The sequence below is a fragment of the Equus caballus genome, chromosome 23, assembly GCF_041296265.1.
Source record: "Equus caballus isolate H_3958 breed thoroughbred chromosome 23, TB-T2T, whole genome shotgun sequence".
NCBI classification, from domain to species: domain Eukaryota; kingdom Metazoa; phylum Chordata; class Mammalia; order Perissodactyla; family Equidae; genus Equus; species Equus caballus.
This window is the reverse complement of record NC_091706.1, coordinates 19,136,979-19,199,419: the sequence shown is the minus strand read 5'-3', so window position 1 is coordinate 19,199,419 and position 62,441 is coordinate 19,136,979. Positions and strand designations below refer to the sequence as shown.

At 41.4% G+C, this 62,441-nt stretch overlaps 1 pseudogene; it reads left to right on the top strand.

Moving 5' to 3' along the window:
• The first annotated feature begins 10,701 nt into the window (after window positions 1–10,701).
• Window positions 10,702–40,134, top strand: LOC100055132 (dual specificity protein phosphatase 5 pseudogene; annotated as a pseudogene).
• The last annotated feature ends 22,307 nt before the right edge of the window (window positions 40,135–62,441 follow it).

Genomic DNA, 62,441 nt, shown 5'->3' with positions numbered 1-62,441 from the left:
TACGTTGCATTATCCAAAGCAGTCATATGGGAAGCATGAGTCAATGGCCATGGATGATTTATCCTGTTATAGGGAGGGATAATGAATATTTTGAAAAAATAATATCATATACCACATGGGTACATAATATACATGTCTCCCTTCAAGAAGTCAACCTGTTATAGGGCATAACTGTAAGCCTATTCATGTGCGAATTTGGTTATGTTCCTGATGAAAAGTTGCAAAATGGTGCTACTCTTTAGTCAAAAAGCCGTGTAAGGACCACTTTAAGAAGAAAAACCTTCCATTGATACTTCCAGAAGAGCATCAGCATCAAACTTGCTTAATGGGTATCAAAGAAGAACCTTAATGAATTCTGAGACTTAATGTGTCTCAGAAGAAACTTCCAGAAACAATGGTGGGATGTTCTTTAATGTTCATCATCAATGCCCTTAAAAGCATAAAGACCACATTTTGTTACAAATTCCAAACATTAATGACTAGATTAAAAAGTGATTCACCCAAAAGCAAGCATGTGAAAAAGTTTTTGGAATACCTTAAGTAATTTATTTATATATTTTCCTTTTTGTTCATGCTCAAGAGTAATTTTTTAAAATCTATGTGTAAATAGTTGATTTTTTTTGGTGGTGGTTGTGAAAGAGGGAGCTAAATGCCCAAAGGACTCTCAACCTCTGAAGAACAATATGCTGAGATATTCCTAATTATTGATCATTTGTATCAAATTTTTCTTGGAACTCAGTGTGTCCCTTCAGTATTTAGACTTCGTTTTAGGAAAATATATGTACCTGTCTTTCCCTCCGTTCTCAGTGGCTTGTGTCAGCCTTCATAAAAGCCTGTGGCAGAGTGTGTCAGGGATGCCAGTTATTCACCTGTTGGATCTCCTTTGTCTGTTATCACTATTATTTTTCTAATTCTTTTTTTCTCCTTCTAAACTTTGCATTTTTCTATTCTGCTTTATTTCCAAGAATCTCTTTCTGCGAGAATCTCTTTGCTGTTTCTAGTGTGCCTCTCTAGCCAGCTAATTTTCCAATTCTGTCTGTTGCCATTACTGTTCTTTGGATGTCTGTAACTCTTCTCTGAGCTTTTTTGTTCAATGAAAACTTAATTACTGCCCTTTTTTTTTTACTATGTTCTTTTTCATCAAAAATTAACACCCATTTGTAATAAAAAGTGATGATATTATACACACACATATCTTTCTCCCTACTCTGTTCACCCCAGCTCTCTTTCTAGTACCACACACCCCTGAGATTATTATTATTAATTAGCATATGCACCTTTCTCCAAAATTATATAAGTAAATGGGGAATTTGTTGTTTCTACACAAATAGAATGAGCCTCTTTACATATCACCTTCAACTTCTTTTCACTTGGCAATACACTTTGGAAATTCCTACAAGTCATTATATATAGTTCCAGCTCTATCTTTCCCTTCCTCCTAGTGTGTGTGCGCGCACAATTCTACGTAAATGAGATAATATACATGCTGGGGATGGGAGGGAGTTAGACACTTTATTGTCTTTCTACTTGCTTCCCTTCTCCTCTGTCCTGCCCTGGCCCACCACACACAGGTAACTCAAGTTAAGTAACTTGATGTTTTTTAACATCACTGTACTTTTTTCTTTACTGTTTTTCATGTTCAGTTCATATTTGACAAACATATCCATCTGTTGAGCATTGGGATGGTAGTTTGTCAATATAGATCTTCCTTGGCTTACAATGGGGTTATGTCCTGATATACCCTTCATAAATTGAAAATATCATGTCAAAAACGCATTTAATGCTCCTAACCTACTGAACATTATAACAGCCCAGCCTACCTTAAACATGCTCAGAACATTTACATTAGCCTGTAGTTAGGAAAAATCACCTAGCACAAGACCTATTTTATAATAAAGTGTTGAATACTGTACTGAAAGTGAGAAACAGAGCAGTTTATGGGTACAGAATGGTCGTAAGTGTATTGGTGGTTTACCCTCCTGATCGCAGGGCTGACTGGGAGCTGTGGCTTCCCAGCATCATGAGAGAGTGTGGTACCACATAGAGTATCGCTAGCCCAGGAGAACATTAAAATTGAAAGTACAGTCTCTACTGAATGCATATTGCTTTCACACCATCATAAAGTCAAACAATCAAAAGTTGAACAATCGTTCAGTTGGGGACCGTCTGTACTGGGATTACATTTCTATGCAGTTTACTTTTCTTCTATAACAATACTTTGTGGATAGTCAAGTCCACTGGCAAAACTTTCTTCTTTTCAAAGGCTTAATAATAGCCCATGACGTGTATGTATATGTATGAACCAGTCCTCTATGGACAAGCATTCATTTTGTTTCCAGTTTCTTTTGGTTTCATTTTTTGGCAACTTTTAACAGTGTTTGTCCATTTACTTTACATACTGCTGCTTTTATTTTCCTTAGCAGTGCTGTCTGACAGAAATATAATGCAAGGCGCATGCAATTTAAAATTTTCTTGTAGCCCATATTAAAATAATACAAAAAAGCTGTTAAAGTTAATTTTAATAGTATGTTTAATCCAATCTATCCAAGACATTATTTCAATGAGAGATTTTACATTCTATTTATTGAACTGTCTTTAAAATCTAGTGTATGTTTTATACTTAGAGCATATCTTATGACACAAAATTTTCTTTGGCAATACTTGATCTGCGTTTAGATTTCATAAAATTTACAGTTGAAAAGCAAATTTACATACTCAGGTTGTTCAAAACACGCTTAAAAGTTTTCCAATGGAAACTTCCATTTCTAGCTGAAATTAATATCATTTTTAAATTAAAATTTTAGGTCCTCAGTTCCATATATGAAATAAATCCATATTTCAAGCATTAGTGGCTACCATATTGGGCAGTGAAATTCTAAAGGATGACTTCCTATGTGAATTGAAATGTGTGTGGATATTTGGTATTAATACATATTGCCAGATAGCTTCTTAGAAAAATATGTTGTCTTAATTTTCATCCGCTTCATGGTATAATCTTTCTGATGTGTTTTATCCATCTACCTCTGTGTGTATGTGTGATATTTTTAATGCAATATGACCACATAAGTGCCATGCTGATTTCTTTTTTTTAATGTTGTCCATCCTTGAGTCGAGGATGGCATTACTATTCCTGAGCCATATGAGAAAAGATAGTAAGGGTAAAGACCAGGTGAGTGAGCTGGTGAGCACTTTGGGCTTGTTGCCTCCAGAACCTTCTCAATCCCCTGTGCATGTTGTGAGTGGCTCTGGGCTGGCTGGAAGTTTCCCTCCTCCCAGTGAAACCACTTGATGGAGGTTTTGGTGGTGGTGATGTCTTCACTCTTCTCTAGCAGACACAGAAGGTAGAGGACTGTTTGCTCCCCCCAGTTCAAGCACCACCCACCCGCCCATAGTCTCCTAGGATGGCAAAGATAGAGTGTTCCTGTGTTTCCTGTGTGTTTGCTTGGTTGTTGTCTGAGGTCATCAGGGCTGACAGCAGGTTGCTGTCCATCTATGCACCCCGACCGTGTTTCAAGCCAAGGCTGTGACATCTATTTTGAAGAGTTCTGTACTTTGTCTAGTCTGCCTATGACATTTGAAGCCCTCAGCCTCTGTCTGTGTCTATCTTCACACTGGTACAGTTTTCACTAATCTGAAAACCCTTTTTCAAACATAGTATTATGGGTTCAGATACGAATTTTTCCTAATTTCAGTGAAGAAGGAAGTTTCTTTACTGCTTCTGTTCTCCTTGTTGTTCTCCATTGGTTTGCAAAAGGAGATGGAGGTGGAAATGGCATTTCTCTCCCCAATCCAGAAACCATGGTTATAAACAAATTCTCTGACCCTGCAGAGGCCTTAGGGTCTCAGGAAAGAATAGACTGGAGTCATGGGATATGGAGAATTTTCTTTGATTTTTTTTTCCATTGGTCAAATCAGCACATCCGCACAGTTCAATCTGAGTGAGAAGGTCTCTGTAACTACACAGATCACTAACATGCATTCATTTTGCAAATGCCTCCAACTAATGGCTCCTCTATTTCTGTAGTCTAACCAGGCTAGTAGGCCACTGTAAAGAGCTGAAGACGCGTCCTTGCCCAGTGAGGCTGACTTCCAATTACAGAGCAATTCCGAATCAGGCACGCTCATGCGGAAGGTGCCGGAGGACAGTGTGCCGGGAAGGGTTAGGCTACACTAGTGCACTGGAGCAGAGGAAGGGAGGCAACCACGCACATTTAAACAGGCAGGAGCGCAGGACTTAAGGAAGGAATGCCTGGTACAGGGGCACCACGGGGAGCTAATGAACCATATGGTCCTGAGATAAGCTACTTTTTACAACTTGTTACTTAATTTTAAAAAATTAAATAAAAATTACTTTGTTTTAAACTAAAGGAAGAAGAAAAGTATACACTTACCCATTCTTCTTCTGGCTCTAAAGACAGTATGAGCTTATGGTAATAATTATCCTTTCCTTTACATTACAAAGGCACTGTGACTGCCCCCTGGATGCAGGGGGACTGCTTTCAACCCTGGTCATTAGTGGGCCACTTGGCAATTTCACTTCAAGAGACTCTAGAAAGTAAACAAAGAGTCTGCTCCAAGCCAGCCCTCTTACCCATTATGCTTTCTGCAAAATGTGAAGACAGTGACTGATTTTAGGGATCAGCCTGTAGCCATGGAACAGAGAAAAGCCCCCAGACGACAACCTTGAAATGTGGTCCTCAGGCAGCTGACAAACAACCCTTTTACCATGAGAAACTACAATCAGGAAAAACTGATATCTAATAAGCCATGTCAACATGGAGAATCAGCTCTACATCTTCCGTGCTCTGGCCATGCTTCTGGAATATTTATGAAATAAGAGGATGGCAGAACCCTAGGTCATTCAGAAATGCTTCAGCTCCTCTCACCCCCCAGTCATGTAGAGCCACCAAATGCATGGGTAAAAGCAGAGCTGGGGCAGAGTCCCTGGGTCTAATCTGAATCCCTTCAACTGCAGAGCGCCTGCCTCCTTCTGTAGTTGTCCATTTGTCTGTCTGACCACTAGACTACTAATTCCTATGTGACTCCAGTACCTAGGATCTGGCATCTGGTAGACATTCAGTAAACGTTTACTCAATGAATGGATGAGTGAATATTGCAATATGGCCAACCTTAACAGTTACTTAATTCACTGTTCAAAAACTTTTTAAAAATCTCATCTAAAATGCATACTCATAATAAAAATTGCAAATGATATGCAAGTGTATAATTGAGAAATTGGAAATTTCCACCCACCTCAATCTCATTCCCCATAGTTGGCCACAGCTAAAACTTTGATGTCACTATTAATTTTTCTCTCCATCTTATAAACAATACAGTAAGCTACAGCTATCAAGCTAGAGTGGATGAGTATTCTTTCCAGCCCAATGCCTCAGTCACTGCCACCTTCCATTTCTTGGCAACCTCAGGCACGTGACTTTGCTTGTCTACAACATTAATTGTGTTCCACAATGATCAGCAAACACAGTTCAGGAACCTGGCCTTCTTAGTAATCGATAAAGCCAACCTGCAGTTTAGTAGTATTGTCTACACTGAAACTAAGTGGAATCATTAAAAGCATCTCAATACCTAACATAAATAGATGTATTTTAAATAACCAGATTCTTTCTGCCTAGATGAGCAATTGCTCTTCTACCACATTTGGAAAAGCTCTTAATAAGAAATGTAAAAGCACAAACTGGTGGCTACTTCTGGCAGGTGTGAAAGTATAACTCAGCAGCTAAGAGTCCAGCTCTGGAGCTAAACTGTTAATATTCAAATCCTCACCCCAAACACCAGCTCCATCACCTTAGATCATTATGTAGCCTCTCTGGCTTGGTTTCTCCATCTGTAAAAATGCAGATAAACATATCTCTTCTCCCATGTTTTTGTGAGAATTAAATAAGTTAAATCATGTAGAGCACATTGAAGAATGCCTCGCAGAGAAAGGCTGTAACATACACTCTTCGTCGAGGCAAAGTTTATACACAGTAAATGCACAGATTTTAAGTATACAGCTTCATGAGTTTTGACAAATGTATACACCCATGTGACGTTCAACCCAATCAAGACGCAGCACATTCCCATCATTTTAGGAAGTCCCCTGGTGCCCCTTCCCATGCAATCTCGCTCCTCCTCCCACATAAGCATGACTGACTTTCTTTCCCCCAGAGATCAGTTCAACTCTAGACCAGCAGCCAGGCTGTGTCCATGACTCTAGTCAGCATTAAGCACAGGCGCTGATGGAAAAGCTAAGTAATATTAGAGCTGCTGCAGAAAGTGCTGTGGACTCAAACTCTGCTGGGAGACTCTCTCAGCTCCTGAGGGCAGGGCCAGGTCATGGACTCTGAGCTCCCAGCACCCAGGACAGGCCAGGGCTCCAGTGAATGCTTGTTCTGTGGCTCTTGTATTAAAGACGAATGTTGGCAATGGTTCATTGTTCAGCTGATGTATCTGGTTAACTAGGGTGGAGCCCTAATCTCCTCAAGATGAAATACCTCTGGATTAGTTTCCTATTACTCTTGTAATAAATTACCACAAGCTTAGCGGCTTAAAGCAATACAAATTTCTTATCTTACAGTTGTGGAGGTCAGAAGTCTAAAACGGCTCTACAGGGCTGTGTTCCATTTGGAGGCTCTGGGAGAGAATCTATTTCTTTGCCTTTTCCAGCATCTGGAGATCACCTGCATCCCTTGGCTTGTGGCTGCCTCCTGCATCTTCAAAGCCAGAGCACAGCATCTTCTCTCTTTGTTCTTCTGCTCTGTCATCACATAGCCGTCAACTACTAACTCTGATCCTCCGGCCTCCCTCTTGTGAGGACCCTTCTGATAATCCAGGATAATCCCCCCATATTGAGACCATTAATTTAATCACACCTGCAAAACCCTTTTTACCATGTAAGGTGACATTCACATGGTCTGGGGATTAGGATGTGGACATTTGTAGGGGCCGCATTGTTCAGTCTACCACAAGCTGCAGAGGAATTACCCAGTTTATAACTAGCTGACCCTGGTGGGGTGGTGGTGAGGGGCAGGGTGGGAGAACGTGAGAAGATCAGGCCTGAGACATCCTGTGCCCAGCCCTTGGGGGACCAGGGCTCTGTGTTATGCACCAGCACTGAAGTCTCATTCTAGTCTAACTCACATCCCTAGTTTAAGGGAAGACCACCTTGTAGTGATGACATCTTCCTGTCTGTCTGATGGCTCCTGAGGTGATCACCCGTGGCACTCTAGATTAGGGTAATTAGAAAAGAAGATCTGGGGGTCGGATGATACAGGAGCTGGAGAATGTTCTCATGAAGCAGCAGCTGCTGGGAAGGAAGGTCACTGAGATTTGTGTAAGAGGAGCTGAGATGGATGGACAGAGAAGACCAGGATCTTTGAGCATTTTCTACTTGGAGGTGACCAGGAATGTGTAGAGGATAGCTATCCCTGTGTCCTCGCAGGGAAATGGTGTCTTAGCTGATGGCCCGTCAACAAGAAGAGGAAAAGTGGCCACACATTTGTACTGTGAGGGTCTTGCTTCTCAGGTCTACTCTGCTGGGCTGGGGAGATGAATGCTGACACTTTCCAGGTCTTCAGCGTGTTCGTCCTTCCTTCTCTCTCTCCTATAACCTCCACTGCTCCTTCTTTCAGTTGAGTTGAGTTTTGTTTCATTTACTTTCTCCCCTTAGTGTGCTGAGACTAATCTTGGCATCCCTGGAGACCTGAGGGCACTGACTCACATTAGCGGGAACCTGTACTTGGAAACTGCTGGAGGCTGCCAACCTCAGACTAGGCCATACTCTGTTCAAGAAGATGTATTAATCAACGGATGCTAAATCAAGGGGAAACTTTGATGAGGAGCTGACCACCTGCATTTCCAGAAAGTGTCTCTCCACAGACTGCGTATTAATCACCAAGGAAAATGTAACTGTGCAGTGGAGAAATGGGACAAAGCCCTGAACAGATGACCACAATTAACATCACTGACGAGAGGCAGGTGGACACGTGGTGTCTCCAGAAGGACATAGCATCACCCGTGAGGAATTCTGGCCGAGAATGTATGACCTCCATCTACTCGTGGGGAAACTTCACACAAAGCCCCGTGGAGGTAGAGGGACTGTCTTCTTCTAAAATGTCAATATGGTAAAAGAGAAAGAAATTCAGTGGAAAATTTTCAGTTTAAAGAGGCTAAAGAGACATGGCAACTAAATGCAATACCTACCTTTAGACTGGACCCTGTCTTACAGGAGAACTGATAAAAGTATAATACGGATGGGATATTGAAGTATTATAGCAATGTTCAACTCACTGGAGTTGACAACTGGGCTGTGGTTATGTGAGAAAGCATCCTGTTCTCAGGAAATACATTCTAAGGTGTTCGTGGAAAAGGGGCCATGACATATGTAACATATCCGCAAATGGTTCTGAAACACCTATATTGTGAATTATGTCAGCATATACATTGAGAGCAGCAGACCCAGAGCAAGCACATGATAAAGCAGAGGGGCTCAAAGGTGAACAGTGGGGATAGGGGTAAAGGGCACATGTACTTGTTCTTTGACTGTTCTCACTTGTTTTTTTGGGGGGAGTGAGGAATTGTCCCTGAGCTAACATCTGTGCCCATCTCCCTCTATTTTGTATGTGGAACACTGCCACAGTGTGGCATCATGTATGATGTGTAGGTCCATGCCAGGGATCTGAACCCATGAACACTGGGCCACCGAAAGAGAGTACACAAACTTAATCACTACACCACCAGCTGGCACCTGTACTCTTCTCAATCTTGTGTCTTTACTGTAGGTTTGAAAGTTTTCCAAACACAAAGAAAAGAAAGACACCAATACCTCCTGGGAACCAAGCATCATGCAAGGTCGTTTCTCAGATGGAGGGAAGGACAAAGCCCTCCTCCGAGGAAAAGTGACTCACTTGGAAGAAGGCTGCTCTTCAGGCGGGTGTGACACTGGTCCTCTGAGGGCCCCATGCAGTGGAGCACTTGGCGGGACAGGGCTTACATCCCAGAGCCCATCACTGCAGTACTCAGAGGGGGTGTGTTCCTGGTGGGCACGCAGTCCCTGTGCTGCTTCAGCCTCAAGCCGTCCTGGCAGGCCATGCGAGACCCAGACACGGGCAGGTCCGGCAGGACTTGTGGGAATCTGTGGGTGGGATGGGGCTGCGACAGAGTGGGAGAGAGGCCATGCACCCCTCTAGGGAATTGGTTCCCAGGAAAGCGTGGGACGTGCCTTCTTCGTTTCTTCCAGAGATTTCCAGGGCTCTGTGCCAGGGTGTGGGGCCATGAGTTGAGGACAGCCCTTGGGCTCTGGGTGGAGCATTCTTGTTACAAAATGAGAAAAAATGTGTGTTTCGTATTCTCTGTAATATCTAGAGGCCCTTCCTGCAATGGCCCCTCAGAAATATTAGGAAGACTCATTGTAACTACCCGAGCAGCAGCAAGAGCACACTAAGCAGCCCTGCGGCAGCATGGCCACACACTGGTTAGCGGCCTTTTCACACCGTGAGTCCTGTTGCAGTCCTCCACTGACCTCCCAGAATGCCTTGCACTTATGACTAATGTAACCATTGTCTAGATATGTTATAATTACCTGTTGACAAAAAGCCCTCTTTTGTACTCATTTGTGAATGCACAGCACCTATGGGAGGGCCTGGAGTGTGACAGGCACTCAGTGAGTGTTTGTCAGACAAATGAGTGAGAAGGGTTCACTGCCCCCTGAAGGTTTTAGCAGTCGCTGCTCCCTATGCCTAGAATTCTCTTCTCCCAGGTATAGGCTGGTTTGTTCCCTCCCTTCTCAGTGACATCTTCCAGCCTCCTTCTCAAATTTCGGCTCCATCCTGCCCAACATCCTGACCCCCTTCCCTGCCTTATTTTTCCTTCTGACTTATCTTCTGTAGAGTCTGCCTTCCCCAGCAGAATGCAAGCTCCATGAGGACAGAGTTCTGTGTGTATTGTCCCCTGCTGTTCCCAGGCCTGGAGGAGCACGTGGCACATAGGAGGCCCCCAAGAAGCACTCACTGAATGAATAGACCCCTGGTGTTATCGTTGTGATTGTCATCATCTCATCTTATCTATCCAGGAAACTCCTCCTCAGGAAAGGCTGGAGGAGCTAAGTCACTTGGATGAAAAGGGCAGAGTCATGGGTTGAACCCAGGACCTTAAGAAGAGCTCTCGCTATTTCTGCCTGGGTGCCTCGGGAGAGCTGTGGGATGCTTAGAGGTGTCTCTGCTGCCTCGTAGGGGATAATTTGGGGTGATGAGAATGGATTCGCAGTCCTTGTGTTTCTTAGAGGGGGTCTTGCTTGGAGATGGCTTGGTTCCAGGTGCTTCTCCACACCCACCCCAAACCTTAATTTTCAGGTCAGGTCCTTCGTTTCTTCTCTCTGGAAAATCAAGTGGTCACCGCATTTCTTCCCTTGTCCTCCCCTTGGCAGGGGCAACAGCATGGCAGGGACATACTCAAGTCACTTTCCAGTGTTGGGTGGGTCTGAGGGGAGCCCAGGCATCTGTGGTTTTAAAGCTCTGCAGGTGACTCTAATGGGCAGCCAGGGGTGAGACCCAGGGCCTTTCTCAATGGGAAGATCAAATCAAGCAAATTGGAGAAATGTCCTCTGAGACCTGGAAAGTTCTCTCTACGGCAAATTACGTCTGTGACTGAGCCCCAGAGAAGGGCCCGAAGTCAGTCCTCAGTTCCCAGCCTGGTGGAGGCAAGATGGCCCTGCAGGTCTTGGTGAGTCTCTGAACTTCTCGTGGAAACGGAGCCCAGCTCCACAGCCTGCTGCCCGGGCTCCCTCCGCCCTTCTGTTGCACGGCACTGCCACCCATCTCCAAGCCCATGTTCTTCACAACTAGTCAGCTGGGACAGTGACACTAAAGAAGCTTCACATAAAACACAGAAAAAGGGGGCCGGCCCGGTGGCGCAGCGGCTAAGTTCGCACGCTCCGCTTCTCGGCGGCCCGGGGTTCGCTGGTTCGGATCCCGGGTGCGAACATGGCACTGCTTGGCAGCCATGCTGTGGTAGGCGTCCCACGTATAAACTAGAGGAAGATGGGCACGGATGTTAGCTCAGAGCCAGGCTTCCTCGGCAAAAAGAGGAGGACTGGCAGTAGTTAGCTGAGGGCTAATCTTCCTCCAAAAACAAAACAAAACAAAACAAAAACACAGAAAAAGGTAGATCCCACCCACAGGCTAGAACAGAAAGCTTCCAGGGAACCTACGTCCTCCTGTCCTACCAACACATGTCCCTGAGACCTCCTAGCACGTGGGTGGCCCAAGGTCGCTCCTGCCCCGGGAGTCACCCTCAAGCTCTTGATGAGGTTAGGGGCCTGCCTCTGGGTGTCTATCTCATGTTTGCTTGGAAGCCACATGGGTTAGATTACCACTGACTGCAGAGCTGGAGTGGATGCTGTGACTGTAGTTAACAGGACAGTATTGTACACGTGGACAGTGCTAAGAGATTAGATCTTCAGTGTTCTTACCAAAACAAAGGGTAACCATGTGAGGTGATGGATGTGTTCACTGACCTACCTGGTCATCATTTCACAATATCCATGAGTATCAAATCATCACGTTGTACACCTTGAACTTACAATGTTATATATCATTAAAACTGGGGTTGGGGGTGGAGAAAGTTCCCTTCCCCAGGATGCTTCTCTCACTTGCTTGAGAATTCCTCTGGTAACGGGCAATTTGTTTAATTTTTCTGTTCCCTGATACCTAGTGCGAGGCAAGAACTCACACCCAGTTCAAACGTGAGGAGGCTTCAGAAGAGCAGACCCCTCTTGACTGTGCAGGGACCGAGGTGCCAAGTGGGGCAGAACAGGGACCCAGGGCAGCAGAGCTGAAGGTGAGGAGGACGGAGGGAGCTTTATGGAGGCGACGGTGAAGGGGGACAAGGGGCGCCGAGAAAATCCTCTATGGCTCAGCTTTCCTTAGGCTGCTGGAACCTATAATGGCTTAAAATTATGGGAAAAATCTTCCGTTTGGGGTGACTTTTGAAGGCTCCTCATCTCCGTTGTGAATCTTCACCTGAGGATCCTTTTGGAGCAGCCACTTTTGTGAGGAAGGTCAGCATGAGCCATTGTAATAACAGTTACATGATCAAAGCTAAAGAATGATGCCTTTTAAAAATAAATAGTGAATTAGAGTAGAGTCACAATATCCTTCTGTGAGCAGGAGGAAAAGGCTGGGACCACAGCTCAGGGGCGGGAGCTGTGCGAACCCCAGAACCTGCTCTCTTTTGGCTGAATACCATCAGGCTCCCTGGGATGCAGCGCTCAGCTGTGCACCCGGAAGTATTCCCTTTGCACACCTTATTCTCTTTTTAATAGTAAATTCCGGCTGCACACTCGTCCAAACACCCCTCATCATAGACAACCAAGGACGCCTCAGCACAGAGGTCGCAGTTGTCTGCTGAGGGGCCACTGCCCTCCAGTCTTCGTGGCAGGGGACACACTGACCTGCATCTTCATAGGAGTGGTGGGGACAGGACTGATTGCACATATCCCTGCACAGGAAGGACCCAGGCACACACTCTGGGGAAGGGGACAGCAGCAAGCGACCCCCAGAGGGACAGAAGAAAGGAATTCATTCCTTCTGCAGAGGGCTGGCCAGTCCCCACCACGCTGGCTCATTGGACATGAGTGTACGTGTGTCTGCCCCTTCCCCACCCTGCCAGGGCTCATCCTCCATGTCGCACAGGCCCTGCCTTGGGAGAGGAGACCACATATGATGGCCCGATTGGATGGTGCTGGGTTTACATTCTGACATGCTCTTCCCCTTGAGGGTGCAAAGAACTGTGGTTCTGCGGCAGATGAGTGATGGCTGACATGCTGGAGGGATTGTTCTGAAATCCCGGAAAGCAGTAACAGAGTTTCAAAGTTGTATCAAGCCCCTTAGGCTCTATTTAATATGGAAAGAAGTTTAGGAATTCTTGGATTAGTTAATTTTTCATTCACTGATAGGGTAGACCAATGAAATATACATAGTTAATTAGCATGATAAATGCATTGTAGGCATATTTTGTGTTCATTCTCTTGTTTGGGGGAGAATTCCAGAAAACACTTTGGTTTGACCAAGAGAATCCCTTGGATCGGACAGCACCAGTTATGAGTCAGTCTTATTCTTGGGAGGAAATTAGACAGCCTTTCTTGGGAGATAATTACAGAGAAAACGTTCCTAGCTAGAGCATTGTTCTCAGAGTCTTATAGTTTCCCCCAGCACTTGGGATAGTGCTTGGCTCCCCTAAGTGCCCAGTACAAGTGTGTGGAAGAAATCATGCAAAACGGAGCTCTTGTCTGTCTTAACCTGCAGAGTCCACAATGGAAAGGCTTTCTCTCCTCCTCAGCTTCCTCAGTGATGTGCACAGTGATGGATGCATTTCTGTGAAGGTAGGGAGACTGGTTCCCCCAGTTCTGCTCGGACACCCCACCCTCAGAGAGTCAGCCCCCAGCTGGGGAGGCTCCACAGAGCCACGCTCTCCCCTAGGATGCTCCCAGCTACCTCTGCATGTTTTCTCATGGATGCAGTCCTGACACATCTCTGGGCGACACTTGCACACCCCCTCCACAGCCTCATGCCTCTCAGAGCAGTTTTCCTCTCACCCTCCCTGGTCTAGGATGAGGCCCCCTTCACAAGAGTGGCCGTTGGTGGCATTTCCTCCACATGTTCTGCACGGAGAGCTGCAGCGTTCACAGGTGCCGTCTTCTGCATAGAAACCCCTGTGGGGAGGAGAGAGCAACTGGGAAAGCCTCCAGCTGGGGAGATGATTCCCACCTGGAGGCAAAGGAGTCAGGGCTGTGAGCATGAACTGCTGCTGCTGTCGACCCAGACGAACCACTGGATCTCCTGAGGAAGTGTGGTCAGAGATCACGTCTGCAGAAATAAACGAAAGGGACTGGTGTCCTCCTGGGGAATTTGGTTTGTTTCAAAACAACTCGTGTTAATTCCTATCTAGATTAGTCACCTTCTGATTTCCCTCTTTTGTCTCTTAATATTAATTTTCTTTTTTTGTTTGTTTGTTTAAAGTAGAAAATGCTTTTTATTCAATTTAATACGTTTTTAATGAAAAATTGTTTTAATTTAACAAATTAGAAAAAATATTTTTAAAAGCCTCAAGAGGTTTAATGACCTATAAAATGGGAACTGCTTCTCCTTCTGGATGCTCTGAGCCAGCCTCCGATGGCTTCTTTCAAACACACATGTAACATTTGCACACAGCATCAACCACATCTGGAGCGCCTGTCAGTGGAGTTTGTGTTTGTGTGATTGACTTTCTTCCAGGTGGAATCTGGTGACTGTATGTGTATTGTACCTGAGTGGTTAGCCTGTCACACTATAGATAACACTCACTGGTGTGTGAACACAGTAAATATGAACAACCCCAGCCCTCTCAAATGTAATCTTGAGATGAGGAAAGTGTGGATGATGTTTTTTTGGAGGGAAAAACTGAGGGGAAGAGCTTGCAGAAGCAGGACAATTATACACCAGTTTAGAGAAAATGGACTTCCGATGTCATAGGTAGCTAGTCCAATTGTTTTCTACATTTATCCTTGTATTACTCAGCTGCTGCCATAATAGTGCTGTGTAACAAAACACCCCAATCTCGTTGTCACTCATGTATCTGTGGGCAGGCAGAGCTAGGCTCAACCTGCACTCAGAGAGGCATGTGTCCTTGTACAGGAAGAACTCAGGCATGCTCTCTGGGGGAAGGAGGCCTGACTCCAAGCTGCACACTGGATCTGATCTTCACGTCCCTATATCCTCCCGGCACAGGGGACTACTGGGGCATGTTTTTCTCTTAGCCTTGACAGAAACACAAGAGGGGAAGTTCAACATGGCCAACACATTTTAATCTGCTTCTTTTCTGCTAACATCCCATTGGCTAAAGCAAATCAAACAGCCCAGCCCACAGCCAAGGGTCAGGGAAGGCCATTCTGCCTCTCCTGGGAGGTGCTGCAAAGTTACAGGAAGAGGGCAGGGGTGCAGGGAGGGTGAAGGATTGCAGCGAATAACTCCATCTCCTAGAGTCCTCTATGAACCCTAAAGCCTGTACGGGCCTCCTTCTCTACAGCATCTTTTCTTCATGTTTTAATTGATTAACTCAATCACATCCATTCAACCCTTCTTTCAGGCATCAATTTCTTATATTTATTCACTATGCAAAAATGCATTCAATGGGTCAGGAAGAAATAGGATAGGAGTGAATAAAAGGCACATTTCTAATGTGGTTTTAAGGAAGAAAAATTGAAGTATAAGAAGCAGTTTAGGTAGAGGCCGGCCCCATGGCGCAGCAGTTAGGTTCACACATTCTGCTTTGGTGGCCTGGGGTTCACCAGTTCAGATCCTGGGTGTGGACTTATGCACTGCTTGTGAAGGCATGCTGTGGAGGTGTCCCACATATAAAGTAGAAGGGGATGGGCATGGATGTTAGCTCAGGGCCAGTCTTCCTTAGCAAAAAAGAGGAGGATTGGTGGCAGATGTTAGCTCAGGGCTAATCTTCCTCAAAAGAAAAAGTTTAGGTAGAAGAGGGAGGAACTAAATAGTAATCAGATGAAAGCTAAGACTAGGCTTCCTCACACATTAGCATCCTTAGATTTTGGACCACAATGGAGAACACTCAAAGGACAAAGACACTGCCACTTTGTCCCACAAAGTCAATCTCTTAAAAATGAATTAGACAAGGCAGTGGAGAGAACATATTACTTGCTCATCTAGAGTTTGATTGAATTTGAGAAATTTGAAATTAAGGAAATTTAGTGCATTCTCAAACGCATCACATCTTCTACCTGAACGAGAGTTTGGTGGAGTCATTGTTTCTAAGTTTGTAGTTAGGAATTTGGCCTCGAATAAAGATAAGTCTGGCCTTTCCCCCTAGTCAACTTCTAAACTCTTGGAACTTCCCAAGAGGTAGGAAGGTGTGTGTTATCCATCATGGGCCCTCCTACCACACCTGATAGTTCCTGCTAACAAAATGACTTGGTGGGGCCAGCCTCAACCTGCAGTTTTAAGATGAGACTAGTGAAGCCAGAAGGACTAATCCTGTGTTGAGAGGTTGAGGTTTTGGGCCAAATGGTATCAGTTGACCTCTGGGGAATTTTCTATGCTAGGCCTGGCCAAAGTCGCTACAGAATAGTTTCTGGACACTAAAGATGAACAATTCTAGTACAAATTTGAAAAGATGCAGCATGAAGAAACCTTTTTCAGATTCTTCTCATCAGGGAGTCAGTGGCTGTTGGACGAGAAGCTGAAATGAAAGGAATGGATACAAGCAAAATAGAAAAAAAAGTATTGAAGACTACTGCTAACTCAAAAATACATGAATCTCAGGAACTTGTTGGGAGGCAGCTGGAAGGCAACATGAGAAGGTGTTTTTTTCAGAGAGCCATTTCGCTAAAAGCAGCCTTCTCCACACAGATCTGCCCAGCAATTTGTCCTCCTATTTTCTCCCTGCATTTACAAAACTCTTCCGTTAATGCTTTATTTCACTGTTCTTTTTATTTCAGAAGACGAATATTTCTTTGGATGAAAGCAAAAATGCATCTCTTTTTTGCTCACTTTAATGGGTTGTCAATTCCCAGAACATTTGAAGAATCCAAGAGACAGTTTGGAAAAGGTGGTAAGGGTTAAATAAGTAAGGTGATCATGATGACAACCAGTTCAGTCCCGGCATAGCAAACGTCAATGAGGAAGCAATGGTTGACTTTGGTAAGTAGATTTCTGACCTTCTCATCTGTTATGTAATGATGTCTGTGCTAACTTTGCTGAGGCTGGAGCACGGTTGTTGGGGGAGCAGGCCTGGGACTCTCCTGCCTCTGTCTTGCCTCATACTCCCTTCTCCTCCTGGTTTCTCTGACCCTGACCCTTTCACCAGTAAGCATCTTCTCAAATACCAGCTGGGCAGGAACCTTGAAAATACGCTGAATAAAAGAAGCCAGTCACAAAAGATTGCATTTTGTCTCATTTTGTTTATATGAAATGATCAAGAAAAGGCAAATCTATAGAGACAGAAAGTAAATTAGTGGTTGCTCACGGTGGGGAGAAATTAGGAGTAACTGCTAAAAGGGTACAGAGTTTTCTTTTGGGGTGATGGAAATATTCAAAAATCAGTTGTGGTGATGGTTGCACAACTGTGAATATAGTAAAAACCTTTGGATTACACGCTTTATATGGGTGAACTGTGTGTTTTGTGAATCATATCTCAATAAAGCTGTTATAAAAAATAAAAGGAACTCCAGTTGGATAAGAAGGTGACCTTATGCAGTGGTTAAGCACATGGACTTCAGTGCTAGAGAGATTTGGGTTGACATGCCGACCACACCATGGATTAGCTGTGTGATACTGAGCATGCTAACCCTTTACCCATCCGTAATATGGGGGAAATCATAGTATCTAGATAAGGGGATCCTTCTGAGGATTAATAGGATCGTACATTTGAAGCCCTTAGGGCAGTGCCTGGATATCGCAAGCACTCAAGTAGCTGTTTTTAAATGGTTTCTTTTCCCATGGAATCTCTTGGCCTTTTGTTTGTTAAGGCTCTGGGAGGTATGACATTGATGTAAACCTTCCTACTGTATTGTAATGTAAGCCCTTTGCAAGCACAGACTTCCTTCAGTCGATCTTAACTTAGCTTCTAACATCAACTTTTGCACCCAGCAGCTGCTATATAAGCATCTGTAGAATTGAATATGCTTGGATTCTATACTAGATTGGAAACTCATTGAGGGTAAGGACCATAACTCATGTTTGTACCCTCCAGGATCCATTTCAGTAATGGATAAAAATAGGTCATAGGAAATAGGCATTATTTTTATCATCAAGTTCTTTTATTTATTTTTCTTTTGAGGAAAAGTAACCCTGAGCTAACATCTGCAGCCAATCCTCCTTTTTTTGCTGAGGAAGACTGGCCCTGCTGTAACGTCCATGCCCATCTTCCTGTACTTTATATGTGGGATGCCTGCCACAGCATGGCTTGACAAGCGGTGCCATGTCTGCACCTGTGATCCAAACCGGTAAAGCCTGGGCCACAGAAATGGAACATGCAAACTTAGCTGTTGCACCACCAGTCTGGCCCCATCAAGTTCCTTTAATCATCGGGCAAATTAAATTTCTAGTTTCTTAAAATGGATGTTGTTGGTTGCTTCCTGAAACTCATTTTTTGCCTCCCTCTCTCCACTCTTCCTGGCCATCAGTGTTCTGACTCTGTTTGGGTGTTCAGGGGTGAATCTCGTTCAGCCCGTCCCAATCCTTGTATTTCCATTCTCCTTGCCAGAGATCAGTTTAGGAAGGTGTAATGATGTATTCTGGATAATGAGATGCGAAGGGAAGGCTGAGGGAGTTTTCTTTCCTCTTAAAAAGAGATGAACTGGGGAAATGGGCCCTTTTCTGTCTCTGGTTGTTGCAGCTTGGGGTGGTGATGTTTGGATATGGAGCAGACAATGCAGCTCAGAGGAAGACAGGCTAGGGAAAGGACAAGAGCAAAATGGAAAGACTGCGGGTTTTCAATGAGGTGTTGGCCACTGAAGCAATCAACACTGGATTTCCAAATTTCTTGTTATGTGAGATAATAAACCCCCGTCTTTTCTCAATCATTCTATTTGGCATTTCTCTCTCTTGTCACTGGAAGTTTCCTGATGTACTTTTCCATTTGCTCCTCCCTCTTCCCATTAGGTAAATCCTCCAGGTGGGAGCATTAATAGGAAGAGTGATGGAATGATAAACCACAGGACTGAGGAAGCCTTGAGGAATCCATAAATAACCAGGTATTATTCTCTTTTTTTTTATTGAGGTCATAGCAGTTTATAACGTGAAATTTCAATTGTACATTATTATTGTCAGTCACCATATGTATGTGCCCCTTTACCCCTTTCATCCACTCCCCAACCACCTTCCCCTCTGGTAACCACTAATCTCTTCTCTTTGTCCATGTGTTTGTTTATCTTCCACATATGAGTGAAATCACTTGGTGTTTGTCTTTCTCTGTCTGGCTTATTTTGCTTACCATGATACCCTCAAAGTCCATCCATGTTGTTGCAAATGGGATGGTTTTGTCTTTTTCATGGCTGAGTAGTATTCCATTGTATGTATATATATATACCACATATTCTTTATCCATTCATCATTTGTTGGGCACTTGGGTTGCTTCCACATCTTGACTATCGTAAATAATGCTGCACTGAACATAGGGTTGCATAAGTCTCTTTGAATTGTTGATTTCAAGGTCTTTGGATAAACACCCAGTAGTAGGATAGCTAGGTCATATGGTATGTCTGTTTTCAATTTTTGGAGAAATCGTCATCCTGTTTTCCATAGTGGTTGCACCAGTTTGCATTCCCACCAGGGTTCCCTTTTCTCCACATCCTTTCCAACATTTGTTATTTTTTGTCTTGGTGATTACAGCCATTCTGACAGGTGTAAGGTGATAGCTCATTGCAGTTTTGATTTGCATTTCCATAATGATTAATGATGCTGAACATCTTTTCATGTGCTTATTGGCCATCTCTATATTTTCTTTGGAAAAATGTTTGTTTATATTCTTTGCCCATTTTTGGTCAGGTTGTTTGATTTTTCGATTGTTGAGTTGTATGAGTTCTTTATATATTTTGGAGATTAACCCCTTCTTGGATATATGAATTGCAAATATTTTCTCCCAGTTGGTGGATTGTCTTTTTGTTCTGTTCCTCATTTCCTTTACCTTGCAGAAGCTCTTTAGTCTGATGTAGTCCCATTTGTTTTTTCTTTTGTTTCCCTTGCTGAGTAGACATGGTCTTCAAAAACATGCTGCTAAGACCAATGTCAAAGAGTTCACTGCTTACTTGTTCTTTTAGGAGTTTTAGGGGTTCAGGTCTCACGTCCAATTCTTTAATCCATTTTGAGTTAATTACTGTGTATAGCATAAGATAATGGTCTACTTTCGTTGTTTTGCATATGCTGTCCAGTTTTGCCAACACAATTTGTTGAAGAAACTTTCCTTTCCCCATTGAATATTCTTGGCTCCTCTGTCGAAGATTAGCTATCCACAGATATGTGGTTTTATTTCTGGGCTTTCAATTCTGTTGCATTGATCTGTGTGCCTGTTTTTGTGCCCCTACCATGCTGTTTTGATTACTATAGCTTTGTAGTCAAGGATTGTGATGCCTCCATCTTTGTTCTTCTTTCTCAGGATTGCTTTGGCAATTCAGGGTCTTTCAATGTTCCATATAAAGTTTAGGATTCTTTGTTCTATTTTTGTGACAATGTTGTTGGGATTCTGATAGGAATTGAATTGAATATGTAGATTGTTTAGGTAATATGGACATTTTGACTATGTTTATTCTTCCAATCCGTGAGTGTGGAATATCATTCCATTTCTTTATGTCTTCTTTGATTTCTTACAATAATGTCTTATAGTTTTCAATGTATGAGTCTTTCACCTGCTTGGTTAAATTTATTCCTAGATATTTTACTCTTTTTGTTGGGATTGTAAATGGGATTGTGTTCCTGACTTCTCTTTTTGGTTGTTTGTTATTAGGATATAGAAATGCAACTGATTTTTGTAACTCAATTTTGTGCCCTGCAACTTTGCTGTAGCTGTTGATTATTTCCAAAAGTTTTCTCATGGATTCCTTAGGGTTTTCTATATATAGAATCATGTCATCCACAAACATCAAGAGTTTTACTTCTTCCTTTGCAATTTGGATACTTTTTATTTCTTTTTCTTGACTAATTGCTCTGGCCCAAACCTCCAGTACTGTGTTGGATAGGAGTGGTGAGAGTGTGCCCCTTGTCTTTTTCCTGTTCTCAGAAGGGTGGCTTTCAGTTTTTCACCATTACGTATGATGTTGTCTGTAGGTTTGTCACATATGGCCTTTATTTTGTCGAGATACTTTCCTTTTATACCCACTTTATTGAGAGTTTTTATCATAAATGGATGTTGGGTCTTGTCAAATGCTTTCTCTGCCTCTATTAACATGATCATGTTGTTTTTATTCCAGATTTTGTTAATATGGTGTATCACATTTATTGATTTGTGAATGCTGAACCATCCCTGTGTCCATGGTATAACTCCCACTTGATCATGCTGTATGATCCTTCTAATGTATTGCTGTATTCAATTTGCCAATATATTGTTGAGGATTTTCTCATCTATGCTCATCAGCAATATTGGCCTGTAATTTTCCTTCTTTGTGTTGTCCTTTTCTGGTTTTGGTATCAGGTAATTTTGGCCTCATAGAATGAGTTAGGAAGCATTCCATCTTCTTCAATTTTTCAGATGAGTTTGAGAAGGATGGGTGTTTAATCTTCTTTGAATGTTCTGTAGAATTCTCCAGAGAAGTCATCTGGTCCTGAAATTTTGTTTCTTGGGAGGTTTTTGATTACAGTTTCAATCTCTTTACTTGTTATTTGTCTATTCAGAATCTCTATTTATTCTTGATTCAGTTTTGGGATGTTGTATGAGTACAATAATTTATCCATTTCTTTAGGGTGTCCAATTTGTTGGCATATTTTTTTTACAGTATCCTCTTATAATCCTTTGTATTTCTGTGGTATCCATTGTAATTCCTCCTCTTTCATTTCTACTTTTATTTATTTGTGCCTTCTCTTGTTTTTCTTAGTGAGTCTGGCTAAGGGTTTGTCAATTTTGTGTATATTCTCAAAGGAACAGCTCTTAGTTTCATTGATCCTTTCTACTGTCTTTTTGTTTCGATTTCATTTATTTCTGCTGTAATTTTTTTATTGTTTCCTTCTTTCTGCTGAGTTTGGGCTTTGTTCTTTTTCTAATTCTGTTAGGTGTCATTTAAGGTTGCTTATGTGAGATTTTTCTTGTTTTAGGATGTGAGCCTGTATAGCTATTAATTTCCCTTTTGGGACTGCTTTTGCTGCATCCCATGTGAGTTGGTATGGTGTGTTTTCATTTTCATTGTCTCCAGATATTTTTTATTTATCCTTTAATTTCTTCTATCATCCATTTGTTGTTCAATAGCATGTTGTTTAGTCTCCACATTCTTTGTCCTTCTACCAGCTTTTTTCTTGTAGTTGATTTCTAGTTTCATAGCTTTTGGGTCAGAAACGATGCTAGATATGATTTCAGTCTTCTTAATGTTATTGAGGCTTGCTTTGTTTCCCAATATATGGTCTATCCTTGAGACTGTTCCATGCACACTTGAGAAGAATGCATATTCTGCTGTTTTGGGACGGAGTTTTCTATATATATCTATTAAGTCCATCTGGTCTAGTGTTTCATTTAGATCCACTATTTCATTGTTAACTTTTTTTTTTGAGGAAGAGTGGCCCTGAGCTAACATCTGCTGCCAATCTTCCTCTTTTTTGCTGAGGAAGATTAGCCCTGAGCTAACATCCATGCCCATCTCCCTCTACTTTATATGTGGGACACCTACCACAGCATGCCTTGCCAAGCAGTGTGCAAGGTCTGCACTGGGGATCTGAACCATCAAACTCTGGGCTGCCAAAGCAGAATGTGTGAACTTAACTGCTGTGCCACCAGGCCGGCCCCTCCTTGTTGACGTTTTGTCTGGATGATCTATCCATTGAAGGAAGAGGGGTGTTGTGGTCCCCTACTATTATTGTGTTCCTGTTAATATCTCCTTTTAGGTTTGTTAAAAAGTTGCTTTACGTACTTTGGTGCTCCTGTGTTGGGTACATAAGTATTTATAAGTGTTATGTCTTCTTGGTGGAGAGTCCCATTTATCATTAAAAACTGCCCCTCTTTGACTCTCTTTACCTGTTTTATCTTGAAGTCTTCTTTGTCTGATATCAGTTTTGCAAAAGCTGTTTTCTTTTGTTTGCCATTAGCTTGGAGTATTGTCGTCCATCTCTTCACTCTGAGCCAGTGTTTGTCTTTGAAGTTCAGATGTGTTTCCTGGAGGCAGTGTGTTGTTGGGTCTTGTTTTTCAATCCATTCTGACACTCTGTGTCTTTTGATTGGAGAATTCAGTCCATTTACATTTAAAGTGGTTATTGATATATGAGGGTTAATGCTGCCACCTTATCACTTGTTTTCCAGTTCTTCTGCATTTCCTTTGTTTCTCGTCCTGTGTAATTCAGACTACCAATACAGTTAGGTAGTTTTCTATAATTTTAGTTTGGGTAGTTTTCTCCTTGTTTATCATTTGTGTCTCTGGTCTAATTATTTGTTTAGTGATTACCATTAGGTTGGATAAAAAAGTCTCATGGATGTGATAGTTCATTTTCTAGTAGCCTCTTATTTCCTTAGGCTAAGCTGATTCCATCCCTCTCCTCTTCCCCTTCTAAGTTATTAGTGTCATATCTTATTCCATCTTGTGTTGTGAGTTTGTGGTTAAAGTGATGAGATTTTATTTGTTATGGTATTTTCCTTCCATTTATCTTTAATGATATAGTTAAATATTTACTAACCTGTTCTCATAGAGAGCTGCAATTTTCTGATTATTGCCTTCCTATTTATCTCCTTGCTCAGGGGTTTGTAATCCCTTTCCTATTTTATTTTCTGATATTAATGACTTCTTCGGGATTTATTGTGTGAGGGTATCTCATGGCAATGAACTCCCTTAGCTTTTGTTTATCTTGGAAAGTTTTCCTTTCTCCATCATCTCTGAAGAATTTTTTCACTGGATAGAGTATTCTTGGCTGAAAGTTTTTGTCTTTCAGAATTTTGAATATATCATTCCACTCTCTCCCAGCCTGTAAGGTTTCTCCTGAGAAATCCACTGAAAGCCTGATACAGGTTCCTTTGTAGGTTATTTTCTTCTGCTTTGCTGCCCTTAATATTTTTTCTTTGTCACTGGCTTTTGCCAGTTTTACTACTATATATGCCTTGGAGAAGGCATTTTTAAAATTGATGTAGTTAGGAGCTCCATTGACTTCTTTCACTTGTATTTCCAGCTTCTTCCCTAAATTTGAGAAGTTCTCCACTAGTATTTATTTGAACAAGCTTTCTGCTCCATTCTCCCTCTCTTCTTCCCCTGGAATACCTATAATCTTCATGTTGCATTTCCTAATTGAGTCAGATATTTCTTGGAGAATTTCTTCATTTCTTTTTAGTCTTAGTTCTCTCTCCTCCTCCATCTGAAGCATTTCTATATTTCTGTCCTCTAAATTGCTATTCAGTCCTCTATAATACCAGCTCTACTTTTTAGGGAATCTAGATTTTTCTTTCTCTCATCCATTCTGTTTTTCATGTCCAGCAGTTCTGATTGGTTCTTTATAGTTTCAATCTCTTTTGTGAAGATGTTCCTGATTTCATTTAAATGTCTTTCTGTATTTTCCTGTAACTCATTGAGTTTTTTATGATAGCTATTTTGAATTCTCTGTCATTTATTTTATGAGTTTCTGTGCCTTCAGGATTGACTTCTGGGTACTTGTTGTTTTCCTTATGATCTGGAGATTTAAGATATTTTTTCATGCTGCTTGATGGTGTGGGTTTTTGCCTCCACAAAGTGATAGTATCTGGTTGCAGCTTCCACCTGCTGCCAGTGAGTGGGGAATTAAGAGATGTGTATTCTGAGCCTGCCACAATCCATGGCTCCCTAGCTCCAGCTGTTGGCTCCTTTTCTTTCTATGAGGTGGTCTGGCCAATCATAGAGCTGGAGCACTGGGCAGGGGGAGGGGCACTGTCTTTCGCCTGCATGATCTCAGGGACATTCTCCCTGGGCCCTCGCTATTTGCTCTCCTGTGGTGCTAGCTTGATGAAGACATCCCTGCAATAGCTTAGTCACCTCTATGTTTGGGGCTTTCCCCAGAGGTTGTGAGGGAACTTGGAGAGTGATTGTGTTCCTTTGGAGGACCACCCCCCACCTTTCCTCTCAGAGCTGTGGCCAGTCCCATGGTCCCTTCTGTTCAAAAACTAAATCTCCCCCTTACCACCTTCCATTTCCTCTGATGTGCCCAGCACCACCACCTTCCTACGTATGGCTGTGTGGGTCTCTCAGACATCTTTTGTGTTGTGTGAATGTCCTCTGTTGGTGCACTAATGTCCTTTTTGTTGTATCATAGAGGGGAGAGTTCAAGGGGAGAGCTCACTCTGCCATGATGCTGAAGTCACTCCTCCAGTAGTTCTATTTTTAATTTTTTGAGGAACCTCCATACTGTTTCCCATAGTGGTTGCACCAATTTACATTCCCACCAACATTACATGAGGATTCCCTTTTCTCCACATCCTTGCCAATATGAGTTATTTCTTGTCTTTTTGATAATAGCCATTCTGACAGGTGTGAGATGATATCACATGGTGGTCTTGATTTGCAATTCTCTCATGATTTGTGACCTTGAGAAGTTTTTTCTGTTTTTTGTTTTTCGTTTTGAGGAAGATTGGCCCTGAGCCAACATCTGCTGCCAATCATCCTCTTTTCTGCTGGGGAAGACTGGCCCTGAGTTAACATCCATGTCCATCTTCCTTCACTTTATATGTCGGATGCCTACCACAGGATGGCTTGACAAGCAGTGCATAGGTCCACTCCTGGGATCTGAACTGGTGACCCCAGGCTGCCAAAGCAGGATGTGTGAATTTAACTGCTGCACCACTGGGCCAGCCTCAACATTGAGCAGTTTTTCATGTGTCTGTTGGCCATCTTCATGTCTTCTTTGGAAAATGTCTATTCAAGTCCTGTACCCATTTTTTAATCAAATTGTTTGTTTTTTTGATATTGAATTCCTTATCTACTTTGGATATTAACTCTTTATTGGATATATCATTTGCAAATATCTTCTCCCATTTAGTAGGTTACCTTTTTGCTTTGTTGATTGTTTCCTTCACTTTGCAAAAGCTTTTTATTTTGATGTAGTCCAATTTATTTATTTTTGCTTTTGTTGTCCTTACCTGAGGAGACACATCCAAAATATATTGCTAACACAGATGTCAAAGACTTTATTACCTATGTGTTCTTTTAGGAGTTTTATGCTTTCAGATCTTATATTTAAGGCTTTAATTCATTTTTAGTTTATTTTTGTATACAGTATAAGAAAGTTGTCCAGTTTCGTTCTTTTGCATGTATCTGTCTAGTTTTCCTAACACTAACTGTTGAAGAACACTAACTGTCTTTTCCTCATTGTATATTTTGCTTCTTTTGTCCTAGACTAATTGACCATATAGGTTTCAGGGCTCTCTATTCTGTTCCATTCATCTATGTGTCTGTTTTTGTGCCAGTGCCATGCTGTTTTCATTACTGTAGCTTTGGGGTATAGTTTGAAGATGGGGAGCATGATGCCTCCAGCTTGGTTCTTGTTTCTCAAGATTGCTTTGGCTATTTGAAGTCTTTCGTGGTTCTATGCAAACAGGAGGACTATTTGTTCTATTTCAGTGAAAAATGCCATTGCAATATTAACAGGGATTACATTGAATCTCTCCTATGTTGGGTGCATAGATATTTACAAGTTTTATATCCTCTTGTTGGATTGTTTTCTTTATCATTATGTAATGTCCTTCTTTGTCTCTTGTTAAGTTTTTGTTTTAAAGTCTATTTTGTCTGATGTAAGTATTGCTACCTTAGCTTTCCTTTTGTTTACTTTTGCTTGGAATATTTTTTTTCTATCCCTTCACTTTCAGTATATGAATGTATTTAGATCTGAAGTGTGTCTCTTGTAGGTAGCATATATATAGGTCTTGTTTTTTTAATCCATTCAGCCACCATATGTAATTTATTTACTTACTTATTTATTTATTTTTGGCATGGAAAAGTGTCCCTGAGGAAACATATGTGCCAATTTTCCTGTATTTTGTATTTGGGAAACTTCCTCAGCATGGCTTGATGAGTGGTGCATAGGTCCACATCCAGGATCCAAACCAGCAAAGCCCAGGCTGCCAAAGAGGAATATGTGAACTTAACCACTATGCCATTTGGCTGGCCCCACCCTGTGTCTTTTCAATGGAGTATTTAGTCCATTTACATTTTCATAAATTATTTAAGTAATATGTTCTTATTGCCATTTTGTTAATTGTTTACTGATGTTTTTGTAGTTCTTCTCTTGTTCCTTTCTTCTTCTCTTGCCCTTTTCCATTGTGATTTGATGACTACTTTTAGTGTTATATTTTGATTCCTTTCTCATTATTTTCTCTGTGTCTATTATAGTTTTTTGGTTTGTGGTTACCACAGAATTCATAGGTAACAATATTTACTTCTTGGTGTAGCTGCCAGCATAACATTCTTAACTATTAATCTTAATGTAGCATGCTAATAAAATATCCCTCTAACTCAAGAAAGTTATTTTTGTTGTCTTGTTTTTATATATGATGAAGCAATTAATTTGTTGATTTGTTAAGATGTTGCTGTTGGGTTTTTTTCCTCCCTTAAATTCAATCAGAAATAAAGAAGGAAATAACCAGTAAACTATTTATCCACACCTATATTCTCTACCTTAAGTTCGCTTGTTTCAGCTGATGCACTTTAAAAGAACAACGGAACCTCTAGAAATATCAGGTGCCTGAAGACCCTAACAAATTCTGTGGCCAAGTCAATCGCTAACTTCATCATTCTTTTAGACAAGAAACATTTCTTTTCTTTTAGTTTTGGTCCCTTGAAAGCCAGTTTTTATTATAAGTGAGTGTTTGGGTCCCTATGTTTCTCCAGAGTGTGGCCACTGTGATAGGAAAATGTGATGGGACTAGCTTAAGTCCTGCAAACTGCTTATACAAAGATGTTCATATACATGATACAGTGCATTGGCTTGGCTACTGCTACCTTCCATCACACACTCCACTAACTTTTGGGACATGAAGTTCACAGGGTTGCAGGTTCATTGCTGGTTTTACAAGAAGCGTGAGAAGGCTGGTGTTTTCTCGAAAAGTCAGTGTAGGGAAAGACACAAGAAGTCAGTCTCCTTTGAACAGGCTCTTAGTATTACAGTGCTGGAAAAGATCTCATGGGTAATCTGGTCTCTCTTCCTGCCCAAAGTAGAATCCCTTCTATTTTACATTAGGTAAATGTTGGCACCCACCCATTGCCTACCATGCGGACTTCATTCACTTACTTTTTCTCTTACTCCTTCATTGACAATTGATTATCAAGACTTTCTTATCAAGCTTCTAGTGACAGGATAGCCTTAAACACCAAGAGGATATTTGAACTAACAAATGTTACTTCTTTCATGTTTTAAAAATGTGGGAGTGCGTGTTTGTGTGCTTGTGTGTATGTGTGCGTGGAAGAGTTTTTGCATCAAAGGTGATCAATTATTTCCCAAGATTCTCAGGTGACTACTCTTCACGCCAAGATGATGATTGAGAATTCATTGTGCCTTTCATGGAGAAATGTATTTTGGGTTTTTTTTTTTTTTGTTCTTTGGAACTATATTTCATAATTGGTCAATGTTTAGGTTTCTGTATTCTTCAGAGTAGGTACTGTGGAATATAAAATCAAAATTTATCTCACTTTAATTTGTCCCAAATAATTGTTAAACATCAACATAATGGAGCTACCCTCAAACTTTCTGGTTAGTCAGGTGATAAGCAGGCCATCCCAAGTTAGTAACCATCAACCTGGGAAACATTAGAGCTGTTTCCCCTCTCCCCTTCTCTTCAAGAGCATTCGATGGGCAGGCTTCTCCAGGAAGTCAGCAACTCCACGGGAAGCTTTCAAAGATGTACTTAACAGCCTCAGTGACATCACTTAATCAATACACATCGAGATCTTGAGTAAATTTTATTAATTGCTCAGTAATCAGCATGGCTCACACGGGGAAATTAGAAAAGATGTTCTAGCTCACAATATGTGATATGAGAGACCCTGACACTCAGTCAGCAGTTCTGGTTGGCATCTTACCATTCCCTTCTATTACCTCCTCCTTGCTTCTTTGCTCTCTTGCCTTTCATTCCTCCCTTCTCTCCCTGAGAGTCAGGCTAGTAGAGTTGGCTCTCTAGTCACACCTGCCTTCAGACCCCAGCTGTGCTGTTTACAGGTAGGGTAATCACAGATACAGTAACTCTCAGAGTCCTGCTTTCCCTGTCTCTACAATGAGAGAAAGTGATTTGTCCTTTATAGGACTGGTGTGAGGACTAAATGAGATAATGTGTGTAAAGTGCACACACAGTGGCTCACTAAATGGTAATTTCTTCTGCTTCTTTTCTCCTCTATTCTGATTTCCTCAAGTGTTAACATTTCATTCCATTCCGGAGGATTTTGCTTTACTTTTCTCCTTCTTTCCTCTCTTTCATACCTGGTGTGCCACCAGGAAGCATTGCTTGGTTTCTATGATTGTGCTCATGGTTAATAAGCTGCTGAGCCTTGCTCTAGAGAAAAGTAGCTTCAAAGGAAGGTAGATATAGATGTAGATATAGGTATAGATTATAGAGATAAAAAGAGATAGAGATAGATAGAAGTGATTGTCCATCCTGCCATGCTGAGTGGCATTTTTTTCCTAGTTTAGAGAGAAAAATCTGCCCTGGTTTTCCAGTAGACTGACTGACATAGTCTTTATGGGGGGATCTGGTAAGAGCTCGGTTAGCCTTGGCAGAGCAATGCTAGTCAGGGGGCTGTCACATAAGTGGTCTGCATGACTCTTGACACAACAGAGTTTTTCCCTGAAGGCCTTTTTAACCTGAGAATACCACTTCACCCAAGAGAGAAGGCAGCAGAGAGAGAAGCAACAAGTCTGTTGCCAACATGAGTCCTCACTAATCATCAGGAAAATGCAAGTCAAAACCACAATGAGATAGCGCCTCACGCTTGTCAGAATGGCTATTATCAAAAAGACAAAAAATAACAAGCGCTGGAAAGGATGTGGAGAAAAGGGAATCCTTATGCACTGATGATGGGATGTAAACTGGTGCAGCCACTATGGAAAACAGTATGGAGGTTGCTCAAAAACTTAAAACTAGAACTACCATATGATCCAGTGATTCCATTTCTGTGTATATAACTGAAGGAAATGAAATCACTACAGATATCTGAGCCCCTATGTTCATTGCAGCATTATTTACAATAGCCAAGACATGGAAATAACCTAAGTGTCTATCAATGGATGAATGGATAAAGAAAATGTGTATATATAATACAATGTAACATTATTCGTTATAAAAAAGAAGGAAATCCTGACATTTGTGGCAACACGGATGAGCCTTGAGGGCATTATGCTGGGTGAAATAGTCAGACAGAGAAAGACATTTACTGTATGATCTCACCTATATGGGGACTCTAAAAAAAACCTGGGAAACATTAGAGCTGTTTCCCCTCTCCCCTTCTCTTCAAGAGCATTCGATGGGCAGGCTTCTCATTGAATTAGAACATAGTGATGGTTTCCAGCATTGGGGGTGGGGGTGGGATGGGTGGAGGTGGTCAGAGGGTACAAATTTCCAGATGTAAGATGAACAAGTTCTGGGGTTGTGATGTACAGCATGGTGACTACAGTTAACAACACTGTATTGGATACTTGAAGTTGCTAAGAGAGTGGATCTTAAATGTTCTCACCACATACACACAAGGTTAACTATGGAGGTGATGGATGTGAGCTAACCTTATTGTATAATCATTTTGCAGTATATACATATACCAAATCATCATGTTATACACATTATAATATATTTCCTTGTGACATATATGACATAAACATGAGTTTGTTATACGTCAATTGTATCTCAATAAAGCTGGAAAAAAACATGCTTACTTAAAGCCTGAGAGCAGTTATTCAAAGAATAATAATGAAATAACATTCATCAGACATTGAGCACCTTGAAAATCTTTAGTATATGTGTAGGCCATGGGTTTTCTTTTGATTTTTTATCATTTTTATACTGCAGTGTATTTACAAAGTATGAGTTTTTGTCAATTCTCTAATATTTGTGAAAAATATAATGTATGTATCTTCACATACATATGTATTTGTAATTGCATGTATCTCACATTCTGGCAATTTATTTTAGTGCAATATTCTTGGTATAAAATTCTGCAATGTCCTCATCCTTCCACTAGAGCGTAGCCCGTACACATTTAACAGCAATTCCAGGTGGACAGTGGATAAGGTCATCCTCAGTCAGAGCTTTGTCATAAAAGATTAGTGGCTTAATCTCAACAAGGAAAGTTTGACCTTGATCACAGTTTCTTCTTTTTTCTCTTCCAGAAATTCCACATCGGACAGGACCACAAAAAAAAAAATCACCTTGACCAAGAAACTATAATCTCAGCCCTTCAAAACTTGACTATAGCTCAAACATATAAAACAAGGTTTCTCTTCCTTTTAATTTTTTTAGTAAATAAGCAATACTCACATAGTTCAAAATGTGGAAAGGCATATACCGTGAAGCTCCCTCCCAATCCCTTCTCCACTCTTTTTATACAAACTATATCTGTTCACACTGTGTATCACGTTGTCTCCCTTCTTTTGTAAGAGAATATTTTGGAGACCGTTCTTCATCAGTCCATAAAGAACCTTCTCCTTCTTTCAGATGGCTCCTCAGTACCCAATGTATGGATGTATCATGCTTCATTTTTCTCCTTTCCTGTTGGTGGTCATTTAGTTTTTTCCAGTCTTTGCTATTTCAGATAATGCTGCTGTGACTGGGAAGACAAAAGGTGGTTTCTCAGCCTGCTCTTATAGCCGTGCCAGGACACAGGCTTTTCCTGATAGCCTGTCCCAGGAAAATCACTTAGCACCTCAGGAACGTCCTTAAATGTTCTGGAAGTCTCCACGGCTGAAATTCTTCCCAGTCCTTCCCCTCGAACACCCACTGATATTTTATGCCATGGCCCCTCCCCCCCCCATTTCTCTCACGACTTCTACATCCCTACTTGGTCCTCGCTGCCCAACTTCTTGGGTTGGTTTCTGATCACAGAGACTCCTGACTGGCTCTGATCGCCTTCTCCTCCCTATGGCCCTGTCACCTCTTGTGATTTGAAATTTTCACCTTCGTCACTCCTGCAGGGAGCTCTTCACCAAAGATGGGCTTGCAGTGAGTACAGGTTCTTTTTTATTTTAAAAAAAAAGTGATTTTTTTTAAAGCTCAAAGGATAAAGAGGATAAACTTTTACAGATAATTGCACCATCAAGAAATACCTGCTGTGTATATTTGTTTACATAGATTTCCCATCTTTATATCAAACATGTGAGTATAATTACATGTGTATTTATGTGTGTAATCATTTACATCTTCTACATATGTTATACCACCTCTACATTTTGCATTTGATATTATAAATCTTATAGGCATTTTCTCTTGCCATTAATATTCTTCATAAAGATTATTTTTCACGTTTTGTATATTTATTTGTATGGACCATAGCTCACTTAATTTTTCTTTTGTTGCACTTTTAGATTGCTCCTCTCCCTTTGTTTTTTTGTTAATATAAATAAAGCTGTCAGTTTCTTCACCAGTACACGTTCTTGGTTGAGTCAGGACTCTGCCTGTCTACCGGGCATCCCAACTGACCATTAACTGACCCGGCTGCCTTCTTCCTGAGATTGTCTCTCCCAGATGTGCATTACTCTCTAGGCCCCACACTGCTTTCTCTCATGAGCTGGGGAGGCTGTTTTGAAAGTGACCCAGTGTTTCCTGTGGTGAAACTGGACTAGGTAAAGGGTTAGGGAACAGATTAACTTTGATTGTGTCATATTACGTGATGGGAGCTCTATATGTGTTCTCTCATGTAATTCTCAAAATGACCTTGTGTGAAGTTGTTTCACGGTCTCATTTTATAGATGAGGAGACTGCGGCTCAGAGACGATGAGTAACTTGTTCAAGGTCACACAGCTGGTAAAGAACAGAGCCAGGATTTGAACTCAGGTAGGCCTTACTCTAAAGCCTACATCCACTAGAGAGATGGTTCAGTGATCATGGATCTTAAAATAGTTTGGTAGAGGCCAAAGCAGTGGGATGCTGGCAAAATGGATCTTTGGAAAAGAAAACAAAACAAAAACTGGATCTGTAGAGTTTGCCAATTCCTGTGGTCTAAATACTCCCACCATCACTGATTTCAAGCTGCCAAAGCTTTAAACGATCCACTTATAAAATTCCTGGACATGTAACAATCAGGGCACATGGACACATACAGCTCCTTCATACCAAGGGCGAAGGTTCAATTACTTACTTCCCGGAGATGTGTGTTTTCTGCACTCTGAGTTCTGATTGGTTAATTAAGTAAAAATGATGACCTCATTTCTAAGTTAGGTAACTGTAGACATTCACAAAGTCCTTCTAAAAATCAGATTTTCATGGCATCTTTAAAGTTCTCTGAAATTCAGTTACTATTAGGCAACATATCTCCACACTATTGAGAATTTTTTTTCCATATATGAGTGGCTTACAGTGTTTGTAACTGATTCTGGGAATCCCATCTTTCTCAGAGCATACGAAGTAAGATCAAAAGACAGGCTAGTGATAAGTTGCTAGGATGTGGTCAAAGAAAAAATTAATTCACCAAGTCTGCACTTCGTAGATTAGACTATCAATAGAATGTGTAATGAGAGCCTGCCACAAGCATAGTTTTAATCAGTGATGGAAATAGGTGGGTGGGAGAAATGTGCAGGAATTATTCCTGGGACTTTCCAGCACTACCAGGGGGAAAACCACTGGAGAAATACATATGATTGAACAATAATTGAGTGAAAGCAGACTTACAACTGGGCAGGTAACATGTGGTACCTTGGATTCAGTTGAGGTGGGGGAGAGAGAAGGAGTAGGAGAGACTTGGTGTCTGTTTAGACATTGAGGGTGTGAACCCTGTTGTCAGACTTAAAGGCATGAAAAAGTTAATTGCTCCTGATTGAAATGAAGGTAAATCTTAAATTTCTGTCTTTAACTCTGACTTCACTCTAGCTCCAGCTTCATAAATGCAGTTGCTTCCTTGCCCCTTCAAGTGGGTGTCCAGTAGGCATCTCAATATCAGAAACACAGAGCAGCCCTGGGTTCCACAGTCAGTCCTCTCCCAGTCTCCTCCTCAAATCGCCTGAACTCTAGGACCGAGCTGGTGCACTCCACTAACTAGAGAATGTGAAATCCTCTAGTCAATAAGCTTCAGTAACACCAAAAAATACTAATAAGCCAGATCCCCCTCAGAAAAGGCAACTTGATCCTTGTAATTTAACAAAGCAGCATAATATTGGAATAGCTAGGATGTGCCTCTTCAGCAAATTTCCGGACCACAGATTTCCATCAGTAGTTACTAGGGATTAATTTTTTTTGAACAGCTACAAATTCGTAAGTTCACATTGTCTATCTTTTTGAGGTCTATCCAAGGGTGGCACAGATCAGGGTGGAATGGAGCAGAGTGAAGGATGGAAAAGTACAGATCCTTTAAAATGGGCTTATCAAAGCCCAGCCAGTAGGACTCATAAGGCATTCTCAAAGGGTATGAAGTGTAGGGGAGCAGGATTTGTCACCCCAGAATGTGACCCTTCAGCTTATTTATTTATTTTGTAAGGAAGATTGGCCCTGAGCTAAAATCTGTTGCCAGTCTTCCTCTTTTTGCTTGAGGAAGATCATCACTGAGCTAACATCTGTGGCAATCTTCCTCTATTTCATATGGGATGCTGCCACAGTGTGGCTTGATGAGTGGTGCTAAGTCCACACCCAAGATCCGAACCTGTGAACACTGGGCTACAGAAGCAGAGTGTACGAACTTAACCACTACACCACTGGGCTGGCCCCTGGCTTGATTATTTTTGAGAACAAAAGACTCAGGAAGAAACTTTGACCTTCCCTGTAACTACCTAAAAGTATTAAAGAGAGAAAGCCTGTTTCAAGGAGCTATCACCATACATAACTACAGTATAATATGAACTAGGCCCTTTGGTCAAAGTCCTCACCATGTCCTATTGCCTTTGCCAGGCATAGCAAACATTTGCTTTCCCATCTCCATGTGACTGCCTTCCTCTCCTTTGAAGTCCCAAACCACTACCCGCAATATTCTCCTTTGTCTTTAGCTGAAGATGGTGTTTAAGGTGGTGGCTTTGGCCGTTTTGGCAAGTTACTCAGTTTTACTGGGTTTTGCTGATGTATATATGTTATTAAACTTTGTCTGATTTTTCTCCTGTTATTCCATCTCACATCAATTTAATTCTTAGACCAGTGTCAATCCAAAATGACTAATATCCTTTTGATAGATAAGAGAAAAAAGGTGAGTTTTACTTGAGCCAAACTGAGGATTATAACCCAAGAAGGCATTTTCCTGAAAGGAAGAAAGCTTCCAGAGAAGCGTGGTATTCAGTACATCTTATACCTTTTTAGAACAAAGAGCATACATTAAACATTCCAGGATATATATTCATAAAACTTTCAAAGATGTATTCAGTCTCAAATTAGCAGGTGAACATGACCCTGATGTCTGGAAAGGGACTAAAATGTGCATTACTAATAGGGCCTTATGGATACTGACATAGGAGGGGAAGTATGCATTCTCATCTTCAGGGAGTGTATTCTTTACTTTAATGGTTAAAGCAGAGGTACAATGTATGTTTGGTAGGCCATAAGTCAGGCTTTTTAGTTCAAGCTGGATCAGTTTTGAACCTAAATAGTTACCCCATATACCTCAATATGTGAAAATCTCCTGTCATTTCTCCCTTTTGATCAGTAATCTTTTGATAGAAAGCCTTGATGATCAAGATATTGTCCCAGGGTGCCTGGGTGGTTGCTGCCTGCCCCGGGTCCATCACGTCCCTCAGTGCTAGGCTTGTATTTAATTGACTTGCCCAGGTATCCATGTTGGGGGTAAATATTCAGATACAGTGGACAAGCCTAGACGTATATATTAACAAGGGAAGTATTTCCTAGCTTACGTAATTTGTCAGTTATTTTTAGATAATGGCACATACGTCATGCATGTGCTTTTACATGACTTCCTATGCTTACATTGTTTACAACAATTATAGAACAGATAACACTTGAAATGATTAGTTTAAAAATGAGTTCTTAGGCATAGTCTTTATCAGAAAAGGAAATTCATCTATACTTCTAAGATTGATCAACCAGCTCAAGTCACTTTGCAATCATTAATCTAGCCTGCACGCCCGTCTTACAACACTGAGTAAAGAAAACAGTGATTAGTTTGAATATTATGATTAATACAAGAATTCCAAGGAGTAATAGAAGTAGGAATTTCAATCCAGATCACAAAAGGGAACCAATACCTGAAGGGAGCCAACCAAACAAATCAAGACTGGATGTAGGATCACTTAAGACATTCACCTGCTTTTTCATATGCTTTAGCTGAGATGACACACTGGAAGATTCATCAGGTATAAGAAAACAGCACTTAGTTTGAATGACTACACATATCACCTTGGAATACAGTTAAAATATCTAAGGCAATTCTATTTTGAAGGACAGCCTATCTCATTACAGACATTTCAGTATTTAATAAGGCTATTCCTGCTTGGCTATCATTAAGGGCTTGTTGAGTAAATTTATTCAGGGCTTCTATATGTGATATAACATCTTCTGGCTCCAAGGAAAGAACATATATAGCCATGAGGAGCTCATGCCAGTGGAACACTGAACGAGCTCATCTGGCCTTCAGGAGAGGAAGACAGGAAACAGTTGTTAGCTCAGGGCAAATCTTTCCCTGCATCCAAGGGAAACCCGGGGTGCAGTTACCTAGCCATCCAGGTGGTATCCAAGTTCATAAATTTGTTCTCTATAACCAGTGACTTCCATTAGGAGCCACCCAATAAATGCCTGGCCTCCAAAACCAATCTGTTCCAAACCAATCACTTTCTTTAATTATGATACTATTCTGAAAAGCTTAAATGGAAGAATTATAAAATGCGTATATGGTTTAAGCACTACAAGGGTTTAAATGAGCACATAGGAGCTTGGGAACACAGGCCTGGTCCAGTGTCTTGGAACAGCTGTCTATAACAGGAACGGTTTTCTTCTCATCCTGGTTTGGAGGATTTGTCTTTGTCAAAGTCAAGTGTCAGAAATAGGAGTTGAAATCCACTCAGGCAGAGATTTTTTTAATGAGAAATATGAATCCATAGGTCTATGCCCTTTAACTTTACAGCACATGGATTGGTTAAGAGTATCTATTATGGTTCTTTCAACAGGGCTCCAGAGACTCTTTGATGCCTCTTCCAATATATAAAATCTCCAGGTTGCATCTCCCAGGAGCTCTCTGAGAAAGGAATCAGCTACTAACCTTTCATTTCTTTTAAGTACCTCAGTGAGACCTTGACAAGAATGTAATACATCTCCCTTAAGCAAAGTTGGTTCATACATTTCCTTATCTAATTGTATAGGCTGCCCTGTTATTATTTCAAAATGAGACAGCTGATGTTTACCAAAAGATCTAAGATCAAGAAGTACTAGCAGAAGAGCTTTTGGCCATGAGAGATTAAATGCTTCTGGAAGTTTGCCAATTGAGTTTTTTTTTTTTTAAAGATTTTATTTTTTTCCTTTTTCTCCCCAAAGCCCCCCGGTACATAGTTGTATATTCTTCGTTGTGGGTCCTTCTAGTTGTGGCATGTGGGACGCTGCCTCAGCGTGGTTTGATGAGCAGTGCCATGTCCGCGCCCAGGATTCGAACCAACGAAACACTGGGCCACCTGCAGCGGAGCGCGCGAACTTAACCACTCGGCCACGGGGCCAGCCCCAAGTTTGCCAATTGAGTTTTGATTGTGCTATTAATCCTTTCCACCAATCCTGAGGATTGGGGATGATAAGACTTTGTAAGAATTCCTCAAACAGGAATTATCTTTTCCAATAATAATTTACCTACTGCTAAAGTCATCAGTCTTCTGCAAGGAAAGGCCTCAACCCAACGTGAGAAAATACAGGTCATTAACAAGATATATGCTTGAGATGGTGGCATTTGAAGAAATGGTCCCTTAGGAAAGGGAAAGTGACCTTGAAACCCATGAAGTGTTTTCCCAGGATTATGTTTAGGACATAAAGTACAATGAGCATTTGCCTTATGAGCCACTGTAGGAGAAAATTTCCAAAAATATGGTTTTCCCCATAAAATCAATTTTTCAGGTGACCAACAGATATTTAATGTATATGCTGGAGCAGTGACAATTGTGCTCCAATAGGCACTGTGGTTTCTTATCAGGTCCAAACCACATCGGCATGGTGGTGTCAAAAATTACCCCTTTCTGTTGCCATATTTGTTTTTCATCTTCTGTGGCAATTTCTTAGGACTTAGAAGGAAACCTTCCTCTGGGTTAGCAGGGTTAACAGAGCAGTGGACATTCTTGAGGTGGACAGGGTATCCATTCTGGTTATGTCACTACTTATCTTTTAGGTAAGAGCCATCTGTAAGGCAAATCAGATAAGAAAATGCAGTCATGGTCATTTTCCTCCTGTGGTACTAGAAGCAAGGTAGCAGGTTTAAGATAATGAATAATATTTTCCTATGCAATATAACCTAGGAAGGTTTATCATCATTTACTTGACAATGCTTCTTAGGCAATTTAACATGCTAAATAAACCTAATTAGTTTAGTATCCCCCTTTTTATGGGAAGAGAATAAGTTCTTTGAAAAGTCCCAGGGGCCCTCTGAAAATTTTCATTACTTTCATGTCAAAAGAAAGACATCATTTAGGATTTGAATTTTGGGAAGCATATTGAAAATACCAAAAGGTTTTAAAACACTTAGTCAAACAAGGTCAAGTGTTTGCTGATCTTGTGTTGCTGTCAAACACTGGTTGCTGTGAAATAATGCTTAGTTATCCATTTAACCACAGTGACAACAGATGTTAAAGGCAAGCAGTTAAAAAAAGAAACCCTTAGTTCTTTTCATAGAGAGATTTCAGCCTTTTAGGACATAGGAAATTATTTTGACAAAACATAGAATTTCCATCTTTTAGGCCTTTTCTGCTTGTGAATTGTTTCTAGCACAAGAGTTTGAATAAAATTAAATATTCATATTTCCCAGTCAAATAATAGTACACCTTCCAGATGTTCCAGCACCTGGTTTAAGAGCCCTGACACTATGTCAAGTTTCCACCAACCTGTGAAACAACTGTGTACAGATGGGTGGGGCTGCAAATGTGAGTGAGCTCAAGATGTGATTTCTACATTTACTTTTAGATTTAAACAGAAAATTTTAAGGATGATTTACGATCTTTGGGGTTCATCCCTAAGTTCCTTAAATTTAATGTCACTGATAATTAATTGTCAACTCTATAATTCTGAGCCAAATAGCTGACCTAGTATTGACAGATCTTACCATTTTATGGATATGTTATGTAAGAGGAAACCCCTAAATCAAAAATCTTAACCCCCATCAATAGCAGCATTTTTGTGTTGTTGTTGTTATAGAAATCCTTGCCAACTCTGAACTGAAATAATTAAATTTGCATGGAATCTGTGTTTAACCACATGGGGAGAAATATGTTGGAGAATATATAGTTTCAGAGACTTAGAAAATGTAAATTAGGGCTTCTGAGGTGGTGAGTGGCTGTGTCAGCCAGCAGCAGCCCTGTGGGTCTACTTGCTCCAAGGGGGGTATGAGACCTTTTACTCAGAAGCTCCTGAGTGTTGTGTGAATTTAAAACCCATTTCACAAGAGGAGGTTGAAATGGAAAAGCCCTCATTAACCAGTGTGGGAAACCAGCACTTGACACCAGCTACAAGCTGACTTCTGAGCAGGGTGGCCCAGTTGCAATCCTTCTATGCCTCAACTTTGGAAGTGCCCACTGTGCATCCAAGTGCAAAATCCACACCAGCCTGAACATCATGGTCCTGCTGAATGTCTCTCAGCAGCCCTCCAAGGTCTGTGTGGCCCACCTGCAATACTAATGGACCCCTGTGGAAGACAGCCACGTGATTGACGTTAGCTCCCACTTTCGAGAAGCAATAGACTTCATTGACTGTTTAGGGGGAAGGGAGCAAAATCCTGGTCCTCTGTGAGACTTGGATCTCCTGTTTACACTCCATCTGCAAGGATTATCTCATGAAGACCAAGCAGGTGGCCTGAAGGACGCCTTGGACTGCATCGAGCAGAAGAATATGATCTCACCCAACTTTGGCTTCATGGACCAACTTCTGCAGTATGAATCTGACATGTTCCACATCCACCCCAAGGCTCCCTTCTGCCAAGGGAGGCAACAGCTTTTCATTTACAGCCCACTTGCAGCCACTGGGCCTGAAGTGCAGGATTTTACTGAACATGCCCTGCCTCCCCGCTGGCACCAGTGCCCACGCACTCTAAAGTCTCAGAACTCAACAGGAGCCCCAAGACTGTGGCCTCATCCTAAAACTGGGATTGGGGAACCAGCCCAGCCCCACCAGCAACTGGGATTTTTTTTTTAAGAATCTAGACATTTCCTATTTGTGCAATAATGAAAACCTCACTCTTTCTGGCAGCCCCAGTGGGATAGAGAGTGGCCACTAGGCTTGCAGATGAACTTCAGACTGACCAGGGGGATAGGTTCACAGCACCAAAGAAAGGTGGAGCCATTATGAGAGCACAGTGTGTGTGACTCCTTCACTTCCAGACTCCCTGCTCTCTCAGGAATAGCCAGTCCTTGCACTTCAAAGTTCACCTTTTCATTTCAAGTATAAGGCAATAAATACCTGCAACAACAGGTGCTAGGCCAGGAGAAAAGGCAGCTAGGAAGCCAATCTGTTTTGAAGCAAGCACAATTTCTATCTTAACCTTGGCAGCCTTGGTTTCTGTCTCTGTTGCTTCAGGGCATAAGCTAACCACCATCTAATCAGGAAAGTAACCCTACAGGGTTTGTAGGGACACAATCTATATGCTGATTTGAATGCTCAAATGTTTTTGAGATTCTCACTTGGTTGAAGCAGTAAGACATTGACTCAGTTTCCTTTTCACCATGCATTCTTCCCTGACCTTGGACTTTGGCCTGATTCTTATTCATAAACCTTTATCATTGCATGTCTCCTCAAAGCAAGTCTTGCATCATTTAGAAAAGAGTTCTTCAGGGCACAGACCCAAAATCAACCCTTAGAAGTGGTGGCAGTGGATACCAGGAGAAAAAGGGTACCTACTCTGTATTCTGGGTCAATGGTGCTGAAAACAGTCATTTCCCCACCTTGCTGTCCTTGTATGTGCTTGTGTGTCACTTCTGACACTTGTTTTCTTTACTGTCCCTGTGAGTTGTCTTCAAGTTATTGACCTCTGAGATTTGCATGTTTCACAATGTGGTGCTACTTCTTTTTTATCTGTAGGTTATTTCTGCAGGGGAAAAGCTAATAACTTCCTAAAACTCATATGAATGTGCAGAAAAGTAGTATGTTATTGGTTGTTGTTGTTATTGATTTTTATAGTGCAAAATATAGTAGTATAAAAGGTAGAAAAGTTGCAAGAATAACATAAAAAACTCCCATAACTTAATCATATTCACCATTAACATATTGCTTCACCTGCCTTATTATCTATCATGCCCATACATTTACAAGTTGCTTTTTCTCTGAACCATTTGGGATAAATTGCAGACATTGTACCTTTTATTCCTAAATACTCCAGTGTCTATTATTTGAGGACATTCTCTTACATAAACACAGTATGATTATCAAATGAGGAAATTTAACATGGGTACATTACTGTCACCAAAATGCAAGTCTGGTTAATTGTCTCTCCATCGTCCTTTATAATAAACATTTCCCTTGGTCCAGGATCCACCCCAGGAAGATGTGTTGCATTTATTCATAATGTAATCTTTGGTATCCTGTAATCTGGAATAGTCTCTCTGCTTTCTTTGTCTTTCATGACCTCAACAATTTTAAAGAATAAGGTCCAGTTACTTTTTAAAATATTCCTCAACTGGGTCTCATGTCTTTATGATTAGATTCAGGTTATGCATTTTGGGCAGGAATACCATGAAGTGATCTTGTGTCCTCCTCAGTGCATCACGTCAGGAGGCATATGCTGTCACTTTGTCCCATTCTTGGTGACCATTTGGTTAAGATGACGTCTTCCAGGTTTCCCCATTATAAAGCTTCTGTTATTCTTTTTCTTTGATTAATATGAAATTTGGGGGGAGACAGTGAGAGGCTATGTAAGCGTCCTCCTCATCCAATTTTTCCAGTTGCTAGTTTTAGCATCCATTCATGATTCTTGCCATAATGGGCACAAAATAGTGAAGAAAATATATTTGAGTGTTCCCTTTTCCAGAGATTGCAGTATTTTTTCCAGTAGCTGCCTTATTTAGCTGATCATCCAAAACCAACCACCATTCCCTCATGAATCATGCCCTGTTTTCTCATCCATGAAAAGAGACAGAGAGTCTTTCCCGCAACAGAATGACCAGCACTGTGGTGCTTAGAAAGCAATGCCTATGTATTCAAACCTTGGGCTGGGTCCAGGGACCTTTAAATCACACCAGATTAACTCACCTCATCACACCAGATGAATGCAGCTGGCACTAACGCTGACCTCTGTTATGGGTAAGAACTGGGGAAAATTTATATACAAACCCAATCCAGTATGAAACTGTTTTTTGTAGACCTCTCACATGGCAGCCTTTTTTTCTGAACATTGCAAACAGATCATAACAAATTAAAAGGGAAGATTTTTACCTCTGGAAATCTCATTTTCTCAGACTCTAGAATGGGCTTCCTGGAAAGTATTTGTTCGTCCACAAGTGGTATGTTGCCATTACCACCACTCAGGCCAAAGTCAGCGTTTTTTCTTCACTCCCTTTCTCAACCTTATCTGACTAGATACAGCAATAACATACTTCCAGACACTTAGGGAGCCCTAGAAGTCTACTCTGGGTTCCCTTTTTGGGGAGCTGCTGGCGGTTTCCCCTGGAATCTTGAGTGTACGCGTTCTTCCCATACATGCTGGGCTCTTTCCAGGCAGCACCTCATTTAACCCTCACAGGATCCTTGTCAGACAGGTGCAACTATTAACCTCGTTTTGCAGGTAACAACAGATGCTTAAAGGGATAGCTAGTAAGTAACTTGCCTGATATTCCAGCTAGTTAGTGTCAGTAAGAGGCAAAGCCTGGATTGGTCCCTGGACTGAGTCCAGAGCCTGCACTCTTAACTGCTACTTTATACTCATCCAGGACAAACCCAGGGATCTTCGTGGAAGGGCCAGGAGGAGGCTGAGCTAGGCAAGGTGCCTAGGGAGCAAACTTTAAGGAGGCCCTCAAACTCAGCTGCCAACCCTGCACTTGCATGACGCTGAGAGTAGGTGCCCCCTTAAAATTTGCGCCCTAGGCTCTTTGCTTACTTCACCCTCCTCCCAGCCCTGGTTATGGGAGGGCTGGCCAGTGTGAACTGGCCTCCCTAACAACTCAGTGCAACTCACACATATTCCTGGAATACATGGGAATGTAGGGATTTCTGTTTTCTTCCTTTAGTCAATGGACAAACTATTCATGCTTGAGCCCAGTCTGTTCCAAGCACTCTGCTAGGAACGGGAGAGAGCAGAGACTAGGATGGGGACAGTCCCTGCCCTCCTGTATCCTGCAGGTCCAAGCATTTGTTTCCGATGGATTCAATATGGCAGGCCAATACTTGGGCCTTCTTAAGAATCACCTCACCTAAGCAGTGGCACATTTTTTGAGGATTTCACAGTACACAGAGGGGTCAAATTCTGCTGTCCTGACAACCACATTGTCTATTCATTTTATTCAAAGGGGACACTTTTTCATTTACTTTGCCTGTGGTTTGCTTTCCCCACTAATAGAATGAGCACTTTGGGTACTAACTCAGTTGTGCTTCCCTGGGGCTTTATTTCTTTCTAGAACTTAGCTCTTGACAGGACTACATTTCAGAGGTGTGGGCTCAAATTATGGCTCTGACACCTACTAGTTGCGTTCTTGGAAAAGTCACTCTGTCTCCCTGGGCCTCAGGCATTTCATGTGTGAAATGGAGATATTAATTTCTCATCTGCAGATTTCTAGTGAAGATGACATGGAGACATAAGCACCTAGCAGGCACATGGCAGCACTCAACAGATGCTTGTTCTCCGCCCTTCTTTGGTCGACCCTTGTGCCAAAGTCATCCTTCCCAGGGGTGTGACTAAAAGGATGCAGACCGCCAAACAGTCTTAAATCACAGCTAGGTGTTGTCCAGGCGGCAGACTCTGTGGCTGGTCTTTGACAGTGTGAGTGCTCCGGCTGGCCTTTCTTAGCTCCTGCTGTACAGTGGGAGTGTTGAAAGGCAAACTCTAGCTGCAAAGGTGATTTTGTTGGGAAAACATTCTAAAGTATTTCCTATTTCAAATACACACTATTGATTTCTTTTCTCTCTTGGATGATCTGAATAACTGGAGTTGGTTAATTAGATTAAGCTTTGTAAACCTCCCAGGATTATACTTTTGGTTTATTGAACTATTTCAAGATGTATAAACAAATGTTAATCTGTAATATATGAAATGTCCTTCAGGGGAAGACAGCAAGGAGCAGACAAAAATCATGTTGTGACGTATAACACATCATTATTAACACAGGGCAAGTGTTCTGCAGTACTTAAAAATTCGTTTTACTCCTTTTGGAAACATTACCCCTAAAAGAAACAGAGTGAGCTTACTCTAGAACTGAATGCATAAGGCAAGATCTACTGCCAACTATTTACATTGCTTTTACTTTCATATTTTTAAGGAATTTGGAGGTATCTGGAGGGTTATTTTGTTTTGTTTTTCTGAAATGAGCTTGTATATATCCAGCCCATGGGCTCTCCGTCTTTATAAGCCACTGTTTGATTAACAAGCCCAGTGATTGTGGAAGATAAACAAACAAACATAGATACAGAGAATAGAATGGTGGTTAGCAGAGGCCTGGGGGTTGGAGGGAGGGGGAAAGGGGTGAAGGGGCACAGATGGACGGTGATGGACGGAAACTGAACTTTTGGTGGTGAACATGAAGCAGTGTATACAGAAGCTGAAATAGGACACCTGAAATTTACACACTGTTATAAACCAATTTGACCTCAAGAAAATAATTAAAAATAAATAAATAAAAATAAAATAAAGCCAGGGGAAAAAAGCCGAGGGATTGGGTTGCTACTCAGTTGCAAAGTATAAAACTGAGTTTGAGGGACACAGCAGTGAAAACAGCTCAGACTCAGAGGAGTTAGGAGACTGTTCCTTAGGCCCTAGCATGAGCTCTTCCTTACAAATAATGATTCTGCATGTCTGGGGAATGATTTAAAATGTAGTCTTATAAAGTTGAAAGAGTCTTTCATCTCATCTTCTGATCACCATTTCTATTTCCAAAGTGGAAAATATAAGCCATAGCTTCTACCACGGTACCTAATTGTAAGTGACAGCCCTGTAAACCAAGTTAATTCTTGTGCTGCAAAGAAAGAGTCTGAATTTTCCTTAGTTCTGAAAGCTCTTAACCATAGGCTTCAGACATACAGCATGTTAGGTTAAAACTTCTCTGCGTGACCATCATGTTCACATTTTAGTCTCATGGTTGTACGTGCAATTGACTCTACTTAGGTCTCGAGGGGTCCCGGTGAGCTGGAGAATGGAAGGGGCAGGTCACTGTCCTTTCATCAACACTGGACAGTGCTCTTGCTTGCTCTGATGTGCTCTCAGACGTACTTGCATTCTCTTCACACTCACTGTCCACTGCCGAGAGGCAGAAAACACATCAAGCTATTGCATTTTAAAAGGTGCGTGTAACAGTATCTTCAAGAATGTCAGGCATTTGAGTCAAGTTTCTGCAATTACAACCACAAATGTCAGAATGAAGATTTTTCTTTTCCTCCAGAGCAAGAAGAGTAAGAATCCTCCATAAATTTAAACTAGATTGACCCTTGAGTTCATGAAGGTTACACTATCTGGTTGCAACAACTGGTTTACCCAACAATGTTACGATGAAGGTTTCTCACATTATCTGCTTTATAGTTATCTGTATCTCCTTCATCACTTCCATCTGGATTTTTACGTTTGGTAACATGTTGACTACTTATTATGGCACATCACAATTATGGGGAGAAACATAAAAATTCCCATCTCCATTCATCAGTGAGAATCGATAAAGAGCTAAAGCATAAAGAAAGCTCAGCTGGTGTTGATAAATGGTGAGGATTGGAATAGGGCTCCAGGAACACAAAGCGAGAAGTCAGAGATCATCTTTCCCACAGTGTCACTACAGGGGGACTGTGGGAGAGACTGACCTGACCCCCAGTCCAGCAGGGCAGGGAGGGTTGCGATGCTCTCCTGTGCATGTGCAACGCATCACTTGCTCACCCACAGGTGCACCTGGCTTCAGGTGGAAAGCGTGTTCCCTAAACACATGCAAACCACTGATGAGAGATCATGGCACTTTTTTAAATATTTCAAGGTAAGTATTATCTTACTTAGAACAACAAATTTACTACATACCAGGCACTATTCCATGTATTTTTAAGTATATTAACATATTTTGTCATCTCAGTCACAGTGTAGAATGGGTACTATTATGCCCATCTTATAGATGAAGAATCAGAGGCCCAGAGAATACGTTCACGTCCAAATTCACCTGGCTAGTAAGTCAGGGATCAGCACACGTTGTCCATAAAGGGCCAGGCGGTGAGTATTTCAGCTTCTAGGGTCGTACAGTCTCTGTCTCAACTACCCAGCCCTGCCCTTGTGGAGCGATGGCAGACTAGATGATGCATCATGAATGGGTCTGTTCACACACCAATAAAATTTTATTTATGCACACTGAAACTTGAATTTCACATAGTCTGCATGTGTCATAAAATATTCATCCTTTTGACTTTTTTCAACCATTGAAAAAGCTAAACACCATTCTTAGGTTGGGCCGTATAGAAAGTCAGCAGGCTGGGTTCAGCTCTTGAGCAGTAGTTTGCTGCAGTAAGTGGTGGAGCCAGGCCTTGAATCCAGGCAGTGTGGTTCCAGCAAGCTCTTAACCATGTACGTATGTGTACATGGCTGTACCAGGACAGTCACAGTATCATGCTCTTTACAGGAAACTCAGCAAAGTTTAAACAAGAAAATAACAACGACCCATAAAACCACAACCCAGAAATAACCACTAGTAAAATCTAATGCTTTCTTCCATTCTTTTGTCCACTATATGCAGTATTCAATGTATTCTAGTTTTTCACTCATCATAAGCATTTTCCACATTTCCACACAAGTCACACAATTATAATAATTAATAGATACATAACAGTTCATTTTAAATGTACTAGGGGAAACTGCTGTCTTGAACAATCCTACAGCTAGTAATTTCATAAAGCAGAGAAACCGTCTATTAAGTGAGCACTTGGTCACCCCTCACTTCTCTGCCACATATTTGCAATTCTAGAAGTTCAGTTGTTAAAAGGGATCCAGTCTGCAGACAGGGATGTAGTAAAAAGGTTTTGGAATCCACCAGACCTAATTTGACTTCTCATTGTCCCTTTATTAGCCAAATGGGCCTGAGCAAATTGTTGACTTTCCCACACCTCAGTTTTCCTTGTTCTGAAGATAAACCACGACCACCATATCTGAAGCACAGAGCACATACCTAGCACGGAAGGTGGTCGCTTGGTGGCAGCCTGCCCTGACCTTCCCGGCCATCCCCCACCCCAACTCCTAGGCTCCAACACCACCCGCAGGAAATGGACTATTTCACTCCTGACCATAGAGAAAGCGTCCTTTTCTGTTTTGTGCAGTACAAGAATTTCTCCCAGAAGTAAGCATGGGCAGGCAACTGGGGACAATGAGAAAGCTCAAGGAGGTGGGTGGCCTGAACTGGAAGGCTCCACCCTGTCCCCACCACTCCCACCCAGCCCAGACCAGGGGATTATTGTTGAAGTTCCAAACTGAAGCAGCGCCCAGCTTCCCCAGCAGCAGGTGGCATTCTGACACCAGCAGAGGCTGTGTTCATTTTCACAGGTGCAGGGCATCTCCAGACCAGGCAACTGAAAAGATTTCAGCGCCCAGGCAAATCCATGAGCAGCACAAAGGCCGTGGAGCTGGAGAACTCGACAGCCCTCGGAGCGCAGGGCTGCAGCAACCCTGGTTACCAGGTGAGCAGGAGTTTCACCTCATGTTTAAGACCACTCAAGTGGGAATCATGCTCTTTCCTTGCCTCCTTGGTAAGTTCCTTAACTAAAGCAGTAGGGTTGTTGGAACACAATAAGGTTTTAATGACACTCTTTAAGCCTGTTCTTTGTTCTTCTTGGGTTGACAAACCTGAAAAGTCTTTTTTAATGGAATCTGTTTTGATCCCTGACTTGCCCTGTCACTTAGAAACAAGACTGTCTTCTCCTGCTTTTGTTTTGGGCTCACGGGCTCCCACCGGGATACGGTATTCACCTGCAGACATTTTCCCTAAGAACCAGTGAGAAAGGATGGGGGGATCCAGACCCTCAGGACCCCTCTCTTAAACCAGGCCCCGGAGGAGAGGGGCGAAGCAAAATGGCGGGGTGAGCTGACCCGGGATTCTGTCCCCTCCAAAATACAACAAAAGATTGGAAGAACTGAAGTTCAGAGAATAAACATAATGCCAGCTCGTTAGAGACCTACAATACCAAGAAGGCGGAGATCATAAACCTAGCTTTACCCCTTTGGAGGTGCTGGAACGGTAGGAGAGAACATCGCTCCCTCCCCTAGAGTCTGCGATCCCTGCGGCGGGTCGGGAAGGAGCGGGGGAGGGGCCGCGTGACCGGGGGATCATCCAGGACTCCTGCCGCTGATTCAGTGGAGACCTGCTGACGGGAAGAAAGCTTCCGTCAGCGGGGACCCTATAAATCAAGGGCCTTGGAAGACCAGAGAACAGAGCTGATCTGAACCCAGACCGGCACGTGTGAGTAACAGCCCCTCCCCCCTAACAAAGCCAGTGGGCGCAGCCATCTTGCCCCGAAGGCAAAGAGCTAACACACCGCTCTCGACCCCCATCTAGTGGCGACAGGCTGTAACTGCAACCGAATTCTACCACCATGAGAAAAAACCGCTCCTCTAGCATCCAGCAATTTATAAAAGCCCCAGACCAGAAGGAAAACAATAAAAACACAGAATTAAGTCCTGAGGACTTGGAATTAGGTAAACTAAGTGATAATGAATTCAGAGCAGCTATAATCAAAAAACTCGAGGTAGAGAGAAAGAGAAACAAGCCGAGTTCTGGAGTTACTTCACAAAAGAGATTGAAATCATAAAGAAGAATCAAACAGAATTACTTGAGATGAAAAACACAATGGACCAGATAAAACAGAATACGGATTCCCTGAATGCCCGTGTAGACAACCTAGAGGAGCAAATCAGTATAATCGAGGACAGACAGGCTGAATGGCGCCAGACAGAGGAAGAAAGAGAACTAAGAATTAAAAAAAATGAGGAAAATCTCCGAGAGATAATGGATTCAATGAGGAGTAAGAACATAAGGATCATAGGAATTCCTGAGAATATGGAAAAGGAAAATGGAGCAGAAAGTGTGCTTAATGAAATTATTGAAGAGAATTTCCCAAATCTAGGGATCAATGGAGAAATGTGTGTAGAGGAGGGTTTTAGATCTCCTAGATTTGTCAATGTAAAAAGACCCACCGCACAGCACATAATAGTAAAGTTGGCAAATAGGAATGATAAGGAAAGAATACTCAGGGAAGTAAGAAAAAAAAAAGAGAATAACCTATAAAGGAACCCCTATCAGACTGTCAGCGGATTTCTCTACAGAAACTAGAAGAGAAGCTACAGAAGCTAGGAGAGAATGGAGTGATATATTCAAAGCTTTAAAGGATAAAAACCTTCAGCCAAGAATACTCTATCCAGCAAGAATTTCCTTCAGATATGAGGGAGAAATTAAATCTTTTCCAGACAAACAAAAGTTAAGGGAATTTGTAACTAAAAGCCCTCCATTACAAGAAATCCTCAAGAAGGCTCTCATACTTGAAAAAAGGAAAAAGGGAGAAAGGGGACACAAGCCACAGACTAGGGAGACCGATGGATAGAACCAGAACAGGATAGCAAATATTCAACTATAGCATTAGGGTAAAAATAAGGAAACTACCAAAACAAGGACGATCTTAGCACTCTAACTACAAATTCATAAGACAAGTTGGAATAAAAAATGAAAATAATTATTTAGGAGGGGAAGAGCAAAGGGTCTAAATCAGTATTGGTCGAGTAAGTAAGAGACCACCAGAGAATAGACTATATTATACACGAGATTCTAAATACAAACTTCAAGGTAGACACTAAAATAAAGTACAGAACAGAGTCACAAATCATAGATAAGGAAAAATCTAAGAAACCCAGCATAAGAAATTTCAGTATTAAATGGGTAGTCTAAAGCACACAGGAAAAGAAACACAGGAAAACAAGATAATGAGCGACAGATTGACAGCATTAAGTCCACATGCATCAATAATCACTCTCAATGTGAACGGATTGAACTCTCCAATAAAAAGACACAGAGTGGCAAAATGGATTAAAGAACAAGATCCAACAATTTGTTGCCTCCAGGAAACACACCTCAGCCCCAAGGACAAACACAGACTCAGGGTGAAGGGGTGGAGGACAATACTTCAAGCAAATAGCAAGGAAAAAAAGGCAGGTGTTGCAATTCTCATATCAGACCAGGTGGATTTCAAAATAAGACAGGTAAAGAGAGACACAGAGGGACAATATATAATGATCAAAGGGACACTTCATCAAGAAGAAATAACACTTATAAATATCTATGCACCCAACACAGGAGCACCAAGATTCATAAAGCAACTATTAACAGACCTGAAGGAAGATGTTAAAAACAACACAATAATAGTAGGGGCCCTCAACACCCCACTCACATCAATGGACAGATCATCCAGACAGAAAATCAACAAGGAAATAGTGGAGCTGAATGAAAAACTAAAACAATTGGACTTAATAGACATCTATAGATCACTCCACCCTGAAGGAGCTGAATACACATTTTTGTCAAGTGCACATGGAACATTCTCTAGGATAGACCATATGTTGGGAAACAAGGCAAGCCTCTACAAATTTAAAAAAATTGAAATAATAACAAGCATCTTCTCAGATCATAGTGCTATAAGGCTAGAAATTAATTACAAGAAAAAAGCTGAGAAAGGCACAAAGATGTGGAGACTAAACAACACACTACTGAACAAGCAATGGATCATTGAATAAATTAAAGAAGAAATAAAAAAATACCTGGAAACAAATGAATATGATAGCATGCCATACCAACTCATATGGGATACAGCAAAAGCTGTATTAAGAGGAAAATTCATCGCAATACAGGCACATCTTAACAAACAAGAAAAATCCCAAATAAGCAACCTTAAAGCACACCTAACTGAACTAGAGAAAAAAGAACAAATGAAGCCCAAAGTCAGCAGAAGGAGAGAAATAATAAAAATCAGAGCAAAAATAAATACTATTGAAACGAAAAAGGCAGTAGAAAGGATCAATGAGACAAAGAGCTGGTTTTTTGAGAAGATAAATAAAATTGACAAACCACTAGCCAGACTTACAAAGAAAAAAAGGGAGAAAGCTCAAATAAACAAAATCAGAAATGAGCGAGGAGAAATGACAACAGACTCTGCAGAAATACAACAGATTATAAGAGAATACTACAAAAAACTATATGCCAACAGAATGGATAACCTAGAGGAAATGGATAAATTCCTGGACTCCTACAATCTCCCAAAGCTCACTCAAGAAGAGGCAGACAATTTTAACAGACCAATCACAAGGAAAGAGATTGAAACAGCAATCAAAAGCATCCCAAAGAATAAAAGCCCAGGACCAGATGGCTTTCCTGGGGAATTCTACCAAACTTTCAGAGAGGATTTAATACCTATCCTTTTCAAGCTATTCCAAAAAATTAGGGAAGATGGAACACTTCCTAACACATTCTATGAGGCCAACATCACGCTGATACCAAAACCTGACAAGGACACCACGAAAAAAGAGAACTAAAGGCCAATATCACTGATGAACATAGATGCAAAAATTCTGAACAAAATTTTGGCAACCAGAATTCAGCAATTCATCAAAAGAATCATACATCAGGATCAGGTGGGATTCATACCAGGGAAACAGGGATGGTTCAACATCCACAAATCAATCAACGTGATACACCACCTCAACAAACTGAGGAATAAAAACCACATGATCATCTCAATAGATGCAGAGAAGGCATTTGACAAGATCCAACAGCCATTTATGATAAAAACTCTGAAGGAAACAACCTCAACATAATAAAGGCCATATATGACAAACTCATAACCAACATCATACTCAATGGGCAAAAACTGAACCCCATCCCCCTGAAAACAGGAACAAGACAAGGATGCCCTCTATCACCACTCTTATTTAACATAGTACTGGAGGTCCTGGCCAGAGCAATCAGGCAAGAAAAAGGAATAAAAGGAATCCAAATAGGGAAGGAAGAAGTGAGACTCTCGCTGTTTGCAGATGACATGATCTTATATATAGAAAACCCCAAAGAATCCATTGGAAAACTGCTAGAAGTAATCAACAACTACAGCAAAGTTGCAGGGTATAAAATCAATTTGCGTAAATCAGTAGCATTTCTATACTCCAGTAATGAACCAACAGAAAAAGAACTCAAGAATACATTACCATTCACAATCACAACAAAAAGAATAAAATACCTTGGGGTAAATTTAACTAAGGAAGTGAAGGACTTATATAATGAAAATTACAAGGCCTTTCTGAGAGAATTGGATGACGATATAAGGAGATGGAAAGACATTCCATGTACATGGATTGGAAGAATAAACATAGTTAAAATGTCTATTCTACCTAAAGCAATCTACAGATTCAACGCCATCCCAATCAGAATCCCAATGACATTCTTTACAGAATTAGAACAAAGAATCCTAAAATTCATATGGGGCAACAAAAGACCCCGAATTGCTAAAGCAATCCTGAGAAAAAAGAACAAAACGGGAGGCATCACAATCCCTGACTTCAAAACATACTACAAAGCTACAGTAATGAAAACAGCATGGTACTGGTACAAAAACAGGTGCACAGATCAATGGAACAAAATTGAAAGCCCAGAAATAAAACCACACATCTATGGACAGCTTATCTTTGACAAAGGAGCTGAGGGCATACAATGGAGAAAAGAAAGTCTTTTCAACAAATGGTGCTGGGAAAACTGGAAAGCCACATGTAAAAGAATGAAAATTGACCATTCTTTTTCACCATTCACCAAAATAAACTCAAAATGAATTAAAGACCTAAAGGTGAGACCTGAAACCATAAGGCTTCTGGAAGAAAACGTAGGCAGTACACTCTTTGACATCAGTATTAAAAGGATCTTTTCAGACACCATGCCTTCTCAGAGAAGGGAAACAATAGAAAGAATAAACAAATGGGACTTCATCAGATTAAAGAGCTTCTTCAAGGCAAATGAAAACTGGATTGAAACAAAAAAACAACCCACTAACTGGGAAAAAATATTTGCAAGTCATATATCTGACAAAGGCTTAATATCCTTAATATATAAAGAACTCTCACAACTCAATCACAAAACAGCAAACAACCCAATCAAAAAATGGGCTGGAGACATGAACAGACATTCCTCCAAAGAAGATATACTGATGGCCAATAGGCACATGAAAAGATGCTCATCATCGCTGATCATCAGGGAAATGCAAATCAAAACTACACTAAGATATCACCTTACACCCGTTAGAATGACAAAAATATCTAAAACTAATAGCAACAAATGTTGGAGAGGTTGTGGAGAAAAAGGAACCCTCATACACTGCTGGTGGGAATGCAAACTGGTCCAGCCACTATGGAAAACAGTATGGAGATTCCTCAAAAAACTAAAAATAGAACTACCATACGATCCAGCCGTTCCACTACTGGGTATTTATCCAAAGAGCCTGAAGTCAGCAATCCCAAAAGTCCTGTGCACCCCAATGTTTATTGCAGCACTGTTTACAATAGCCAAGACATGGAAGCAACCTAAGTGCCCATCAACAGACGAATGGATAAAGAAGATGTGGTACATATATACAATGGAATACTACTCAGCTGCAAAACAGAACAAAATCATTCCATTTGCAATAACATGGATGGACCTTGAGAGAATTATGTTAAGTGAAATAAACCAGCAAGAGAAAGATAATCTGTGTATGACTCCACTCATATGAGGAATTTAAAACTATGGACCAAGAACAGTTTAGTGGATACCAGGGGAAAGGTGGGGTGGGGGGTGGGCACAAAGGGTGAAGTGGTGCACCTACAACACGAATGACAAACATTAATGTACAATTGAAATTTCACAAGATTGTAACCTATCAATAACTCAATAAAAAAAAAAAAGAAGATTGGCAACAAATGTTACCTCAGGTGCCAACCTTCAAAAAAAAAAAAGAAAAATTACTTTTCTCGAATTGACCAAAATGTAAAAAGATACCAACTGTTTAAAAATAAACAAAGACCTAAAATACAAAAAAAAAAAAAAAACCAGGCCCCGGAGCCCTGTCAGATGGTTGCCTGTGTGCCTGTACCAGTGCAGCTGGGTTGTGCAAACCAGTCTCACGTCTTCAACCAAAACTCACTGAGTGATTAACGCTACTTGGGTGAGGGCTGGTTCCGCAGGGCTCCGGAAGGAGTGCTGACACTGGGAAACAATGGCTGTTCCGACTGGGTTTGGGCTGGGATTTTTCAGGGCTGTTCCTGGGTGTGCTTCCTTTCCTGAGCTGACACTCAACATGGGAGCCCGCATGAGCAAATGTCAGCAACCCCTTGAGAGTCAGGGTCCCTAACCAGGTAAAACAAACTTTTAGGCACTAGCAAAGAAAGGCAAAAGAAAGTAAAAAGGCTTTGACATGAGTCCTGAGTCTTCCACCCACGAGTTATTATTAATTCTCCCAGCCTCAGTTCAGTTGTCTGCACAATGGTCCCAGTGATGCTCATCCTATAGGTGGTAAATGTAGGGGAGGAAAAACATTTGCTTTTACCCTCTTATATTCAGTGCCTGGGATCTGTGGATTAAACTGATATATGATAGGTTAACAGGAGAAAAGACTTACAAATTTTATTAATATTTTTAATTTTACTTGCATGGGGCTTCACAGAAAAAAAGCAAAAAGCCCAAAGAAGTAGTAAGACAGGGGCTTATATACCATTTTAACAAAGGACGATAAACTGTGGAGAAGTAACTAGACGAAGGAAAGGGCAGTTGGGCTTTTAGAGGCAGTAAATTGTGGGAAAGTGACCAGGAAATATTTGGGGGATTCTGATGGAAGGGAAGGCTTGTTAGCGAGGTTTGTTTATGCAGTCTGATCTTGGCGTCATCTCTGTCTCTTGTGATAAGGGTTTTTCGCCTCTTTCTGGTATGGGAGAAATTTGTGCCCTGTTTTTAGGCAGGTAGAGAGAGAGCAGAGAGCTTTCTGTATCTTCTTTTTCTCAACTGCCTTCAGCTCAAAAACATTCTTATGCCAAAGTGACATATTTGGGGGTGGCATGTCCTGATCCCCTTCATAAGGGTTAAATGAGAAACATGCACGAAGCGGAGGACCTGTTATGATTCAGGAGAGTGGGAAGGATGGGACGGGATAAAGAATCAGAGTGAACAGGGCAGCAAGATGAAGGCGTCTGCAATGGAGAAGGCGCCCTGTCACCAGCGCCTGGCTGCTCAGAGTCAGTGAGGAGGACACGCACCTACCAACCGTGGCCCTGCTTTCTATCCCTCACTCTCTTCTATCAAAGCAGAGCAACTCCAGGCCTCAGGGTGCAGAGCAGGGCATGTGAGAGCCAGCAGAGTCCATGCACCAACGCCAAGGGGCGGTGGCCAGGTTATTTCTTCCAATGCTTGCTTTTCAGCAAGCATTTCCAGAGACATGTATTTACTCAGCAGAATCATTAACTGCTCCCCAGATAAGGCCACCTCTGGGAAGAGACCCCAATTCAAGGAGGAATAATACAGTATTCTTGCCCTCCAGGAGCAGGACAGGAAGAAATAAACAAGCAATTGTAATATGATGTGATGTAAAACAAAACGATGCGGGAGGTTAGTACCCAGTACATGGTAAATAATTATGTGGGTGGAGCTGGGCCGGCTGGGGAGCCTGTGACGGTGTCACAGAGGGAGAGAGCCCACCTGTTAGGACTTAGAGGAGAGCCAGGAATTTCCCAGCTGAACAGGAAGGATGTCAGCAGAGCATTCAAGCAGAGAACTGTCTGCACAGGCCCAGGGGCCTGAAAGAGCATGTGTCTAGGATGGAGAAGACGTGGAGGTGGCGCTGGGGAGCAGGGAAAGGGGGCAGGCTGGCACCAGATCACGTGGTCCCCTGTGTGCTAAGGCATTTGAGAAGGAATCCATCAAAATCTACCCTATCCGAGATTATTATTGAGTACTCTACCAGCTCCACTGAAGGTGGACATAAATGGAAAGAGAATTGGGTGTGGTTGGGACGCCTGTTAGGAAGCTGGTCTAATCTGAACTGGGTTAGAGGCGGTGGAAATGGACGCTGCGTGGAAGTACTAACACTGCTGAGAGGCCCTCTCGACGTGGGATCGGCAGGAGTCAGGGTGAGGGAGGAAGAGCTGCTCTGCTTATGAATATTTTTCTTTTCTCCTCAGTAAGGAGGAGAATAATATCCCATCTTGGGGTTGAGAGAATTAAATGAGTTAATATATATTAAGAAAAAAATGTAATATCTGCTAAAATAAAAGATTGCTGTCATAGTTCATTTGGGCTGCTGTAACAAAACACTACAGACTGGGTGGCTCATAAATGGAAATTTCCCACAGTCCTGGAGGCTGGGACATCCAAGATCATGGTGCTGGCACATTCGGTGTCTGGTGAGACACACTTCCTCATAGACAGCCGTCTTCTCACAGTGACCTCACGTGGCAGAACAGGCAAGAGAGCACTGCGGGGTTTTTTTTATAAGGGCACTAATGCCATTCATGAGGGCTCCACCCTGTTGGCCATCCTCTCCCAAAGGCACCACCTTCTAATACCATCACATTGGCATTAGATTTTCAAAAGGCATTTTGGGGGGACACAAACATTCAGACGATAGCAAGTTCCTAGAACACGGTGTGAACATGGTTATAGTAGCTCTTGCTGCTGGGGCAGGTTAAAGAGGGAGATGCGTCAACATTTCTAGAATGAGATGCCAACTTGGAAGTGATTCCCCTTATTTAGATAGGAAGTCCGCAAATAGGGCTGGAGCAAGGAAGAGAATGAGTTCATTTTGAGGCTTGTTTGTTGAAATTAAGGTGATTCCAAACATCTAGAGAAAGATGGAGAAGAAACAGGAAGCTTATGCATATCTGCATCTGGAGCCTGGGAGGGATGTCATCCATCTGGGGGCTGTTAGCAGAGAGATGGGCCGAGAGTGTGGATGAGACCACGGGGAGGGAAACCCGGGAAGCACCAGTATTTAAGGAGCAGGAAGGTGAGAAAAGTCAGAGGATGAAGCAGAGAGGCCACAGAGAGAGAAACAGGAGAGGGAAGGGTCCGGAGAACTAACTACAAGGTCAACTATGTGGCCCATAGGATGAGGCAAGTTCATCTGATTTGACAACTAGGAGGTGACTGGTGACCCCGAGGTGTGGGCAAGGAGGGGGGAGTTTGTGTAAGAAATCTTTTCCTACCCTGCAAGATCATAAAGATACTCCCTTATTTTCTAAAACTTGTTCTTTCCCTCTACAGTGAGGCCTCTAGTTCCCCTGAAATTGATTTTTACCTATAGTGTAAAGTAGATGTCAAGACTTTTGTATTTCTACATGGACATCCAATTATTTCAGCGTCAATTTTTCTAAAAATCATCTTTTGCCCACTCGACAAATACCACATTTGTCATGTGTCCATATTTGGGGTAAGTCTTCAGAATAGGGCAATTGAAAGATTTTTCCAAATTCAAAGGAGGAAGGGGAAGGATTCAGAGAAGAGGGAGAGATGAAGGTTGACCTCAAGAGAGGTCTGATAAAGCTCGGGATTTCTAAGCATGAAAATTCAGCCAATTTTTGAAAGAACACTTTTACTAAAGGGTGTCCCTTAGAATCCCAATTCAAGTTCCCTCCTGCCCGTGAGTCAGCATCGCTGTTGCCACAGGTGGCCCTCAGAGGCACAGAGCCTGTGCTTGCTCTTACGGCAGTCGTGTGGGACCCACTGACTCTACTCTGCACACACAGAGGGAGGCTGACCCACTGCGCGAACCACATGGAGAGCCAGTTGGCTTGGGAGAGTTGGTTGAATGTAGGTCAAAATTTGGGAGGTTATGTAGGTGTGGAACATTGACGCACTTCCAGCCCAGATACTGTGAAGATAAAAATTCTGAAGTTGAAAGTAATTACGCAAAATAAAGAGGAAGAGAATTGTTTCTCCAACACAACAGTCGGGAACGTCAACCTGAATCACACTCAGATTATTGAGTAGGTTTTCACATGGTCAGGACCATCTCACCTGGAGCTATCGAGATGCTTTTTTCCCCCATAAGTAAATTAAAACACAGAAAACACATGACAATAATCTACTTTTGTGAAAGAGGTTTAAAAAGATACGTTCTCTACTCTTTTCTCTAATCTGTATGATGACATTGAGACTTATTCATTTCCAGGGGAAAACAGCCCAGATGAGTGTAACCCATGTCACTTCCGTGACATCTCAGACGGGAATTATTTAGGGATTCATTTTTTCCCTCATTCAAGCATTCCTGAAATGGTTCCCTTTAAAAAAGAGGAACCACTTACTCATCAGTGGGTAAGGCATTGAGAAGAAAACAGGAAATCATTACTAATATGGATAAATGTAGATATTTGCTGAGGGCTAAGGCAGGACTGTCTGATAGAAACATAGCACATCCACATGTAATTTAAAATTTTTCTACAAGTCCATTGAAAATGTAAATTGAACATAAATTTTTTAACATAATATATCGAAAATATTGAAACATATAATCAATGTAAAAATTATTAATGAGTTTTTTATATTCTTTGTTTCATACTGTCTTTAAAATCCAATGTGTATTTTACACTTACAGTACATGTCAATTCCAATGCTAAATTTTTATCAAAACACTTGATCTGTGTTTGTTTCTTAATGTTTATAATTGAAAAAGTCAGTTCATACCCATGTTCCAAACGTACTTAAATGTTTTCCAATAAATGAACCTAGAGTCCATTTTTAAATTTAAATTTGTTAAAATTAAATAAAACTAACATTGGACCCTCACTTGCACTGATCACATTACAGGTACTTAGTAGCCACAGCTGGCTTGAGACTGTTGTGCTGGATGGATCAGGAAAGATTCATGCTTTTGGTTTTGGAGGACACAACACACAAAATCCGATGATCCCTGTCGCTCAAGGACTTGATCACCCTGTCACCAAGTTACAAGTCAAGTAAGATCCTTAGATTTGTTTCTGCGAAATCAGGAGGAATATCCCCTCTTCATTCCTGATTTTAGTAATTTGTCTTTTCTTTCCCTTGGTCTTTTGTCTGGACTTTTCTTTGTTGGGGGGTTTATTGTTACTAATTCAATCTCCTTTGTTCTAAGTCTGAGATTTCTATTTCTTCTTGAGTCAGTTTAGGTAATTTGTACATTTCTAGGAATTTACCCATGTCATCTAGGTTATCTAATTTGTTAGCATACAATTATTCATAGTATTCTCTTAATGTCCTTTTTATTTTTGAAATAAAATGGTTATGAGGGCCCCATTTTCATACCTGATTTTAGCTTTTTATACCTTTTCTCCTTTTTTCTTTGTCAGTATAACTAAAAATTTGTCAATTTTTTTCTTTTTCAGAACTAATTTATTCTTTCACTGATTTTCTCCACTGTTTCTGTAGTCTCTATTCATTTATCTCAACTCTAATTTGTGTGTGTGTGTGAGGAAGATTCTCCCTGAGCTAGCATCTATGCCAGTCTTCCTCTACTTTGTACATGGGCTGCCTCCACAGCATGGCTGATGAGTGGAGTACGTCTGCACCTGGGATCCAAACCTGGGAACTGCAGACTGCTGAAACAGAGCATGCAGAACCCTAACCACTGGACCACAGGGCCAGCCTCTCAACTCTAATTTTTATTATTTCCTTCCTTCTGCTAGCTTCCTTCTGCTAGCTCTGTTTCTAGTCTTTTTTGTTTTTTTACAGCTGAAGGTTAGGTTAGTGATTTGAGATCTTTCTTCTTTAGTAATATAAACAATTATAGCTATAAATTTCTAAGTACTGCTTTAGCTTCATTCCATAAACATTGGTATGTTATGTTTTTAGTTTCATTCTTATCAAATTATTTCTTAATTACCCTTATGATTTCTTCTTTAATCTATTGGTTATTTAGGAGTATGATTTTTAATTTTCACATATTTTGTAAAGTTCCCATTTTCTTATGTCATTCATTTCTAATTTCATTCCATTGTAGTTGAAGAAGGCACTTTGTGTGATTTCAGTCTTTCAAAATTTATTGATATTCATTTTGGCCCAATATGTTGTCTAGCTTGAGGACGTGCCATGTGCACTTGAGGAGAATGTGTATCCTACTGTTGCTGGTGGAGTGTTCTGTGTACGTCTGTGGGGCGTGGCTGGTGTGGAGCCTTGTCCACTTCCTCAGCTGCCTTGTGATCATCTCTGGTTGTTCTATCCATTCTTGAAAGTGGAGTACTGACGTCTCCAACTATTATTGCTGAATTGTCTATTTTTCCCCTGAATTCTGTCAGCTTTAGCTTCATGTATTTTGGAGCTCTATTATTAGGTGAATATATGTTTATAATTGTTAGATCTTTTTGATGAATTGACCCTTTTAACATTATAGAATTCTGTTTGTCTCCAGTAACAATTTTTGTCTTAAAATCTGTTTTGTCCCGTTCAAGCTCTCTTTGGTTACTTAATGTAATTACTAATGAGATAACATTTGCACCTGCTATTTTGCAAATGGTTTTTTATAAATCTCATGTCTCTTTTCCCTAAATTTCTCCATTGCTTCCTTCTTTTGTGTTAAATATATACTTTCTAGTGTACCAGTTTAATTCTTTTATCATTTCTTTCAGTACATATTTTTAAGTTATTTTCTTGGAGGATGTCCTAGGGATTAAAATTAACATGACAATTTGTAAATAGTTAAGACTAATCCCAATTTAATTTCACTAATACACAAAAACTTAGTATAGTTCATTCCCTTCCCCCTCCTTTATGCTATTGTCATAGAAATTGCATCCTTATATATTGTAAGCCCATCAACACAGTTTTATAATTATTGCCTCAGGCCATTGTATTTTAAATCAGATGGAAGAAAGAGGTTACAAATAAAAATACGTTCTATTTACCTGTGTAGTTGTGTTACCGGTGTTGTGGATTTGGGTTGCTGTTTGTTTTTTCCTTACAGCCTGAAGGACTATTTTAGTATTTCTTGAAGGGAAGATCCACTAGCAGTGAGCCTTGTTTTTGTTTATCTGGTAATGTCTTCTAATTTTGTGAAGAACAGTTTTGCTAAATATGGAATTCTTGATTGACAGTCTTTTTCTTTCAGCACTTTGAATATGTATGTCATCTCATTGCCTTCTGGCCTCTCTGGTTTCTGATGAGAAATCAGGTGTTAATCTCTGTGAAGATGCCTTGTATGTGGATATTCTCTCTCTTGCTGCTTTCAAGATTATCTCCTTGTCTTTGGCTTTCAACAGTCTGATTATTCACCTTGGAACCCGCTATGCTTCTTGAATGTGTAGATTAATGTTTTTCATTAATTAACTGTGAATTTTTCAAACATTATTTCTTCAAATATTCTTTTGCCTCTTTATCTCTCTCCTCTCCTTCTGGGACTCCACTGTGCTTGGAACCAGTAGTCTCCGAGTCTTTGCTGAGGGCTCTGTGTGCACGCTGGGGGCTTGCCTTCAGTGCTCAGGTAGGCAATTTACAGCTCTATGTTCACCTTTACTTCCTGCTTCTGTCGAGTCTCACGATCAGCCATAGAGAGAGCTTTCATCCTTCTCAGGTCTTTCCCAGCATGAACACAACCCTGGCACATGCCTAGTCTTCTAGATTGCCAGGAATGTCAGAGCCCTTTATGGACCTCTCATTCCCCAGCTTTTTCTTTAAATTTTTGCCTAACTTGCTGTTTTCTCTCACAGTTATCACCAGTACAGGCAACTACCTATGTTAAACCCTTGCCCCCTGGAAATAGTCCGGAGTGAGATGGCAGTCAGATCAAATAAAGATAAGCTTTGTGAGTGGGATTTTGTAAGGAAATGAGAGACAGGTCAAATAATGCCAGTCATCTAGTACCGACCCCATCTTGCCCCCTCCATTGGGTGTTGGGCTGCTAGTTTTCACTGTGATTGCAGACTTGTTGTTTTTCAAGACTATCATGAGTCTGGTGAGAGGGAAAGAGCACTAGGGAATTAAGATGCTGCAAAGCTTGCTATTCTGAGATTAAGTCATTTTACTTGGGGAAAAAAACACTCTCTGGATTGTTGCAAGACTTTGCTTAATTTCCAGAGTTCTAAAGAAGTTATTTAGACAATTTTGCTGGAGTTCTTCTTACTTTAATGGAGGAGAGGAGTTTTTAAGGTCCTTATTCCACCATTCCTGCTCATGTCACCAACAACTTTATATTCAAATAGCAAAGTCAGACATGTCACAAGGGGATATATGTATGATCCAGTGATGAATGGTGCTGGCCACATCTCTGGTTTCAGGGGAGTGAAAGTACCTTAGGCTAGAATACCTCAGATTATCAGTTGTGAGTAGAGCAAGGAC